Source organism: Tachypleus tridentatus, unplaced genomic scaffold, assembly GCF_004210375.1.
Source record: "Tachypleus tridentatus isolate NWPU-2018 unplaced genomic scaffold, ASM421037v1 Hic_cluster_1, whole genome shotgun sequence".
NCBI classification, from domain to species: domain Eukaryota; kingdom Metazoa; phylum Arthropoda; class Merostomata; order Xiphosura; family Limulidae; genus Tachypleus; species Tachypleus tridentatus.
This window is the reverse complement of record NW_027467777.1, coordinates 13932442-14004530: the sequence shown is the minus strand read 5'-3', so window position 1 is coordinate 14004530 and position 72089 is coordinate 13932442. Positions and strand designations below refer to the sequence as shown.

At 33.4% G+C, this 72089-nt stretch overlaps 1 long non-coding RNA gene across 1 annotated transcript; it reads left to right on the top strand.

Moving 5' to 3' along the window:
* Positions 1 to 38691: 38691 nt before the first annotated feature.
* Positions 38692 to 61685, top strand: LOC143241982 (uncharacterized). The gene is made up of 4 exons (XR_013022378.1): positions 38692 to 38849; positions 49748 to 49829; positions 50322 to 50365; positions 61454 to 61685. It is a non-coding gene; the product is annotated as an uncharacterized LOC143241982 (long non-coding RNA).
* Positions 61686 to 72089: the final 10404 nt, after the last annotated feature.

The window sequence follows — 72089 nt, the reverse complement described above, 5'->3', positions numbered from 1 at the left end:
GATGGGCCACTAACATATATTAACATAGTGAAGAGGGGTAGAGATGGGCCACTAACATATATTAACATAGTGAAGAGAAGAGGGATAGAGATGGGCTAACATATATTAACATAGTGAAAGAGGGGTAGAGATGGGCCACTAACATATATTAACATGAGTGAAATAGTGAAAGTGGAAAGGGATAGAGATGGGACCACTAACATATATTAACATAGTGGAAAGAGAGGATAGAGATGGGCACTAACATATATTAACATAGTGAAAGAGGGTAGAGATGGGCCACTAACATATATTAACATAGTGGAGAAGGGGTAGAGATGGACCACTAACATATATTAACATAGTGAAAGAGGTAGAGATGGAGACCACTAACATATATTAACATAGTGAAGAGAGGGAAGAGGGTAGAGATGGGCCACTAACATATATTAACATAGTGAAAGAGAGGTAGAGATGAGGCCACTAACATATATTAACATAGTGAAAGAGGGGTAGAGATGGGCCACTAACATATATTAACATAGTGAAAGAGGATAGAGATGGAGCACTACTAACATATGATTAACATAGTGAAAGAATATTAGATAGAGATGGGCCACTAACATATATTAACATAGTGAAAGAGGGATAGAGATGGGCCACTAACATATATTAACATAGGTGAAAGAAGGGTAGAGATGGGCCACTAACATATAACATAGTGAAAGAAGGGATAGAGATGGGCCACTAACATATATTAACATAGTGAAAGAAGGTAGAGATGGGCCACTAACATATAATAACATGTAAAGAGAGGATGAGATGGGCCACTAACATATATTAACATAGTGAAAGATGGGATAGAGATGGGCTACTAACATATATTAACATAGAGAGAAAGGGGTGAGAGATAGACCCACTAACATATATTAACATAGTGAAAGTGAGAAGAGAGATAGAGATGGGCTACTAACATATATTAACATAGTGAAAGAGGATAGAGATGGAGATGGACACTAAACATATATTAACATAGTGAAAGAAGGTAGAAAACATATATTAACATAGGTAGAGATGGAGCCACTAACATATATTAACATAGTGTGAAGAGAAGGATGGGCCACTAACATATATTAACATAGTGAAGATGAGATGGGCCACTAACATATATTAACATAGTGAAAGAGGATAGAGATGGTGCTACTAACATATATTAACATAGAAAGATAGAGATGGGCCACTAACATATATTAACATAGTGAAAGAGATAGAGATGGGCCACTAACATATATTAACATAGTGAAAGAGAGGATAGAGATGGGCCACTAACATATATTAACATAGTGAAAGAGGGATAGAGATGGGCCACTAACATATATAAACATAGTGAAGAGGTAGATAGAGATAACATATATTAACATAGTGGAAGAGGATAGAGATGGGCACTAACATGCACTAACATATATTAACATAGTGAAAGGTAGAGATACTAACATATAATTAACATAGAAGAAAGGATGAGCCACTAACATATATTAACATAGTGAAAGAAGGTAGAGATGGGCCACTAACATATATTAACATAGTGAAAGAGGGATAGAGATGGGCCACTAACATATATTAACATAGTGAAAGAGTGATAGAGATGGGCCACTAACATATATTAACATAGTGAAAGAGGATAGAGATGGGCCACTAACATATATTAACATAGTGAAAGAGGGATAGAGATGGGCCACTAACATATATTAATATAGTGAAAAGAAGGTAGAGATGGTAGATGGGCCACTAACATATATTAACATAGTGAAAGAGAGGTAGAGATGGGCCACTAACATATATTAACATAGTGAAAGAGGGTAGAGATGGGCCACATATATTAACATATATTAACATAGTGAAAGAGGAGGGATAGAGATGGGCCACTAACATATATTAACATAGTGAAAGAGGGATAGAGATGGGCCACTAACATATATTAACATATATAGTGAAAGAGAGAGAGAGATGGGCCACTAACATATATTAACATAGTGAAAGAGGGGTAAGAGATGGGCCACTAACATATATTAACATAGTGAAAGAGGATAGAGATAGAGATGCCACTAACATATATTAACATAGTGAAAGAGGGTAGAGATGGGCCACTAACATATATTAACATAGTGAAAGATAGAGGCCAAAGGGGATAGAGATGGGCCATAACATATAATTAACAAGTAGAAAAAGAGGGTAGAGATGGAGCCATAACATATATTAACATAGTGAAAGAGGATAGAGATGGGCCACCAACATATATTAACATAGTGAAAGAGGGTAGAGATGGGCCACCAACATATATTAACATAGTGAAAGAGGTAGAGATGGGACTAACATATATTAACATAGTGAAAGAGGGATAGAGATGGGCCACCAACATATAACATAGTGAACATAACATATATTAACATAGTGAAAGAGGGGTAGAGATGGGCCACTAACATATATTAACATAGTGAAAGAGGATAGAGATGGGCCACTAACATATATTAACATAGTGAAAGAGGATAGAGATGGGCCACTAACATATATTAACATAGTGAAAGAGGGATAGAGATGGGCCACTAACATATATTAACAACATAGTGAAAGAGGGATAGAGATGGGCCACTAACATATATTAACATAGTGAAAGAGAAGAGATGGACTGCTAACATATATATGACATAGTGAAAGAGGGATAGAGATGGACCACTAACATATATTAACATAGTGAAAGAGGATAGAGATGGACCCACTAACATATATTATAGTGAAAGAGGGATAGAGATGGGCTATAACATATATTAACATAGTGAAAGAGGATAGAGATGGATGCCACTAACATATATTAACATAGTGAAAGAAGGTAGAGATGGGCCACTAACATAACATATATATATTATAGTGAAAGAAGGAGATAGAGATGGACCCAAATAACATATATTAACATAGTGAAGAGAGATGGAGCCACTAACATATATTAACATAGTGAAAGAAGAGATAGAGATGGGCCACTATATATTAACATAGTGAAAGAGGGATAGAGATGGGCCACTAACATATATTAACATAGTGAAAGAGAGATGGGCCACTAACATATATTAACATAGTAGAGATGGATGGGCCACTAACATATATTAACATAGTGAAAGAGGATAGAGATGGGCCACTAACATATATTAACATAGTGAAAGAGGGATAGAGATGGATGGACTACTAACATAACATATATAATAACATAGTGAAAGAGGGTAGAGATGGGCCACTAACATATATTAACATAAAGTGAAAGAGGATAGAGATGGGCCACTAACATATATTAACATAGTGAAAGAAGGTAGAGATGGGCCACTAACATATATTAACATAGTGAAAGAAGGTAGAGATGGGCCACTAACATATATTAACATAGTGAAAGAGGGTAGAGATGGGCTGAACATATAGGCATAGAAAGACGGTAGAGATGGACCCACTAACATATATTAACATAGTGAAAGAAGGTAGAGATGGGCCACTAACATATATTAACATAGTGAAAGAATAAGGTAGAGATGGGCCACTAACATATATATAACATATATATTAACATAGTGAAAGGTGAGATGGACCCTGCTAGATATTAACATAGTGAAAGATTAGAGATGGACCACTAACATATATTAATAGTACATATGGGCTACTAACATATATTAACATAGTGAAAGAGGGATAGAGATGCCACTAACATATAATAACATAGTGAAAGAAGGTAGAGATGGGCCACTAACATATATTAACATAGTGAAAGAAGGTAGAGATGGGCCACTAACATATATTAACATAGTGAAAGAAGGTAGAGATGGGCCACTAACATATATTAACATAAAGTGAAACAGAAGGAAAGAGGATAGAGATGGGCCACTAACATATATTAACATAAATGTGAAAGAGGGTAGAGATGGGCCAACATAACATATATATAACATAGTGAAAGAGGGTAGAGATGGGCCACTAACATATATTAACATAGTGAAAGAGGATAGAGATGGGCCACTAACATATATTAACATAGTGAAAGAGGGATAGAGATGGGCCACTAACATATATTAACATAGTGAAAGAGGGGATAGAGATGGGCCACTAACATATATTAAACATAGTGAAAGAAGGATAGAGATGGAGATGGGCCACTAACATATATTAACATAGTGAAAGAGGATAGAGATGGGCCACTAACATAATTAACATATAATAATAACATAGTGAAAGAGAGTAGAGATGGGCCACTAACATATATTAACATAGTGAAAGAGGATAGAGATGGGCCACCACTAACATATATTAACATAGTGAAAGAGGGTAGAGATGGGCTAACATATATTAACATAGTGAAAGAGAGTAGAGATGGGCCACTAACATATATTAACATAGTGAAAGAGGAGATGGGCTAGAAAGAAGGTAGAGATGGGCCACTAACATATAATAACATAGTGAAAGAAGGTAGAGATGGGCCACTAACATATATTAACATAGTGAAAGAGAATAGAGATGGACCACCAACATATATTAACATAGTGAAAGAGGGTAGAGATGGACCCACCAACATATATATAACATAGTGAAAGAGGATAGAGATGGGCTACTAACATATATTAACATAGTGAAAGAAGGTAGAGATGGGCCACCAACATATATTAACATAGTGAAAGAAGGATAGAGATGGGCCACTAACATATATTAACATAGTGAAAGAAGGCAGAGATGGGCCACCAACATATATAGTGATAAACTAACATGATTAAGATGAAAGAATGGGCTACTAACATAGAGATGGGCCACCAACATAACATATAACATAGAGTGAAGAAGGTGAAATAGTGAAAGAGGGATAGAGATGGGCCACTAACATATATTAACATAGTGAAAGAGAGGTAGAGATGGGCCACTAACAACATATAATAACATAGTGAAAGAGAGTAGAGATGGATGGACCCACTAACCACTAAGAGATGGGCCACTAACATATATTAACATAGTGAAAGAGGATAGAGATGGGCCACTAACATATATTAACATAGTGAAAGAGGATAGAGATGGGCCACCAACATATATTAACATAGTGAAAGAAGGATAGAGATGGGCTAACATAGTGAAAGAGTGAAAGAAGATGGAGATGGGCCACTAACATATATTAACATAGTGAAAGAGGATAGAGATAGAGATGGGCCACCAACATAATTAGTGAAAGAGGGTAGAGATGGCCACCAACATATATAACATAGTGAAAGAGGATAGAGATGGGCCACTAACACCATAACAGGAGTAACATAAACATAGTTAACATAGTGAAGAGATAGAGATGGGCCACTAACATATATTAACATAGTGAAAGAGGATAGAGATGTATACTACTAACATATATTAACATAGTGAAAGAGGATAGAGATGGGCTACCAACATATATAACATAGTGAAAGAGGATAGAGATGGGCCACCAACATATATTAACATAGTGAAAGAGAGTGATAGAGATGGGCCCACTAACATATATTAACATAGTGAAAGAGGATAGAGATGGGCTACTAACATATATTAACATAGTGAAAGAGGGAGATGGACCACTAGAGATAGAGATGGGCCACTAACATATATTAACATAGTGAAAGAAGGTAGAGATGGATGGGCTACTAACATATATTAACATAGTGAAAGAAGGATAGAGATGGGCTACCAACATATATTAACATAGTGAAAGAAGGCTGCAGAGATGGGCACTAACATATATTAACATAAAGTGAAAGAAGGTAGAGATGGGCCACTAACATATATTAACATAAAGTGAAAGAAGGTAGAGATGAATACTAACATATATTAACATAGTGAAAGAAGGTAGAGATGGACCACCAACATATATTAACATAGTGAAAGAAAGAGAGAGCAGAGATGGAGCCACTAACATATATATAACATAGTGAAAGAAGAAGGTAGAGATGGGCCACTAACATATATAACATAGTGAAAGAAGATAGAGATGGGCCACCAACATATAATAACATAGTGAAAGAGGATAGAGATGGGCTACCAACATATATAAACATAGTGAAAGAGATAGAGATGGGCCACTAACATATATTAACATAGTGAAAGAGGGTAGAGATGGGCCACCAACATATATTAACATAGTGAAAGAGGATAGAGATGGGCCACTAACATATATTAACATAGTGAAAGAGGGTAGTAGAGATGGGCCACCAACATATATTAACATAGTGAAAGAGGATAGAGATGGGCCACTAACATATATTAACATAGTGAAGAAAGAGGATAGAGATGGGCCACTAACATATATTAACATAGTGAAAGAGGGTAGAGATGGGCTACTAACATATATTAACATAGTGAAAGAAGGTAGAGATGGGCCACCAACATATATTAACATAGTGAAAGAGGATAGAGATGGGCTACCAACATATATTAACATAGTGAAAGAAGGAAGAGATGGACCGCTAATGCTAACATATATTAACATAGTGAAAGAAGGTAGAGATGGGCCACCAACATATATTAACATAGTGAAAGAGGATAGAGATGAGCCACCAACATATATTAACATAGTGAAAGAGGGGTAGAGATGAGCCACCAACATATATTAACATAGTGAAAGAGAGTAGAGATGGGCTACTAACATATATTAACATAGTGAAAGAGGATAGAGATGGGCTACTAACATATATTAACATAGTGAAAGAGGGTAGAGATGGGCCACTAACATATATTAACATAGTGAAAGAGGATAGAGATGGGCTACTAACATATATTAACATAGTGAAAGAAGGTAGAGATGGGCTACTAACATATATTAAAATAGTGAAAGAAGGGTAGAGATGGGCCACTAACATATATTAACATAGTGAAAGAAGGTAGAGATGGGCCACTAACATATATTAACATAGTGAAAGAAGGTAGAGATGGGCCACTAACATATATTAACATAGTGAAAGAAGGAGAATAGAGATGGGCCACTAACATATATTAACATAGTGAAAGAAGGTAGAGATGGGCCACTAACATATATTAACATAGTGAAAGAAGGTAGAGATGGGCCACCAACATATATTAACATAGTGAAAGAAGGTAGAGATGGGCCACTAACATATATTAACATAGTGAAAGAAGGTAGAGATGGGCCACTAACATATATTAACATAGTGAAAGAAGGTAGAGATGGGCCACCAACATATATTAACATAGTGAAAGAAGGTAGAGATGGGCCACCAACATATAATAACATAGTGAAAGAAGGTGCAGAGATGGGCCACCAACATATATTAACATAGTGAAAGAAGGAAGAGATGGGCCACCAACATATATTAACATAGTGAAAGAAGGTAGAGATGGGCCACTAACATATATTAACATAGTGAAAGAGGATAGAGATGAGCCACTAACATATATTAACATAGTGAAAGAGGGTAGAGATGAGCCACTAACATATATTAACATAGTGAAAGAAGGTAGAGATGGGCCACCAACATATATTAACATAGTGAAAGAAGGGATAGAGATGAGCCACCAACATATATTAACATAGTGAAAGAGGATAGAGATGGGCCACTAACATATATTAACATAGTGAAAGAAGGTAGAGATGGGCCACTAACATATATTAACATAGTGAAAGAGGATAGAGATGAGCCACTAACATATATTAACATAGTGAAAGAGGGTAGAGATGGGCCACTAACATATATTAACATAGTGAAAGAGAGTAGAGATGAGCCACTAACATATATTAACATAGTGAAAGAGAGTAGAGATGAGCCACCAACATATATTAACATAGTGAAAGAGGATAGAGATGGGCCACTAACATATATTAACATAGTGAAAGAGAGTAGAGATGAGCCACTAACATATATTAACATAGTGAAAGAGAGTAGAGATGGGCCACTAACATATATTAACATAGTGAAAGAGAAGAGATGAGCCACTAACATATATTAACATAGTGAAAGAGGGTAGAGATGGGCCACTAACATATATTAACATAGTGAAAGAGGGTAGAGATGGGCCACTAACATATATTAACATAGTGGAAAGAGGGTAGAGATGGGCCACTAACATATATTAACATAGTGAAAGAGGATAGAGATGAGCCACTAACATATATTAACATAGTGAAAGAAGGTAGAGATGGGCCACTAACATATATTAACATAGTGGAAAGAGGAAAAGATAGGCTATTAAGATATATTAACATAGTGAAAGAGGGTAGAGATGGGCCACTAACATATATTAACATAGTGGAAAGAGGAAAAGATAGGCTATTAAGATATATTAACATAGTGAAAGAGGGTAGAGATGGGCCACTAACATATATTAACATAGTGGAAAGAGGAAAAGATAGGCTATTAAGATATATTAACATAGTGAAAGAGGGTAGAGATGGGCCACTAACATATATTAACATAGTGAAAGAAGGTAGAGATGGGCTACTAACATATATTAACAGAGTGGAAAGAGGAAAAGATAGGCCATTAAGATATATTAACATAGTGAAAAAAGGAAAAGATAGGCCATTAAGATGGTGGTAAAAGGTAAAGATGGACCACCAAATTATATTTGGTTTCAGTATTATCACTGTTATTCATTTTTACATTTATAAAGATTGTTTTCTATTGTTCACTTGTATGGATTTTCGACAGTTAAGCCTTCTACACTGGTTCCACATTTGAGATTTTATTAGCATGAAAGCTGAAATTAATATTAACAGTAAGGTTAATCCATTTGATGAATCAGTGCATTCTAATCACTGTGGTTTCAGTTGTATTTGATAGTGATTTATGAGTTTCTTGTCAATTTGTCAAGTAGAATTTGGTTCTTTAACATACAAGTTGTTTGTGACTTTTTATCTATATAGATATTTATGTTCAGTCACAAAGTAATAGTTTCTTAAAAGATGCTAGAGGTGACTTGCTTGATGTGTGTGAAATTATTAGAATTTTCACCTGGAATGTTTAATGTAGGTTGTTTAAAAATTCCAGATACAAATTTTTGTTACTTAAAAATGTTAAGTATTTTACTTTAAATGAGAAAATCTCTTTTTAAAACCTTCTCTGTTGTACTTTTAGTTATGTTAAGAAAGTCTCTCTTCAAAACCTTCTCTATTGTACTTTTAGTTATGTTAAGAAAGTCTCTCTCAAAACCTTCTCTATTGTACTTTTAGTTATGTTGAGAAAGTCTCTCTTCAAAACCTTTTCTATTGTACTTTTAGTTATGTTGAGAAAGTCTCTCTTCAAAACCTTCTCTATTGTACTTTTAGTTATGTTAAGAAAGTCTCTCTTCAAAACCTTCTCTATTGTACTTTTAGTTATGATAAGAAAGTCTCTGTTCAAAACCTTCTCTATTGTACTTTTAGTTATGTTAAGAAAGTCTCTGTTCAAAACCTTTTCTGTTGTACTTTTAGTTATGTGAAGAAAGTCTCTCTTCAAAACCTTCTCTATTGTACTTTTAGTTATGTTGAGAAAGTCTCTGTTCAAAACCTTCTCTATTGTACTTTTAGTTATGTAAAGAAAGTCTCTCTTCAAAACCTTCTCTGTTGTACTTTTAGTTATGTTGAGAAAATCTCTTCAAAACCTCCTCCATTGTACTTTTAGTTATGTTGAGAAAGTCTCTCTTCAAAACCTTCTCTGTTGTACTTTTAGTTATGTTGAGAAAGTCTCTCTTCAAAACCTTCTCTATTGTACTTTTAGTTATGTTAAGAAAGTCTGTTCAAAACCTTCTCTGTTGTACTTTCAGTTATGTGAAGAAAGTCTCTCTTCAAACCTTCTCTATTGTACTTTTAGTTATGTTAAGAAAGTCTCTCTTCAAACCTTCTCTATTGTACTTTTAGTTATGTTAAGAAAGTCTGTTCAAAACCTTCTCTATTGTACTTTTAGTTATGTGAAGAAAGTCTCTCTTCAAAACCTTCTCTATTGTACTTTTAGTTATGTGAAGAAAGTCTCTCTTCAAACCTTCTCTATTATACTTTGTTATGTTGAGAAAGTCTCTCTTCAAAACCTTCTCTGTTGTACTTTTAGTTATGTTGAGAAAGTCTGTTTAAAACCTTCTCTGTTGTACTTTTAGTTATGTTGAGAAAGTCTCTCTTCAAAACCTCCTCCATTGTACTTCTAGTTATGTTGAGAAAGTCTCTCTTCAAACCTTCTCTGTTGTACTTTTAGTTATGTTAAGAAAGTCTCTCTTCAAAACCTTCTCTATTGTACTTTTTTAGTTATGAGAAGAAAGTCTCTCTTCAAAACCTTCTCTGTTGTACTTTCAGTTATGTAAAGAAAGTCTCTTCAAACCTTCTCTGTTGTACTTTCAGTTATGTTAAGAAAGTCTCTCTTCAAACCTTCTCTGTTGTACTTTTAGTTATGTTGAGAAAGTCTCTCTTCAAACCTTCTCTGTTGTACTTTTAGTTATGTTGAGAAAGTCTCTCTTCAAAACCTTCTCTGTTGTACTTTTAGTTATGTTGAGAAAGTCTCTCTTCAAAACCTTCTCTGTTGTACTTTTAGTTATGTTGAGAAAGTCTCTCTTCAAAACCTTCTCTGTTGTACTTTTACTTATGTTGAGAAAGTCTGTTCAAAACCTTCTCTGTTGTACTTTCAGTTATGTTAAGAAAGTCTCTCTTCAAACCTTCTCTATTGTACTTTTAGTTATGTGAAGAAAGTCTCTCTTCAAAACCTTCTCTATTGTACTTTTAGTTATGTTAAGAAAGTCTGTTCAAAACCTTCTCTATTATACTTTTAGTTATGTTGAGAAAGTCTCTCTTCAAAACCTTCTCTGTTGTACTTTTAGTTATGTTGAGAAAATCTCTGTTCAAAACCTTCTCTATTGTACTTTTAGTTATGTAAAGAAAGTCTCTCTTCAAAACCTTCTCTATTGTACTTTTAGTTATGTGAAGAAAGTCTCTCTTCAAAACCTTCTCTGTTGTACTTTTAGTTATGTTGAGAAAGTCTCTCTTCAAAACCTTCTCTATTGTACTTTTAGTTATGTTGAGAAAGTCTCTCTTCAAAACCTTCTCTGTTGTACTTTTAGTTATGTTGAGAAAATCTCTGTTCAAAACCTTCTCTATTGTACTTTTAGTTATGTAAAGAAAGTCTCTTCAAAACCTTCTCTATTGTACTTTTAGTTATGTGAAGAAAGTCTCTCTTCAAACCTTCTCTATTGTACTTTTAGTTATGTTGAGAAAGTCTCTCTTCAAAACCTTCTCTATTGTACTTTTAGTTATGTTGAGAAAGTCTCTCTTCAAAACCTTCTCTATTTTACTTTTAGTTATGTTGAGAAAGTCTCTCTTCAAAACCTTCTCTATTTTACTTTTAGTTATGTTGAGAAAGTCTCTCTTCAAAACCTTCTCTATTGTACTTTTAGTTATGTTGAGAAAGTCTCTCTTCAAAACCTTCTCTGTTGTACTTTATTTATGTTGAGAAAGTCTCTCTTCAAAACCTTCTCTGTTGTACTTTTAGTTATGTTGAGAAAGTCTGTTCAAAACCTTCTCTGTTGTACTTTCAGTTATGTTAAGAAAGTATCTCTTCAAAACCTTCTCTATTGTACTTTTAGTTATGTGAAGAAAGTCTCTCTTCAAAACCTTCTCTATTGTACTTTTAGTTATGTTAAGAAAGTCTGTTCAAAACCTTCTCTATTGTACTTTTAGTTATGTGAAGAAAGTCTCTCTTCAAAACCTTCTCTATTGTACTTTTAGTTATGTGAAGAAAGTCTCTCTTCAAACCTTCTCTGTTGTACTTTTAGTTATGTTGAGAAAGTCTCTCTTCAAAACCTTCTCTGTTGTACTTTTAGTTATGTTGAGAAAATCTCTGTTCAAAACCTTCTCTATTGTACTTTTAGTTATGTAAAGAAAGTCTCTCTTCAAAACCTTCTCTATTGTACTTTTAGTTATGTGAAGAAAGTCTCTCTTCAAAACCTTCTCTGTTGTACTTTTAGTTATGTTGAGAAAGTCTCTCTTCAAAACCTTCTCTATTGTACTTTTAGTTATGTTGAGAAAGTTTCTCTTCAAAACCTTCTCTGTTGTACTTTTAGTTATGTTGAGAAAATCACTGTTCAAAACCTTCTCTATTGTACTTTTAGTTATGTAAAGAAAGTCGCTCTTCAAAACCTTCTCTATTGTACTTTTAGTTATGTGAAGAAAGTCTCTCTTCAAAACCTTCTCTGTTGTACTTTTAGTTATGTTGAGAAAGTCTCTCTTCAAAACCTTCTCTATTGTACTTTTAGTTATGTTGAGAAAGTCTCTCTTCAAAACCTTCTCTATTTTACTTTTAGTTATGTTGAGAAAGTCTCTCTTCAAAACCTTCTCTATTGTACTTTTAGTTATGTTAAGAAAGTCTCTCTTCAAAACCTTCTCTATTGTACTTTTAGTTATGTTAAGAAAGTCTCTTCAAAACCTTCTCTGTTGTACTTTTAGTTATGTTGAGAAAATCTCTGTTCAAAACCTTTTCTATTGTACTTTTAGTTATGTTGAGAAAGTCTCTTCAAAACCTTCTCTATTGTACTTTTAGTTATGTTAAGAAAGTCTCTCTTCAAAACCTTCTCTATTGTACTTTTAGTTATGATAAGAAAGTCTCTGTTCAAAACCTTCTCTATTGTACTTTTAGTTATGTTAAGAAAGTCTCTGTTCAAAACCTTTTCTGTTGTACTTTTAGTTATGTGAAGAAAGTCTCTCTTCAAAACCTTCTCTATTGTACTTTTAGTTATGTTGAGAAAGTCTCTGTTCAAAACCTTCTCTATTGTACTTTTAGTTATGTAAAGAAAGTCTCTCTTCAAAACCTTCTCTGTTGTACTTTTAGTTATGTTGAGAAAATCTCTCTTCAAAACCTCCTCCATTGTACTTTTAGTTATGTTGAGAAAGTCTCTCTTCAAAACCTTCTCTGTTGTACTTTTAGTTATGTTGAGAAAGTCTCTCTTCAAAACCTTCTTTATTGTACTTTTAGTTATGTTAAGAAAGTCTGTTCAAAACCTTCTCTGTTGTACTTTCAGTTATGTGAAGAAAGTCTCTCTTCAAAACCTTCTCTATTGTACTTTTAGTTATGTTGAGAAAGTCTGTTTAAAACCTTCTCTGTTGTACTTTTAGTTATGTTGAGAAAGTCTCTCTCAAAACCTCCTCCATTGTACTTTTATTATGTTGAGAAAGTCTCTCTTCAAAACCTTCTCTGTTGTACTTTTAGTTATGTTAAGAAAGTCTCTCTTCCAAACCTTCTCTATTGTACTTTTAGTTATGAGAAGAAAGTCTCTCTTCAAAACCTTCTCTGTTGTACTTTCAGTTATGTAAAGAAAGTCTCTCTTCAAAACCTTCTCTGTTGTACTTTCAGTTATGTTAAGAAAGTCTCTCTTCAAAACTTTCTCTATTGTACTTTTAGTTATGTTAAGAAAGTCTCTCTTCAAAACCTTCTCTGTTGTACTTTTAGTTATGTTGAGAAAGTCTGTTCAAAACCTTCTCTGTTGTACTTTTAGTTATGTTGAGAAAGTCTCTCTTCAAAACCTTCTCTGTTGTACTTTTAGTTATGTTGAGAAAGTCTCTCTTCAAAACCTTCTCTGTTGTACTTTTAGTTATGTTGAGAAAGTCTCTCTTCAAAACCTTCTCTGTTGTACTTTTAGTTATGTTGAGAAAGTCTGTTCAAAACCTTCTCTGTTGTACTTTCAGTTTTGTTAAGAAAGTCTCTCTTCAAAACCTTCTCTATTGTACTTTTAGTTATGTGAAGAAAGTCTCTCTTCAAAACCTTCTCTATTGTACTTTTAGTTATGTTAAGAAAGTCTGTTCAAAACCTTCTCTATTGTACTTTGAGTTATGTGAAGAAAGTCTCTCTTCAAAACCTTCTCTATTGTACTTTTAGTTATGTGAAGAAAGTCTCTCTTCAAAACCTTCTCTGTTGTACTTTTAGTTATGTTGAGAAAGTCTCTCTTCAAAACCTTCTCTATTCTACTTTTAGTTATGTTGAGAAAGTCTCTCTTCAAAACCTTCTCTGTTGTACTTTTAGTTATGTTGAGAAAGTCTGTTTAAAACCTTCTCTGTTGTACTTTTAGTTATGTTGAGAAAGTCTCTCTTCAAAACCTCCTCCATTGTACTTTTGGTTATGTTGAAAAAGTCTCTCTTCAAAACCTTCTCTGTTGTACTTTTAGTTATGTTAAGAAAGTCTCTCTTCCAAACCTTCTCTATTGTACTTTTAGTTATGAGAAGAAAGTCTCTCTTCAAAACCTTCTCTGTTGTACTTTCAGTTATGTAAAGAAAGTCTCTCTTCAAAACCTTCTCTGTTGTACTTTCAGTTATGTTAAGAAAGTCTCTCTTCAAAACTTTCTCTATTGTACTTTTAGTTATGTTAAGAAAGTCTCTCTTCAAAACCTTCTCTGTTGTACTTTTAGTTATGTTGAGAAAGTCTGTTCAAAACCTTCTCTGTTGTACTTTTAGTTATGTTGAGAAAGTCTCTCTTCAAAACCTTCTCTGTTGTACTTTTAGTTATGTTGAGAAAGTCTCTCTTCAAAACTTTCTCTGTTGTACTTTTAGTTATGTTGAGAAAGTCTCTCTTCAAAACCTTCTCTGTTGTACTTTTAGTTATGTTGAGAAAGTCTGTTCAAAACCTTCTCTGTTGTACTTTCAGTTTTGTTAAGAAAGTCTCTCTTCAAAACCTTCTCTATTGTACTTTTAGTTATGTGAAGAAAGTCTCTCTTCAAAACCTTCTCTATTGTACTTTTAGTTATGTTAAGAAAGTCTGTTCAAAACCTTCTCTATTGTACTTTGAGTTATGTGAAGAAAGTCTCTCTTCAAAACCTTCTCTATTGTACTTTTAGTTATGTGAAGAAAGTCTCTCTTCAAAACCTTCTCTGTTGTACTTTTAGTTATGTTGAGAAAGTCTCTCTTCAAAACCTTCTCTATTCTACTTTTAGTTATGTTGAGAAAGTCTCTCTTCAAAACCTTCTCTGTTGTACTTTTAGTTATGTTGAGAAAATCTCTGTTCAAAACCTTCTCTATTGTACTTTTAGTTATGTTGAGAAAGTCTTTCTTCAAAACATTCTCTATTGTACTTTTAGTTATGTTGAGAAAGTCTCTCTTCAAAACCTTCTCTATTGTACTTTTATTTATGTGAAGAAAGTCTCTCTTCAAAACCTTCTCTGTTGTACTTTTAGTTATGTTGAGAAAGTCTCTCTTCAAAACCTTCTCTATTGTACTTTTAGTTATGTTGAGAAAGTCTCTCTTCAAAACCTTCTTTGTTGTACTTTTAGTTATGTTGAGAAAATCTCTGTTCAAAACCTTCTCTATTGTACTTTTAGTTATGTACAGAAAGTCTCTCTTCAAAACCTTCTCTATTGTAATTTTAGTTATGTGAAGAAAGTCTCTCTTCAAAACCTTCTCTGTTGTACTTTTAGTTATGTTTAGAAAGTCTCTCTTCAAAACCTTCTCTATTGTACTTTTAGTTATGTTGAGAAAGTCTCTCTTCAAAACCTTCTCTATTGTACTTTTAGTTATGTTGAGAAAGTCTCTCTTCAAAACCTTCTCTATTGTACTTTTAGTTATGTTGAGAAAGTCTCTCTTCAAAACCTTCTCTATTGTACTTTTAGTTATGTTGAGAAAGTCTCTCTTCAAAACCTTTTCTATTGTACTTTTAGTTATGTTGAGAAAGTCTCTCTTCAAAACCTTCTCTATTGTACTTTTAGTTATGTTAAGAAAGTCTCTCTTCAAAACCTTCTCTATTGTACTTTTAGTTATGATAAGAAAGTCTGTTCAAAACCTTCTCTATTGTACTTTTAGTTATGTTAAGAAAGTCTCTGTTCAAAACCTTTTCTGTTGTACTTTTAGTTATGTGAAGAAAGTCTCTCTTCAAAACCTTCTCTATTGTACTTTTAGTTATGTTGAGAAAGTCTCTGTTCAAAACCTTCTCTATTGTACTTTTAGTTATGTAAAGAAAGTTTCTCTTCAAAACCTTCTCTGTTGTACTTTTAGTTATGTTGAGAAAATCTCTCTTCAAAACTTCCTCCATTGTACTTTTAGTTATGTTGAGAAAGTCTCTCTTCAAAACCTTCTCTGTTGTACTTTTAGTTATGTTGAGAAAGTCTCTGTTCAAAACCTTCTCTATTGTACTTTTAGTTATGTTAAGAAAGTCTGTTCAAAACCTTCTCTGTTGTACTTTCAGTTATGTGAAGAAAGTCTCTCTTCAAAACCTTCTCTATTGTACTTTTAGTTATGTTGACAAAGTCTCTCTTCAAAACCTTCTCTATTGTACTTTTAGTTATGTTGAGAGAGTCTCTCTTCAAAACCTTCTCTATTGTACTTTTAGTTATGTTAAGAAAGTCTGTTGAAAACCTTCTCTGTTGTACTTTCAGTTATGTGAAGAATGTCTCTCTTCAAAACCTCCTCCATTGTACTTTTAGTTATGTTGAGAAAGTCTCTCTTCAAAACCTTCTCTGTTGTACTTTTAGTTATGTTAAGAAAGTCTCTCTTCAAAACCTTCTCTGTTGTACTTTTAGTTATGAGAAGAAAGTCTCTCTTCAAAACCTTCTCTGTTGTACTTTCAGTTATGTAAAGAAAGTCTCTCTTCAAAACCTTCTCTGTTGTACTTTCAGTTACGTTAAGAAAGTCTCTCTTCAAAACTTTCTCTATTGTACTTTTAGTTACGTTAAGAAAGTCTCTCTTCAAAACCTTCTCTGTTGTACTTTTAGTTATGTTGAGAAAGTCTGTTCAAAACCTTCTCTGTTGTACTTTTAGTTATGTTGAGAAAGTCTCTGTTCAAAACCTTCTCTGTTGTACTTTTAGTTATGTTGAGAAAGTCTCTCTTCAAAACCTTCTCTGTTGTACTTTTAGTTATGTTGAGAAAGTCTCTGTTCAAAACCTTCTCTGTTGTACTTTTAGTTATGTTGAGAAAGTCTGTTCAAAACCTTCTCTGTTGTACTTTCAGTTATGTTAAGAAAGTCTCTCTTCAAAACCTTCTCTATTGTACTTTTAGTTATGTGAAGAAAGTCTCTCTTCAAAACCTTCTCTATTGTACTTTTAGTTATGTTAAGAAAGTCTGTTCAAAACCTTCTCTATTGTACTTTTAGTTATGTGAAGAAAGTCTCTCTTCAAAACCTTCTCTATTGTACTTTTAGTTATGTGAAGAAAGTCTCTCTTCAAAACCTTCTCTGTTGTACTTTTAGTTATGTTGAGAAAGTCTCTCCTCAAAACCTTCTCTATTATACTTTTAGTTATGTTGAGAAAGTCTCTCTTCAAAACCTTCTCTGTTGTACTTTTAGTTATGTTGAGAAAATCTCTGTTCAAAACCTTCTCTATTGTACTTTTAGTTATGTTGAGAAAGTCTCTCTTCAAAACCTTCTCTATTGTACTTTTAGTTATGTTGAGAAAGTCTCTCTTCAAAACCTTCTCTATTGTACTTTTAGTTATGTTGAGAAAGTCTCTGTTCAAAACCTTCTCTGTTGTACTTTTAGTTATGTGAAGAAAGTCTCTCTTCAAAACCTTCTCTATTGTACTTTTAGTTATGTTAAGAAAGTCTGTTCAAAACCTTCTCTATTGTACTTTTAGTTATGTGAAGAAAGTCTCTCTTCAAAACCTTCTCTATTGTACTTTTAGTTATGTGAAGAAAGTCTCTCTTCAAAACCTTCTCTGTTGTACTTTTAGTTATGTTGAGAAAGTCTCTCTTCAAAACCTTCTCTATTATACTTTTAGTTATGTTGAGAAAGTCTCTCTTCAAAACCTTCTCTGTTGTACTTTTAGTTATGTTGAGAAAATCTCTGTTCAAAACCTTCTCTATTGTACTTTTAGTTATGTAAAGAAAGTATCTCTTCAAAACCTTCTCTATTGTACTTTTAGTTATGTTGAGAAAGTCTGTTCAAAACCTTCTCTATTGTACTTTTAGTTATGTTGAGAAAGTCTCTCTTCAAAACCTTCTCTATTGTACTTTTAGTTATGTTGAGAAAGTCTCTCTTCAAAACCTTCTCTATTGTACTTTTAGTTATGTTGAGAAAGTCTCTCTTCAAAACCTTCTCTATTGTACTTTTAGTTATGTTGAGAAAGTCTCTCTTCAAAACCTTCTCTATTGTACTTTTAGTTATGTTGAGAAAGTCTCTCTTCAAAACCTTCTCTATTGTACTTTTAGTTATGTTGAGAAAGTCTCTCTTCAAAACCTTCTCTATTGTACTTTTAGTTATGATAAGAAAGTCTCTGTTCAAAACCTTCTCTATTGTACTTTTAGTTATGTTAAGAAAGTCTCTGTTCAAAACCTTGTCTGTTGTACTTTTAGTTATGTGAAGAAAGTCTCTCTTCAAAACCTTCTCTATTGTACTTTTAGTTATGTTGAGAAAGTCTCTGTTCAAAACCTTCTCTATTGTACTTTTAGTTATGTAAAGAAAGTCTATCTTCAAAACCTTCTCTGTTGTACTTTTAGTTATGTTGAGAAAGTCTCTCTTCAAAACCTCCTCCATTGTACTTTTAGTTATGTTGAGAAAGTCTCTCTTCAAAACCTTCTCTGTTGTACTTTTAGTTATGTTGAGAAAGTCTCTCTTCAAAACCTTCTCTGTTGTACTTTTAGTTATGTTAAGAAAGTCTCTCTTCAAAACCTTCTCTATTGTACTTTTATTTATGTTAAGAAAGTCTCTCTTCAAAACCTTCTCTATTGTACTTTTAGTTATGTTAAGAAAGTCTGTTCAAAACCTTCTCTGTTGTACTTTCAGTTATGTGAAGAAAGTCTCTCTTCAAAACCTTCTCTATTGTACTTTTAGTTATGTTGAGAAAGTCTCTCTTCAAAACCTTCTCTATTGTACTTTTAGTTATGTTGAGAAAGTCTCTCTTCAAAACCTTCTCTATTGTACTTTTAGTTATGTTGAGAAAGTCTGTTCAAAACCTTCTCTGTTGTACTTTCAGTTATGTGAAGAATGTCTCTCTTCAAAACCTCCTCCATTGTACTTTTAGTTATGTGAAGAAAGTCTCTGTTCAAAACCTTCTCTGTTGTACTTTTAGTTATGTTGAGAAAGTCTCTCTTCAAAACCTTCTCTGTTGTACTTTTAGTTATGTTGAGAAAGTCTGTTCAAAACCTTCTCTGTTGTACTTTCAGTTATGTGAAGAAAGTCTCTGTTCAAAACCTTCTCTGTTGTACTTTTAGTTATGTTGAGAAAGTCTTTTCAAAACCTTCTCTATTGTACTTTTAGTTATGTTGAGAAAGTCTCTCTTCAAAACCTTCTCTATTGTACTTTTAGTTATGTTAAGAAAGTCTCTGTTCAAAACCTTCTCTATTGTACTTTTAGTTACGTTAAGAAAGTCTCTCTTCAAAACCATCTCTATTGTACTTTTAGTTATGTTAAGAAAGTCTCTCTTCAAAACCTTCTCTATTGTACTTTTAGTTATGTTAAGAAAGTCTCTGTTCAAAATCTTCTCTGTTGTACTTTTAGTTATGTGAAGAAAGTCTCTCTTCAAAACCTTCTCTATTGTACTTTTAGTTATGTAAAGAAAGTCTCTCTTCAAAACCTTCTCTATTGTACTTTTAGTTATGTTGAGAAAGTCTGTTCAAAACCTTCTCTATTGTACTTTTAGTTATGTTGAGAAAGTCTCTTTTCAAAACCTCCTCCATTGTACTTTTAGTTATGTTAAGAAAGTCTCTTTTCAAAACCTTCTCTATTGTATTTTTAGTTATGTTAAGAAAGTCTGTTGAAAACCTTCTCTGTTGTACTTTCAGTTATGTTGAGAAAGTCTCTGTTCAAAACCTTCTCTGTTGTACTTTTAGTTATGTGAAGAAAGTCTGTTCAAAACCTTCTCTATTGTACTTTTAGTTATGTGAAGAAAGTCTCTCTTCAAAACCTTCTCTATTGTACTTTTAGTTATGTGAAGAAAGTCTCTCTTCAAAACCTTCTCTATTGTACTTTTAGTTATGTAAAGAAAGTATCTCTTCAAAACCTTCTCTATTGTACTTTTAGTTATGTTGAGAAAGTCTGTTCAAAACCTTCTCTATTGTACTTTTAGTTATGTTGAGAAAGTCTCTCTTCAAAACCTTCTCTATTGTACTTTTAGTTATGTTGAGAAAGTCTCTCTTCAAAACCTTCTCTATTGTACTTTTAGTTATGTTGAGAAAGTCTCTCTTCAAAACCTTCTCTATTGTACTTTTAGTTATGTTGAGAAAGTCTCTCTTCAAAACCTTTTCTATTGTACTTTTAGTTATGTTGAGAAAGTCTCTGTTCAAAACCTTCTCTATTGTACTTTTAGTTATGTTAAGAAAGTCTCTGTTCAAAACCTTGTCTGTTGTACTTTTAGTTATGTGATGAAAGTCTCTCTTCAAAACCTTCTCTATTGTACTTTTAGTTATGTTAAGAAAGTCTGTTCAAAACCTTCTCTATTGTACTTTTAGTTATGTGAAGAAAGTCTCTCTTCAAAACCTTCTCTATTGTACTTTTAGTTATGTGAAGAAAGTCTCTCTTCAAAACCTTCTCTGTTGTACTTTTAGTTATGTTGAGAAAGTCTCTCTTCAAAACCTTCTCTATTATACTTTTAGTTATGTTGAGAAAGTCTCTCTTTAAAACCTTCTCTGTTGTACTTTTAGTTATGTTGAGAAAGTCTCTGTTCAAAACCTTCTCTATTGTACTTTTAGTTATGTAAAGAAAGTATCTCTTCAAAACCTTCTCTATTGTACTTTTAGTTATGTTGAGAAAGTCTCTCTTCAAAACCTTCTCTATTGTACTTTTAGTTATGTTGAGAAAGTCTCTCTTCAAAACCTTCTCTATTGTACTTTTAGTTATGTTGAGAAAGTCTCTCTTCAAAACCTTCTCTATTGTACTTTTAGTTATGTTGAGAAAGTCTCTCTTCAAAACCTTCTCTATTGTACTTTTAGTTATGTTGAGAAAGTCTCTCTTCAAAACCTTTTAATTGTACTTTTAGTTATGTTGAGAAAGTCTCTCTTCAAAACCTTCTCTATTGTACTTTTAGTTATGATAAGAAAGTATCTGTTCAAAACCTTCTCTATTGTACTTTTAGTTATGTTAAGAAAGTCTCTGTTCAAAACCTTGTCTGTTGTACTTTTAGTTATGTGAAGAAAGTCTCTCTTCAAAACCTTCTCTATTGTACTTTTAGTTATGTTGAGAAAGTCTCTGTTCAAAACCTTCTCTATTGTACTTTTAGTTATGTAAAGAAAGTCTCTCTTCAAAACCTTCTCTGTTGTACTTTTAGTTATGTTGAGAAAGTCTCTCTTCAAAACCTCCTCCATTGTACTTTTAGTTATGTTGAGAAAGTCTCTCTTCAAAACCTTCTCTGTTGTACTTTTAGTTATGTTGAGAAAGTCTCTCTTCAAAACCTTCTCTGTTGTACTTTTAGTTATGTTAAGAAAGTCTCTCTTCAAAACCTTCTCTATTGTACTTTTATTTATGTTAAGAAAGTCTCTCTTCAAAACCTTCTCTATTGTACTTTTAGTTATGTTAAGAAAGTCTGTTCAAAACCTTCTCTATTGTACTTTTAGTTATGTTGAGAAAGTCTCTCTTCAAAACCTTCTCAATTGTACTTTTAGTTATGTTGAGAAAGTCTCTCTTCAAAACCTTCTCTATTGTACTTTTAGTTATGTTGAGAAAGTCTGTTCAAAACCTTCTCTGTTGTACTTTCAGTTATGTGAAGAATGTCTCTCTTCAAAACCTCCTCCATTGTACTTTTAGTTATGTGAAGAAAGTCTCTGTCGAAAACCTTCTCTGTTGTACTTTTAGTTATGTTGAGAAAGTCTATCTTCAAAACCTTCTCTGTTGTACTTTTAGTTATGTTGACAAAGTCTGTTCAAAACCTTCTCTGTTGTACTTTCAGTTATGTGAAGAAAGTCTCTCTTCAAAACCTTCTCTGTTGTACTTTTAGTTATGTTGAGAAAGTCTTTTCAAAACCTTCTCTATTGTACTTTTAGTTATGTTGAGAAAGTCTCTTTTCAAAACCTTCTCTATTGTACTTTTAGTTATGTGAAGAAAGTCTCTCTTCAAAACCTTCTCTATTGTACTTTTAGTTACGTTAAGAAAGTCTCTCTTCAAAACCTTCTCTATTGTACTTTTAGTTATGTTAAGAAAGTCTCTCTTCAAAACCTTCTCTATTGTACTTTTAGTTATGTTAAGAAAGTCTCTGTTCAAAACCTTCTCTGTTGTACTTTTAGTTATGTGAAGAAAGTCTCTCTTCAAAACCTTCTCTATTGTACTTTTAGTTATGTAAAGAAAGTCTCTCTTCAAAACCTTCTCTATTGTACTTTTAGTTATGTTGAGAAAGTCTGTTCAAAACCTTCTCTATTGTACTTTTAGTTATGTTGAGAAAGTCTCTCTTCAAAACCTCCTCCATTGTACTTTTAGTTATGTTAAGAAAGTCTCTTTTCAAAACCTTCTCTATTGTATTTTTAGTTATGTTAAGAAAGTCTCTCTTCAAAACCTTCTCTATTGTACTTTTAGTTATGTGAAGAAAGTCTCTCTTCAAAACCTTCTCTATTGTACTTTTAGTTATGTTAAGAAAGTGTGTTCAAAACCTTCTCTATTGTACTTTTAGTTATGTGAAGAAAGTCTCTCTTCAAAACCTTCTCTATTGTACTTTTAGTTATGTGAAGAAAGTCTCTCTTCAAAACCTCTGTTGTACTTTTAGTTATGTTGAGAAAGTCTCTCTTCAAAACCTTCTCTGTTGTACTTTTAGTTATGTTGAGAAAATCTCTGTTCAAAACCTTCTCTATTGTACTTTTAGTTATGTAAAGAAAGTCTCTCTTCAAAACCTTCTCTATTGTACTTTTAGTTATGTGAAGAAAGTCTCTCTTCAAAACCTTCTCTGTTGTACTTTTAGTTATGTTGAGAAAGTCTCTCTTCAAAACCTTCTCTATTGTACTTTTAGTTATGTTGAGAAAGTCTTTCTTCAAAACCTTCTCTATTGTACTTTTAGTTATGTTGAGAAAGTCTCTCTTCAAAACCTTCTTTATTGTACTTTTAGTTATGTTGAGAAAGTCTCTCTTCAAAACCTTCTCTATTGTACTTTTAGTTATGTTGAGAAAGTCTCTCTTCAAAACCTTCTCTGTTGTACTTTTAGTTATGTTGAGAAAATCTCTGTTCAAAACCTTCTCTATTGTACTTTTAGTTATATTAAGAAAGTCTCTGTTCAAAACCTTCTCTATTGTACTTTTAGTTATGTTAAGAAAGTCTCTCTTCAAAACCTTCTCTATTGTACTTTTAGTTATGATAAGAAAGTCTCTGTTCAAAACCTTCTCTATTGTACTTTTAGTTATGTTAAGAAAGTCTCTGTTCAAAACCTTCTCTGTTGTACTTTTAGTTATGTGAAGAAAGTTTCTCTTCAAAACCTTCTCTATTGTACTTTTAGTTATGTTGAGAAAGTCTCTGTTCAAAACCTTCTCTATTGTACTTTTAGTTATGTAAAGAAAGTCTCTCTTCAAAACCTTCTCTGTTGTACTTTTAGTTATGTTGAGAAAGTCTGTTTAAAACCTTCTCTGTTGTACTTAGTTATGTTGAGAAAGTCTCTCTTCAAAACCTCCTTCATTGTACTTTTAATTATGTTGAGAAAGTCTCTCTTCAAAACCTTCTCTGTTGTACTTTTAGTTATGTTGAGAAAGTCTCTCTTCAAAACCTTCTCTGTTGTACTTTTAGTTATGTTAAGAAAGTCTGTTCAAAACCTTCTCCATTGTACTTTCAGTTATGTGAAGAAAGTCTCTGTTCAAAACCTTCTCTGTTGTACTTTTAGTTATGTTGAGAAATTCTGTTCAAAACCTTCTCTGTTGTACTTTCAGTTATGTGAAGAAAGTCTCTCTTCAAAACCTTCTGTGTTGTACTTTTATTTCTGTTGAGAAAGTCTGTTCAAAACCTTCTCTATTGTACTTTTAGTTATGTTGAGAAAGTTTCTCTTCAAAACCTTCTCTATTGTACTTTTAGTTATGTTAAGAAAGTCTCTGTTCAAAACCTTCTCTATTGTACTTTTAGTTACGTTAAGAAAGTCTCTCTTGAAAACCTTCTCTATTGTACTTTTAGTTATGTTAAGAAAGTCTCTCTTCAAAACCTTCTCTATTGTACTTTTAGTTATGTTAAGAAAGTCTCTGTTCAAAACCTTCTCTGTTGTACTTTTAGTTATGTGAAGAAAGTCTCTCTTCAAAACCTTCTCTATTCTACTTTTAGTTATGTAAAGAAAGTCTCTCTTCAAAACCTTCTCTGTTGTGCTTTTAGTTATGTTGAGAAAGTCTGTTTAAAACCTTCTCTGTTGTACTTTTAGTTATGTTGAGAAAGTCTCTCTTCAAAACCTCCTCCATTGTACTTTTAGTTATGTTGAGAAAGTCTCTGTTCAAAACCTTCTCTGTTGTACTTTTAGTTATGTTGAGAAAGTCTCTCTTCAAAACCTTCTCTATTGTACTTTTAGTTATGAGAAGAAAGTCTCTCTTCAAAACCTTCTCTGTTGTACTTTTAGTTATGTTAAGAAAGTCTCTCTTCAAAACCTTCTCTATTGTACTTTTAGTTATGTGAAGAAAGTCTCTCTTCAAAACCTTCTCTGTTGTACTTTTACTTATGTTGAGAAAGTCTCTCTTCAAAACCTTCTCTGTTGTACTTTTAGTTATGTTGAGAAAGTCTCTCTTCAAAACCTTGTCTGTTGTACTTTTAGTTATGTTAAGAAAGTCTCTCTTCAAAACCTTCTCTATTGTACTTTTAGTTATGTTGAGAAAGTCTCTCTTCAAAACCTTCTCTGTTGTACTTTTAGTTATGTTGAGAAAGTCTCTCTTCAAAACCTTCTCTGTTGTACTTTTAGTTATGTGAAGAAAGTCTCTCTTCAAAACCTTCTCTGTTGTACTTTCAGTTATGTTGAGAAAGTCTCTCTTCAAAACCTTCTCTGTTGTACTTTCAGTTATGTGAAGAAAGTCTCTTTTCAAAACCTTCTCTGTTGTACTTTCAGTTATGTTAAGAAAGTTTCTCTTCAAAACCATCTCTGTTGTACTTTTAGTTATGTTGAGAAAGTCTGTTGAAAACCTTCTCTGTTGTACTTTCAGTTATGTTGAGAAAGTCTCTGTTCAAAACCTTCTCTGTTGTACTTTTAGTTATGTGAAGAAAGTCTCTCTTCAAAACCTTCTCTATTGTACTTTTAGTTATGTTAAGAAAGTCTGTTGAAAACCTTCTCTATTGTACTTTTAGTTATGTGAAGAAAGTCTCTCTTCAAAACCTTCTCTATTGTACTTTTAGTTATGTGAAGAAAGTCTCTCTTCAAAACCTTCTCTGTTGTACTTTTAGTTATGTTGAGAAAGTCTCTCTTCAAAACCTTCTCTATTATACTTTTAGTTATGTTGAGAAAGTCTCTCTTCAAAACCTTCTCTGTTGTACTTTTAGTTATGTTGAGAAAATCTCTGTTCAAAACCTTCTCTATTGTACTTTTAGTTATGTAAAGAAAGTATCTCTTCAAAACCTTCTCTATTGTACTTTTAGTTATGTTGAGAAAGTCTGTTCAAAACCTTCTCTATTGTACTTTTAGTTATGTTGAGAAAGTCTCTCTTGAAAACCTTCTCTATTGTACTTTTAGTTATGTTGAGAAATTCTCTCTTCAAAACCTCCTCCATTGTACTTTTAATTATGTTGAGAAAGTCTCTCTTCAAAACCTTCTCTGTTGTACTTTTAGTTATGTTGAGAAAGTCTCTCTTCAAAACCTTCTCTGTTGTACTTTTAGTTATGTTAAGAAAGTCTGTTCAAAGCCTTCTCCATTGTATTTTTAGTTATGTTGAGAAAGTCTCTGTTCAAAACCTTCTCTGTTGTACTTTTAGTTATGTTGAGAAAGTCTCTCTTCAAAACCTTCTCTATTGTACTTTTAGTTATGAGAAGAAAGTCTCTCTTCAAAACCTTCTCTGTTGTACTTTTAGTTATGTTAAGAAAGTCTCTCTTCAAAACCTTCTCTATTGTACTTTTAGTTATGTGAAGAAAGTCTCTCTTCAAAACCTTCTCTGTTGTACTTTTACTTATGTTGAGAAAGTCTCTCTTCAAAACCTTCTCTGTTGTCCTTTTAGTTATGTTGAGAAAGTCTCTCTTCAAAACCTTGTCTGTTGTACTTTTAGTTATGTTAAGAAAGTCTCTCTTCAAAACCTTCTCTATTGTACTTTTAGTTATGTTGAGAAAGTCTCTCTTCAAAACCTTCTCTGTTGTACTTTTAGTTATGTTGAGAAAGTCTCTCTTCAAAACCTTCTCTGTTGTACTTTTAGTTATGTGAAGAAAGTCTCTTTCAAAACCTTCTCTGTTGTACTTTCAGTTATGTTGAGAAAGTCTCTCTTCAAAACCTTCTCTGTTGTACTTTCAGTTATGTGAAGAAAGTCTCTTTTCAAAACCTTCTCTGTTGTACTTTCAGTTATGTTAAGAAAGTTTCTCTTCAAAACCATCTCTGTTGTACTTTTAGTTATGTTGAGAAAGTCTGTTGAAAACCTTCTCTGTTGTACTTTCAGTTATGTTGAGAAAGTCTCTGTTCAAAACCTTCTCTGTTGTACTTTTAGTTATGTGAAGAAAGTCTCTCTTCAAAACCTTCTCTATTGTACTTTTAGTTATGTTAAGAAAGTCTGTTGAAAACCTTCTCTATTGTACTTTTAGTTATGTGAAGAAAGTCTCTCTTCAAAACCTTCTCTATTGTACTTTTAGTTATGTGAAGAAAGTCTCTCTTCAAAACCTTCTCTGTTGTACTTTTAGTTATGTTGAGAAAGTCTCTCTTCAAAACCTTCTCTATTATACTTTTAGTTATGTTGAGAAAGTCTCTCTTCAAAACCTTCTCTATTGTACTTTTAGTTATGTTGAGAAAGTCTGTTCAAAACCTTCTCTATTGTACTTTTAGTTATGTTGAGAAAGTCTCTCTTGAAAACCTTCTCTATTGTACTTTTAGTTATGTTGAGAAATTCTCTCTTCAAAACCTCCTCCATTGTACTTTTAATTATGTTGAGAAAGTCTCTCTTCAAAACCTTCTCTGTTGTACTTTTAGTTATGTTGAGAAAGTCTCTCTTCAAAACCTTCTCTGTTGTACTTTTAGTTATGTTAAGAAAGTCTGTTCAAAACCTTCTCCATTGTACTTTTAGTTATGTGAAGAAAGTCTCTGTTCAAAACCTTCTCTGTTGTACTTTTAGTTATGTTGAGAAATTCTGTTCAAAACCTTCTCTGTTGTACTTTCAGTTATGTGAAGAAAGTCTCTCTTCAAAACCTTCTGTGTTGTACTTTTATTTCTGTTGAGAAAGTCTGTTCAAAACCTTCTCTATTGTACTTTTAGTTATGTTGAGAAAGTTTCTCTTCAAAACCTTCTCTATTGTACTTTTAGTTATGTTAAGAAAGTCTCTGTTCAAAACCTTCTCTATTGTACTTTTAGTTACGTTAAGAAAGTCTCTCTTGAAAACCTTCTCTATTGTACTTTTAGTTATGTTAAGAAAGTCTCTCTTCAAAACCTTCTCTATTGTACTTTTAGTTATGTTAAGAAAGTCTCTGTTCAAAACCTTCTCTGTTGTACTTTTAGTTATGTGAAGAAAGTCTCTCTTCAAAACCTTCTCTATTGTACTTTTAGTTATGTAAAGAAAGTCTCTCTTCAAAACCTTCTCTGTTGTGCTTTTAGTTATGTTGAGAAAGTCTGTTTAAAACCTTCTCTGTTGTACTTTTAGTTATGTTGAGAAAGTCTCTCTTCAAAACCTCCTCCATTGTACTTTTAGTTATGTTGAGAAAGTCTCTGTTCAAAACCTTCTCTGTTGTACTTTTAGTTATGTTGAGAAAGTCTCTCTTCAAAACCTTCTCTATTGTACTTTTAGTTATGAGAAGAAAGTCTCTCTTCAAAACCTTCTCTGTTGTACTTTTAGTTATGTTAAGAAAGTCTCTCTTCAAAACCTTCTCTATTGTACTTTTAGTTATGTGAAGAAAGTCTCTCTTCAAAACCTTCTCTGTTGTACTTTTACTTATGTTGAGAAAGTCTCTCTTCAAAACCTTCTCTGTTGTACTTTTAGTTATGTTGAGAAAGTCTCTCTTCAAAACCTTGTCTGTTGTAATTTTAGTTATGTTAAGAAAGTCTCTCTTCAAAACCTTCTCTATTGTACTTTTAGTTATGTTGAGAAAGTCTCTCTTCAAAACCTTCTCTGTTGTACTTTTAGTTATGTTGAGAAAGTCTCTCTTCAAAACCTTCTCTGTTGTACTTTTAGTTATGTGAAGAAAGTCTCTCTTCAAAACCTTCTCTGTTGTACTTTCAGTTATGTTGAGAAAGTCTCTCTTCAAAACCTTCTCTGTTGTACTTTCAGTTATGTGAAGAAAGTCTCTTTTCAAAACCTTCTCTGTTGTACTTTCAGTTATGTTAAGAAAGTTTCTCTTCAAAACCATCTCTGTTGTACTTTTAGTTATGTTGAGAAAGTCTGTTGAAAACCTTCTCTGTTGTACTTTCAGTTATGTTGAGAAAGTCTCTGTTCAAAACCTTCTCTGTTGTACTTTTAGTTATGTGAAGAAAGTCTCTCTTCAAAACCTTCTCTATTGTACTTTTAGTTATGTTAAGAAAGTCTGTTGAAAACCTTCTCTATTGTACTTTTAGTTATGTGAAGAAAGTCTCTCTTCAAAACCTTCTCTGTTGTACTTTTAGTTATGTTGAGAAAGTCTCTCTTCAAAACCTTCTCTATTATACTTTTAGTTATGTTGAGAAAGTCTCTCTTCAAAACCTTCTCTGTTGTACTTTTAGTTATGTTGAGAAAATCTCTGTTCAAAACCTTCTCTATTGTACTTTTAGTTATGTAAAGAAAGTATCTCTTCAAAACCTTCTCTATTGTACTTTTAGTTATGTTGAGAAAGTCTGTTCAAAACCTTCTCTATTGTACTTTTAGTTATGTTGAGAAAGTCTCTCTTGAAAACCTTCTCTATTGTACTTTTAGTTATGTTGAGAAATTCTCTCTTCAAAACCTTCTCTATTGTACTTTTAGTTATGTTGAGAAAGTCTCACTTCAAAACCTTCTCTGTTGTACTTTTAGTTATGTTGAGAAAATTTCTGTTCAAAACCTTCTCTATTGTACTTTTAGTTATGTTGAGAAAGTCTTTCTTCAAAACCTTCTCTATTGTACTTTTAGTTATGTTGAGAAAGTCTCTCTTCAAAACCTTCTCTATTGTACTTTTAGTTATGTTGAGAAAATCTTTGTTCAAAACCTTCTCTATTGTACTTTTAGTTATGTTGAGAAAGTCTCTCTTCAAAACCTTCTCTATTGTACTTTTAGTTATGTTGAGAAAGTCTCTCTTCAAAACCTTCTCTATTGTACTTTTAGTTATGTTGAGAAAGTCTCTCTTCAAAACCTTCTCTGTTGTACTTTTAGTTATGTGAAGAAAATCTCTGTTCAAAACCTTCTCTATTGTACTTTTAGTTATGTAAAGAAAGTCTCCCTTCAAAACCTTCTCTATTGTACTTTTAGTCATTTTGAAAGAAGACAGAGGAAAATGTCACCCATTTTACTTTATTTTTTTGAGAAAACCTGATGCACTTTGTTTTGTACTTTTGATAACTCTCTTCAGTCTGTCCTATTGTACTTTCAATCATTTTGAGAAACTCCCATGATTTGTTAATGATGTTATTAGTTTCAACTATTATTGCAACATATATAATACAGATAATCTGGTAAATCACAAGTAAATTATTACTTGTACCAAACTAATACTGTTCTTTAACTGTAATTATAAGAACTGAAATTATAGTAATCGTTTCATCTAATACACAGTATGAAGAATCAAGTCAGGGACCTCTGTCTTCAGGTTTAGTTGTTCTCGGTTTTGAACTGTTGAAATGGTGAAGATTTGGTTTGGTTTGAATTTCATGCAAAGCTACACAAGGGATGTCTATGCTAGTCATCCCTAATTTAGCAGTGGAAAGCTGCTAGTCATCACCACCCACCACCTACTTTTGAGCCACTCTTTTATCAATGAACAGTGGCATTGACCATCATATTTTAGTGCCTCCATGGCTGAAAGGGCAAACATGTTTCGTGTGACAGGGATTCAAACTTGCAATCCTCAGATTATGAGTTTAGTGCCTTAACCACCTGGCCATGAAAGGGTGAAGAACAGATGGTCAGCAACACTTGTGTCCACAAGAGCTTTGTCTGAATCTTTGAACTAAAGAGGGCATTGATCAATCTTGTTGTAGAGCTCTGAATTTTGTGGCTTGTTAGCCAGGATCAAATCCATGTGATCTCACAAAATATCCCTTGCACTTTAGTCTATTTTGCATTATAAATGTGACAGTCAAACCCTTAGTGTAGGTGGTATGGAGCTACTAAAAGGTTTCCTCTCGTTTGGTCAGTAGTTCATAATTAGGGACAGATAGTTTTAGATTTGTTATCGTAAATTAAGAAAACAAGTTCCATAAATGTGGTTTTCAATCTCATAATTAAAATCAAACTTTCTAACTTAATCTTGACTACAGGGCTGTTGTACAATATCTGAGTTGGACACCTCACATTACTTGACACCTTTGTTTATTGTACATAATTAAACATTTATTTTATATTATTTGATGTGAATAAGTTCCAGGTAGATTTTTTTTCACTTCTAAAATTTCAACTAAACGACCAATCGATGATTTTCTGGCACTGTTCAGTTGACATAAGTAAAATAACTGAATAGTAACCTGTAATGACGAGACAGAAGAATGAATATTAAATACAAGCATTGTCATAAGGAATCAGAATATGATAGAAATCTTAAATGTGGATTAAAAAGAGAATCATAATAGTAAAAACATGACCTGAAAATGGAAGAAGTGAATTGTATTATAAAAGTTCATATGTGTGAAAACCAAAGTTAAACATAAGAAAAGAGTTGATAAGTCCTAGAATGTGAGTAGAAAAAGGAAAATGGTACAAAAGTTGAAGCAGAAGCAAATAACAATGTGAAAATACTAAACCAAGAAGTGAAGACCAAGACAAAAGTAGGGTTAGGAAAATGTCTTCGTGTTTACTGTTGTGATATTATAATTGTCAACTAAGAAAATTACAATGCTAAAAACACATTGGAAAGTCTGTGTTAGTGTATTGTTTATGTCCACTGCTGAGAATCAAACTCTGAATTTTAGCTTTATAAGTAAGGCTGTACACTTGTTGCTGACCTGTTGGGAGTCAAGTTAGGAAGAAGTGAATGTGATTTATAGTCTGCATAGAAATGAAATAGCAACCTTACAACCCTTTTGTCTGAGTGCAGGTTGTATAAATCTACAATATAACTTTGTTTACAGAAAATAGAATTAATTACATCCAACCCAAAAATGATTGTCGTCCATTCAATAAAACTATACAGCTTAAAAAATTCAATAACCAGTATATAGGACATACATAAAAACACTCCTCTTAACAACGAAAAACATCTCCCTTCTATTCTGGTCCGGCATGGCCAGGTGGTTTAAGGTGTTCGACTCTGAGGGTCATGTCGAGTAGCTTTGCATGAAGTTCAAAAACAAACAGACTTATATTTGGCCATTTAACTTGAATTAAAATATCCCTTACACCTTTTCATATGCATTAACTATATTGTACTAGAAATGAGACGCTTACTGTCACCATTAACTATATTGTACCAGAAATGAGACGCTTACTGTCACCATTAACTATATTGTACCAGAAATGAGACGCTTACTGTCACCATTAACTATATTGTACCAGAAATGAGACGCTTACTGTCACCATTAACTATATTGTACCAGAAATGAGACGCTTACTGTCACCATTAACTATATTGTACCAGAAATGAGATGCTTACTGTCACCATTAACTATATTGTACCAGAAATGAGACGCTTACTGTCACCATTAATTATATTGTACCAGAAATGAGACGCTTACTGTCACCATTATTTATATTGACCAGATGAGACGCTTACTGTCACCATTAACTATATTGTACCAGAAATGAGACGCTTACTGTCACCATTAACTATATTGTACCAGAAATGAGACGCTTACTGTCACCATTAATTATATTGTACCAGAAATGAGACGCTTACTGTCACCATTAACTATATTGTACCAGAAATGAGACGCTTACTGTCACCATTAATTATATTGTACCAGAAATGAGACGCTTACTGTCACCATTAACTATATTGTACCAGAAATGAGACGCTTACTGTCACCATTAACTATATTGTACCAGAAATGAGATGCTTACTGTCACCATTAACTATATTGTACCAGAAATGAGACGCTTACTGTCACCATTATTTATATTGTACCAGAAATGAGACGCTTACTGTCACCATTAACTATATTGTACCAGAAATGAGACGCTTACTGTCACCATTAACTATATTGTACCAGAAATGAGACGCTTACTGTCACCATTAACTATATTGTACCAGAAATGAGACGCTTACTGTCACCATTAACTATATTGTACCAGAAATGAGACGCTTACTGTCACCATTAACTATATTGTACCAGAAATGAGACGCTTACTGTCACCATTAACTATATTGTACCAGAAATGAGACGCTTACTGTCACCATTATTTATATTGTACCAGAAATGAGACGCTTACTGTCACCATTAATTATATTGTACCAGAAATGAGACGCTTACTGTCACCATTAACTATATTGTACCAGAAATGAGACGATTACTCTCACCATTAACTATATTGTACCAGAAATGAGACGATTACTCTCACCATTAACTATATTGTACCAGAAATGAGACGCTTACTGTCACCATTATTTATATTGTACCAGAAATGAGACGCTTACTGTCACCATTAACTATATTGTACCAGACATGAGACGCTTACTGTTACCATTAACTATATTGTACCAGAAATGAGATGCTTACAATAGCACACAGATAAATAAACATTTCCTGGAAAACTGGATGACCCTTATTATATCACTAAACTTTCTCTGTATATATCACTCGTTCAACTACACCACCACTCCCAGTTTGCCTACAAAAAGTCCACCTTTAGAAAGTGCTTAGGTTGTAAGGTTTCTATCAAGATTTCTTGAACCTACATGTTTTTCTAACATCATATTTATAGTGTGCAATCATCCACACTCACTTTCTGTTTGTTGTTCAAATAAATGTTCTGTCCACTATATTTATTTTCACATCGAAATGAACATTTAGTTAAAATATCTCAAACCCATGGGTGAATTCTGTAGAGTATGGAGTTTACTTAAGAAATTAGTACGTTACAATGGAAACCTTTTGCGAACATCATTTCTGCTGAGACCATTTAAACCATCAAAGTTGTTTCATATTGAATATACTAATTCAGAAGTAATACTATTGTTATATATTTTGAGAAAGTTGTGTAACTTACACTTGTTTATAGTTTGTTTTTTTTGTTGACACTTAGAACAATATAAAACAGTGGAATTGTAAAGGGTATAGAATATCCTTAACACATGTAAGTTTTATTTAATTCAAACCACTTTATATTAGCAGAGTGTAATAATATATTAGCAATAAAGTGTAAGTGTACAATGCAGAACAAATATGAAAGATTGTTTAAGCACGATACAACATAAGTTATTGGTATATAAAATGTAATGAGTGACGAAAGCTATAATTAGCAAAAATAGGTTTTTTTTAATTGGGAAGCAGGACTATCGTATTATTTCAGCAAGAAGATTCATTCAAACTCCTACATATCGTAGCCTTCACCCTTAACAAAGTGAAGCTTTGGTAAAGAGAATTAGTTTATCTGATCATGGATGATGAAAGAGTGAACTTGTTAATAAAGATAGTCACTTGAAGATGAACTTTTGTCCATGATGTCAGCCATCTCTGGACCTCCGACTTAGGGTGACCTGCTCACACCTGGTACACCAAGACTAAATGAGTAGGCCATGCACCTGATGACTGACCTCAGTGACAAAAGGGCTGGAGTGTGCCAGAATTATAGTATATGGAAAGTTGAAGAATGTGTAAGGGGTGTATAATGTGCAGTTGGAAGTGCAACAACCACAATTTTGGTCTAAACTACTTATGATATGTGGACAATATAGGGTGGCCATATTACTGATGGTTGTACATTGTTTCTTAGAATTGGCTTGCTAACAAATGAGGCAATGGATGAGAATTGTAACCAAAGGTTGATGGAAAGAATCACCATGGACCACACAGAAGCTCATGACAACTGGGATCAAACAGGACCACAGTGAGCCACCATGGGGAGTTAGCCATCCTATAACATTGGGACATTGGGCAACTGCTTGATGTGGTGGTATATATAGCCTCCACAAGGTACATAAATGATTGACATTGCCTCCAACTTCTGTTTATCAAGGTCATCAGGCAAGGTAAAGCTTTGGCCTAACATGTAAGGTCCAATAAGTGAGGTAAACAAGTCACTTGTCTGACCTCTGAGGGGGGTTTTAAAGAGAACCAGTTTTTGAGATGTTTTAGGCAGGTTACAGCCTAAAATAGAGGGACTAAAACAAGTACCCCAAAGCTTAACCTGAATCTTGATGGTACAATCCTTGATGCTATTGCCTACTTAGATGAAATGCAGATAAATGACTGAGAAACCATCATAAACAAGGTTTATTATGAATTTGACCTAGTAAAGTATATCATGATTTACAAGTCAAATGTAAGGTTCAAAAAAGAGGCACCACCGAGAGACTGGCTTTTTACACAGACGATTTGCATCAATTGCATGGAGAAGTATATTTGTCAGTAGCCTTGGCCGACGGGAAAAGCGTTTTTCTTGGGGAAAATTAATTGAAGGTCTCTCCGGCAAACTAATCCAACAACAATAGGTTGAGCAGATATCTCTCTCACAAAGACCGTGTCCATCACAGCATCCTTTGAAATAGTGATATTGACCCAGCTGCTAAAAAAGAAAAAGTTAACAGTGGGAGTTGTTGTGACAACTCTCATTGGAAAAGATAAAATGTAGGTGCCTCCACTGCAACAGGCTAAAGCTAATAGGAGGGAAAACAAAGACTTAACTGCACAAAGTGAAAGTGCAAGGTAATCATCCTGGCCTCTAGTGAGTGGGCAGTGCTATTAGGACCTTATTGTCTAATAATGATGCACATATCGCTCTAACTGTGTTGGTATCACTTTAACAGATGGTCTTCCTTACGACTGTAAAGCTCTTGTTTTGCTTGAAAATCATTACCAGTTGCAGTACGAATTGCAACTGGACTTTATATGAAACATCAATCTATCCTCAGGAGTCAAAGATATAGCAACTCCCTTCAACTGTGTTTCTATACTCCCTCTTTAAAAGTAGGAAGGAGCACGTGCTGTGTCACGTGATAGTGATACAGGTCACTGAGGTGGACTTCATCTGCTTATTATACCTCTCTTGTCACTGTTGAGATGGCAGGGCACCTCTCTTATTGGAATAGCTCCCTAATTGATGAGACACAAGTCTCACAGTTGGTGAGTGCTTCATATCTCACTCAAAACAGCTTGTGGTGGAGAAGGTTGTTCATCACTGATCTCTCTTTGCAGTGATTTTCCATCACGTGGGCTCCATAAGTCATATTGGGTGCTCAAAATTACAATTGTTTCTCCCACTTGCAAAACAGATTGATGCTTTCAGTACATAGAAGCCATGAAGAAACAAGGAATGACAGAACCAAATATTGGTTCTTGGATCCCACCTGTTGTGGCTATGAAGAAAAATAGAACCAAAAGGCTCTGTGTTGGCTACTAGAAAATGAATAAAGTCACAAAGAAGAATGTCTGTCCATTGTCAAGCATTTCTACTTTGAATGTTTTAACTGGATCAAAATGGTTTTTAGCATTTGACCTTAGGAGTGTATACAGACAAGTGAAAGTTCAAAGCAAGTAAGGAGAAGACATTCTTTACTGCAGGAAACAGAATATCATATTTTTTTGTGTTTTCATTTCGATTATAAAGAGTGTTTTATAGATTTCAAAGATTAATGGAATGCGTACTTTTTGAACTGGTGCAGATAGCCATATTGCTTTACACAAATAAACCCTGGAAAATCTACCTGTATGAACTACTTTGAAATTTCATATTCATTAATCTGTATGACATAATTGTGGATTGGAAGACATTTGGTAATACTGAGATAGTCTAAGGAAAGTTTTGGATTGGCTGTGGAAATAACCTCAAGCTGAATCCCTAAAAAATGTGAGTTGTTCTGTTAGCAGGTTAGTTTCTATATGACACATAGTCAGCAGAGAGGGTATGTCTCCAGACCTAGTGAAGATTGCTTCTGATCAGAATTGGTCAACACCAGAATACCTGTGCTCTAACTATCATGTTTTCATAAAATTATTATCTGATATAACTCATTCTCTACAAAAATTAATTGAAAAGCTAAATAAGTCTTATTGTAATGCTGATTGTGAATATTCAACGAATAATTAGCAAGTACTCATGTATTAATATATCCAACTCTAAAGGATCCTCTCATTATTGGTACAGAGTACCAAACATGGCATTAGAACTGTTTTGTTGCAAGTGCAACACAGAAAATGACAAGTGGTTGTTTGCTAAAGCAAGATAACAGATGCACTAGAAAGAAGGTGTTGCACATCTCAAAAAAGAGCTAATAAGTGTTTTAGAAGCTGTAAGTCTTTTATACCATTACCTATATAGCAAATGTTTACACTTTCTATGTATAATGAAAACTGAATTGGTTGTTGAATTAGGTAAACCAGAAAGCTAGACAGTACAATGACTCCAAAAAATTCCACGAATACAACTTTGACATTGTGCATCACCCTGGATTGAACTAGAAATGCTGATGCATTATTCTGAAGACTACATGCTACTAAAAAATTATAAATGTTGTTAAAAGAGCGAAGCCAAAGACAGTGAAAACTACCAAAGTACAAGACGTGACATTCACGAGTAATGATGGAGATTAAATTAAAATTGTTGAGACAATAGATACGAGTTTGAAACTAAATTATTCAGTGGATCAGTAATAATTAAGAAATACCCTCATGGCATACAGCTATTTTATACAGAGTGAAGACAAAGATGCATTGGACATAATTGCATTTATTAGACCTACAAGAGGGCTTATTATGATAAAAATAGGAAAATACTGGTGGACAGAGGTAACAAGTGCAGCTGGTAGTTTCTTAATCCCTGCATTTTGCAATACTTTATCATCTCTACATCTTTCTAATGTCTGGATATTTAGGTGTTATAAAACACCAGAGGAAAAGTAAGAGAACCTTTCTATTAATTTAGTTGTAATGTATCTGTAGAGAATTTGTGTAAATCATGTGAAATTTGTCACGATTATAAATGTCCATGAGAGAAATAGTGCAATCACCTACAACAGTACTGTGTTGAAATACCACTTGATAATTTTTCTGTCGATGTGTTTGGTCCTCTGTCACAGAGTAACTATGGGAATAAATACACCATGGTTGAAACAGAAATGTCCAGAATCATACACTATTGTAACAGAACGTAAAGTGCTACACGAAACTCCAGGGAACAAACCATCACCACTGACGTTTGTGACAGAACGTAAAGTGTTACACGAAACTCCAGGGAACAAACCATCACCACTGACATTTGTGACAGAACGTAAAGTGCTACACGAAACTCCAGAAAACAAACCATCACCACTGACGTTTGTGACAGAACGTAAAGTGCTTGGACCTTCTGTCCTTTCATACTGAGAAATAGTCACTTATAAGACCCTTCTATGGAATATGTAGAGAAATTAACAAACGCTGTCAATGCTATACAATACTTTACCCACAAAAGACTTAAATCAGCTAACAATAAATTAAAAATCTGCTATGATGTTAATATTGATAAAGAATTTAAACAAGGAGATATGACATTATTATACAATCTCTGCCACAAGAAAGGATGAATTCCCAAGTTAAGTAGCTATTGGGAAAGATGATACATTATATCAAAAGAAACTGAGATATAGTTTACAAAATATAGAAGCATTGACAATATAAGCCAAAGATCATTCATCACTATCGTCTCTGGAAATACGTCAGTGAAATAAGCAACAATTGAATAACCTTAGAAAACGATTTGTTAGCAGAACCTCAACCTACTGATAGAGCGAGCACCAGGGATTCATTCGTTCAACTACCTTGGAAAAACACTTCAGGGATATGACAGCCAGTCATATCGTTTGGAGTTTTAATTTAAAGCTTTGTTTTTGAATTTTGCGCAAAGCTACATGAGATCTATCTGCGCTAGCTGTTCCTAATTTAGCAGTATAAGACTAGAGGAAAGGCAGCTAGTTTTCACCACCCACCGCCAACTCTTGAGCTACTTTTTTACCAACGAAATGTGGGATTGGCCGTAACATTATAACACCCTCACGGCTGAAAGGGCAAGCATGTTTGGTGTGACGGGGATTTGAATCCGTGACCCTCAGATTGCGAATCGAGCGCCCTATCCACCTACTCGGCCATGCCGGATATAATTTTTTTTAGCTTTGTGCCATGTTTATATTTATATATTTGTTAATAGATGGCAGCATCAAACCCTTGTTTATTTATTGTCCTCTATATTTTCCAAATTCAGAATATATTTATTTCATCACTATTAGGAATATACTGAATTTATCATAACAACTATACAAGCATGGAATTAAGCAGACAGATAAAAGACAATTATCAACTTCAACAGCGTGTGTTTATTACTTTCTTTATCTGTTGATAAACAATTTAGAAATTGCCTCGTAGTGTTTAGAGGGCGCTTCTATCACAAATAAAACAAATTCTTGGGCGGTTTTTTAGCAAAATGTGTATAAATGTTTATATATTTATGAAAAAACTGTTTACGTTCTGTTTGTCATGGTGAATCCAACTCCGCAATTTAGAGTTGGGAGCCTGTAAGTTTACTGCATACCCACTGGGTAATGCCTTAGTTTGTCGAAGTGTTTGCACAGTGTCAAAACTTTTGTGTTCAAAAACTGGACAAGAGTGTCAGAAGGTAGGAGGAACAAATCCATTATACGAGTGAATGTGTTTAACATGTCAACACACTGACTAAAAATGTTAAGTTTTAACATTTAATCGGAGCCAGCTACTCATAGTTACAGTTACACGTTGAAGATATTTATTCAGTGGTACTTGTATTAATATGATAATTATAGAAGTTTTTGAGAACTGAGTGAAACCGTACAAATTTCAATGCATAATAAACAAAAAGTTAATTAGGCTGTTCATTATAATTTTACAAAAAAGAGAAAGTAATGAATTAAGTTTGATTTTTCCTTTGAGGTAACATTTGTAGTATTACAGCTAATAATAATAATACTGATTCTTCATAAATCAATGATATTATTTCAAATTAAATGTAGTATAGTAGTCCGTGTTTCCGTTAGCTCTATTTTTAAAAGTTAATTATATGTGTTTGAAACCTATACAAGTACTGAACTAGTAAAGGTAAAACTTGTAATTTAAAACAAAAGCAAAGTACTGTTTTTGCTTTAAGTTTACAGTGGCCAGTATTCTGTGTGTGTGTGTTATTATAGCATAGCCATTTTGGACTATCTACTGTGTCCACCAAGAGGAATCAAACCTCAGATTTAGTGTTGTATTTCCAAAGACCAGTCTTTTTTAAGAGAAACACTCACTATCTGTTTAAGTCATACACAAAACTCGAAATCCTTTTCCCAACGGTATTTAGGTGAAGCTATCCACACAGCTAACAGTGTTACTTCCTCATACCTCAACTTTTCACACAACATCCAGACTTTGACTCTGAACCTTCTTAATGATTAGAAGAGCAATACATATTTTCTAATATTTATCTGTCCTTAATTTTGAGTTTTTCATTTGGAGGAAATTGAAATAGCAGCATCAAAAGTGAATAATATATGAATATATCATCAATGTATCAGTAATATATCAATGTGTATTTATTTGTTACTTTTTTATATACTTTATAACCAGACACATTTTCTGTCCTGATATCTGCATGTATATGTTTCTCCAGATTAATCTCTAGTATTTATAGTTATGTAAGTAGGGACAGTTCATCCTGGTACATGAATCACAGTATTCTGTGTGCTTAAATGGAAGAAATTTTGTTGCTTTGCAAGAAACTCCAGGAAATAAATACAGTTTGACTTATTGTCTCATGGTTTTCGTCCTGGTTTTATAAACAAGGAGAGATGTGAGCCTATTTTTCAATGAATGATAATATAAAGTTTTGTGGGAAGGTAGACATTTAAAGGGGTTTTTTGAACTGACACTGTATTAGTTGATGTGTAGCTTCAGTAGTAAGTAATATTAAGCTTTTGAACACACATCACGTAGACAGTAAGGGACCATTTGGTCCTTGACGGATGCCCTTGCACATCCATCAAAAGTAAAAAGATACCCCTCTATTCTTTATGTTCTGTGGCATTTATGGTTCTTTTTTTGAATTTCTATGAAGTGCTAATCACTACTGTTTTCCAATGGAACACATTGCATGTGTAAATCAATCAGAGAAATACAACTGTCCTAACTGTAGCCTGCTCTTTGTCTTCCAGGTCTTGTCTTTCTGTTTGCAGAATATAACATATGTTGGATTTTCTGGGCAGAAGCAGTTTTATACTTTGAGTGAGGGTGTAGACTGGGGTGAGATTCTTTCCATCCTGTATTTATTTTTTTATTGTATACAATCTGTATCAAGTTGCAAAATATTCTAATTATTTCATTAAAAACACAATTTGTTATGATTAGAAAATCTGTAAGAATGATTTTCTATGGTTTAAATCTCCCACCTTCAGATGACCACCATGACTGTAGCATTTGGACACCTTTTCATCTCCAATTTCAGACATGGGATGCCAACAAAACTTTGAGAGTCATTTGTCAGCCAAAACTTATCAGAAAGAAATGGAATTTTGTGGGTACCATTTTTCTATATTCTGTCTTTCAAGCTGCCAGTATATTTTCAATGATGGTTATGTCAGATTTAGAGAAAGTGGAATCAGTTTGTGATAAAATGTTGTGTAATTCAGGTTAACACATGTGGCAACACTATAGCCATTTGTTGCAAGTATGAGAATGATTGTATCTGTCCTTGTAATATTAACAGTAAATTAAAATGTTCTATAGCGTGGGTGTGGAGGGAACAATCAGTTTCTCAACTGTTGCTTAATAACGGTGGGTTCTTTAGCCAGCTCTCTGCTTCATCTTTCCCCAGAATATGGAACAGTATTTTCTGTATCCAACCCTGAACTATGAAGTGCTCATCTGATTTTGTGTTAATTGATAATGCAGTCTGTTCATAGGCAACACCTGTACACATTAGAACATTCAAGGTAGGAATATTTGTTCCTATGGTAATGTGATGTATGGGATCGCAGAGCCACTGGTTGAATCCGTTGTTCACGTGGTTATGCGATGTGTGGGATCCCAGAGCCACTGGCTGGAATTCATTGTTCATATTGTTATATGATGTATGGTATCTCAAGAGTCACTGGCTGGAATTCATTGTTCATATTGTTATATGATGTATGGGATCCCAGAGCCACTGGTTGAATCCGTTGTTCACGTGGTTATGCGATGTATGGGATCCCAGAGCCACTGGTTGAATCCGTTGTTCACGTGGTTAAACGGTGTGTGGGATCCCAGAGCCACTGGTTGAATCCATTCTTCACATGGTTATGTAATGTGTTTGGGATCCTAGAGCCACTGGCTGGAATTCATTGTTCATATTGTTATATGATGTATGGTATCTCAAGAATCACTGGCTGGAATTCATTGTTCATATTGTTATATGATGTATGGTATCTCAGAGTCACTGGCTGGAATTCATTGTTCATATTGTTATATGATGTATGGTATCTCAGAGTCACTGGCTGGGATTCATTGTTCATATTGTTATATGATGTATGGTATCTCAGAGTCACTGGCTGGAATTCATTGTTCATATTGTTATATGATGTATGGTATCTCAGAGTCACTGGCTGGAATTCATTGTTCATATTGTTATATGATGTATGGTATCTCAGAGCCACTGGCTGGAATTCATTGTTCATATTGTTATATGATGTATGGTATCTCAGAGTCACTGGCTGGAATTCATTGTTCATATTGTTATATGATGTATGGTATCTCAGAGCCACTGGCTGGAATTCATTGTTTGTATTGTTATATGGTGTATGGTATCTCAGAGTCACTGGCTGGGATTCATTGTTCATATTGTTATATGATGTATGGTATCTCAGAGTCACTGGCTGGAATTCATTGTTCATATTGTTATATGATGTATGGTATCTCAGAGCCACTGGCTGGAATTCATTGTTCATATTGTTATATGATGTATGGTATCTCAGAGTCACTGGCTGGAATTCATTGTTCATATTGTTATATGATGTATAGTATCTCAGAGCCACTGGCTGGAATTCATTGTTTGTATTGTTATATGGTGTATGGTATCTCAGAGTCACTGGCTGGAATCTTGTTTTCTGATAATTGCCTTACTTGTATTTATTTGTTATACTCCAGTTTTTACTTATAGCACCCATGAATAAACAGAATACATAAAATAATAATGTAATCTAAGTCTGATTGATAATAATAATGTAATCTGAGTCTGATGTTGGTATTGAAGTCTCACGGCACTGATTGATGTCTAAATGTTGGGTCATTTGAACTTAAATAAACTCATTCTCACAAATTGTAAGCTACTCATTAAAACAACAGTTATGTGTACTTAAATGGATGACTGTTGGAGAAGAAGGGTAGACTACAACAAGTTTTTAATAATGAATATGTGGAATCAACCCTGTTTTCAACTTCCACTTTAAGAAAATTAATATTTCTATAACAGAAGTTGTGTGTCTGATTTTGTAACTTTGCATTGAGCCCCATGTTGTGAAATACAGTATTTTTATTTATTGCAAACTTCTAACAGTCTTAAGAGGTCTTATCCTGATCTATCAAGATCTTGTTACACATTTCATTGGTCCTTATCATGTTCTTTGGAGATCTGATCACATCCTTCCAAGACCTCTTCATGTCCTCACAAGTCTTCCACTTATATATGTATGAATTATGGTAGTTACTCTTCTCTGAACCTTATCCAACAACACATTTGTTTTTAAAGAAGGTGACTATAATTTAGCATAATGTATCAAGCAAGGTGTAATAGCACCTTATAGAGTGATCTGACAACCTTAACTTGTTATTTGTGGGTATACAAGTTTTTCGGAGACTTTGGAACATCTATATGCTGAGATCTTATCCCTTATCTATTTACCAAAGTTTTACCTGCAAGGTTATAACTAATATAAATAAGTAACCTAAGTTTAATTCAAGTACAAAGCATCAGCCCAGTAGAACAAATAACTTGAATCTTTCTATATATGTGAAGTATCTACACTATACCTGTCAGTTTAGTATCTCTACAATCAAAGCATAACCAACTGGCTGGTGATTATATATAAATTAATGGGATACAGATCAATCTTCTAACACTTCAACACTTTTAATACATTTACTAAAAAATAAGGTTAACAACATTTAAATTTACCCCTTTTGTTTCCTTTATTATCCTAGGATCAATATTCTCTAGCCCCTTATCATTTCTTCAGATAACATTCTCCTGGTGCTTGATCTTTCTTTCAGATAACTTATCTTTCTCCTGGTGCCTTATCACTCCTTCAGGTAACTTATAATTTATCATTCTCCTGGTGCCTTATCATTCCTTCAGATACTTTATCTTCCACCTGGTGCCTTATCTTTCCTTTAAACACTTTACATTTCTCCTGGTGCCTTATCACTCCTTCAGGTAACTTATAACTTATCATTCTCCTGGTGCCTTATCATTCCTTCAGATAACTTATCATTCTCCTGGTGACTTATCACTCCTTCAGATAACTTATCATTCTCCTGGTGCCTTATCACTCCTTCAGATAACTTATCATTCTCCTGGTGACTTATCACTCCTTCAGATAACTTATCATTCTCCTGGTGCCTTATCACTCCTTCAGATAACTTATCATTCTCCTGGTGACTTACCACTCCTTCTGGTAACTTATCATTCTCCTGGTGACTTACCACTCCTTCAGATAACTTATCATTCTCCTGGTGACTTATCACTCCTTCAGGTAACTTATCATTCTCCTGGTGCCTTATCACTCCTTCAGATAACTTATCATTCTCCTGGTGACTTATCACTCCTTCAGGTAACTTATCATTCTCCTGGTGACTTATCTTTCCTTCAGGTAACTTATCATTCTCCTGGTGACTTATCACTCCTTCAGGTAACTTATCATTCTCCTGGTGACTTATCACTCCTTCAGATAACTTATCATTCTCCTGGTGACTTATCACTCCTTCAGGTAACTTATCATTCTCCTGGTGACTTATCACTCCTTCAGATAACTTATTCTCCTGGTGACTTATCACTCCTTCAGATAACTTATCATTTTCCTGGTGCCTTATCTTTCCTACACATACCTTATCTTTCTCTTGGTGGCTTATTAATCCTTTAAATATCTTATTTTCCTTCTGTTGCCTTATCTTTCCTTCAGATACCTTATCTTCCACCTGATGCCTTATCTTTCTTTCCGATACTTTGTATTTCCTGGTGCCATATCATTCTTCAGATACCTTATCATTCACCTGTTCCTTATCTTTCCTTCAGATACTTTATCTTCCACCTGGTGCCTTATCTTTCCTTTAGACACTTTACATTTCTCCTGGTGCCTTATCACTCCTTTAGGTAACTTATAACTTGTCATTCTCCTGGTGCCTTATCACTCCTTCAGATAACTTATCATTCTCCTGGTGACTTATCACTCCTTCAGGTAACTTATCATTCTCCTGGTGACTTATCACTCTTCAGATAACTTATTCTCCTGGTGACTTACCACTCCTTCAGATAACTTATCATTTTCCTGATGCCTTATCTTTCCTACAGATACCTTATCTTTCTCTTGGTGGCTTATTAATCCTTTAAATATCTTATTTTCCTTCTGTTGCCTTATCTTTCCTTCAGATACCTTATCTTCCACCTGATGCCTTATCTTTCTTTCCGATACTTTATATTTCCTGGCGCCATATCATTCTTCAGATACCTTATCATTCACCTGTTCCTTATCTTTCCTTCAGATACTTTATCTTCCACCTGGTGCCTTATCTTTCCTTTAGACACTTTACATTTCTCCTGGTGCCTTATCACTCCTTTAGGTAACTTATAACTTGTCATTCTCCTGGTGCCTTATCACTCCTTCAGGTAACTTATCATTCTCCTGGTGCCTTATCACTCCTTCAGGTAACTTATAACTTATCATTCTCCTGGTGCCTTATCATTCCTTCAGATAACTTATCATTCTCCTGGTGACTTATCACTCCTTCAGGTAACTTATCATTCTCCTGGTGACTTATCACTCCTTCAGATAACTTATCATTCTCCTGGTGCCTTATCTTTCCTACAGATACCTTATCTTTCTCTTGGTGCCTTATTAATCCTTTAAATACCTTATTTTCCTTCTGTTGCCTTATCTTTCCTTCAGATACCTTATCTTCCACCTGATGCCTTATCTTTCTTTCCGATACTTTGTATTTCCTGGTGCCATATCATTCTTCAGATACCTTATCATTCACCTGTTCCTTATCTTTCCTTCAGATACTTTATCTTCCACCTGGTGCCTTATCTTTCCTTTAGACATGTTACATTTCTCCTGGTGCCTTATCTTTCTTTCAAATAATTTAATATTCTCCGTGTCCCTCATCTTCTGCTTGGTGTTTCTTCTTCCTTGAAGTGTGTTATTGTTCTTTAAGTGCTATATATCTTCTACATTATCTACTTCTAACAGTTTTGACTGAATCCTAGGTTAGTACCACCTTACTCAATAAACAGAACTGTTTTAGCAATGTTACCCAAACAGTTTTGACTGAATCCTAGGTTAGTACCACCTTACTCAATAAACAGAACTGTTTTAGCAATGTTACCCGAACGGTTTTGACTGAATCCTAGGTTAGTACCACCTTATTCAATAAACAGAACTGTTTTAGCAATGTTACCCAAACAGTTTTGACTGAATCCTAGGTTAGTACCACCTTACTCAATAAACAGAACTGTTTTAGCAATGTTACCCGAACGGTTTTGACTGAATCCTAGGTTAGTACCACCTTACTCAATAAACAGAACTGTTTTAGCAATGTTACCCGAACAGTTTTGACTGAATCCTAGGTTAGTACCACCTTACTCAATAAACAGAACTGTTTTAGCAATGTTACCCGAACTGTTTTGACTGAATCCTAGGTTAGTACCACCTTACTCAATAAACAGAACTGTTTCAGCAATGTTACTCGAAATGTTCCTCATTACGTATAATTGGTAGACATGCTGTATTACATATGGTAGCTAGACATGCATTACATGTGGCTGTTAGAGACTGTCATAATGCATGTGGTTACTAGACACATTATTGTATTACATGTGGTGGTTAGCATGTTCTTGTGATGAATATGTTGGATGTCTGCTACCAAAACATGAAGCTGTTGGCTGAGAGGCGCGAGTCAAGCAAATAAATATCTCTAAGTCACAAAAAAATTAATTTAATAACTTCAATTTGAATATAAAATTTAAAATCTGTGTACCTATCTAGTAAAATGATGAAAATATCAAACATCATAAATGAGATCATTGTAAAAAAACCAGTCTGCAGACTGGTAACTACAACCACTTTATTCCTGTTCAACAACTAATGTCATTTCTAAGGTTAAGTTCATTACATGTGAAACTAATATTCAAAGTTGTGTTTCCAACTATTCTACTCTACCAGGTACAGAAAGATCATCAAAACCTGGTTGTCTTCTCCTGTCCTGGTTATATTGTAAAAACAGTAAAAACAATCCAATTCTTAATTTTCACCTCAGACCTTACATGCCTTAATTGGGTGTTATTTTTTTTGTTTCTCTCATATGTTTTCTAAGACAACCTTTAGACCTGTATAGAATGATAGTCTTCTAACTGTTCTTGTATTTTGATTTATAATTTTTGCAGATAAATTCAGGAAGATTTTTGTTTGTATAACACTGCTGCTTCAATCAAGCATGTCATTATAATCACAAACAATATAACTATGTCATTGATTTCAATGTGTGTCCTAAATACGAACCCATCTTCTAGGTAAACCTGGTTTAAACATATGAGTTGTAGCTTTTCTGTGTTACACCTAAAATATTTACTTTGTTTGAGTTTGCAATATGCTTGGATAAATGATAGGAAATAGAACTGTGAATATAGTGTTATTAATGGAAGAATGAATATGATAGGGTATTAATAGAAATATTAATATACTATTATTAATAGAGGTATTAATATACTATTATTAATAGAGGTATTAATATAGTGTTATTAACAGAAATATTAATATAGTGTTATTATTAACAGAAATATTAATATAGTGTTATTATTAACAGAAGTATGAATATAGTGTTATTATTAACAGAAGTATGAATATAGTGTTATTAATAGAAGTATGAATATAGTGTTATTAATGGAAGAATGAATATGATAGGGTATTAATAGAAATATTAATATACCATTATTAATAGAGGTATTAATATAGTGTTATTAACAGAAGTATGAATGTGGTAGGGTATCAACAAAAAAATATTAATATAGTGTTATTAACAGAAATATTAATATAGTGTTATTATTAACAGAAATATTAATATAGTGTTATTATTAACAGAAATATTAATATAGTGTTATTATTAACAGAAATATTAATATAGTGTTATTATTAACAGAAGTATGAATATAGTGTTATTATTAACAGAAGTATGAATATAGTGTTATTAATAGAAGTATGAATACAGTGTTATTAATAGAAGTATGAATATGGTAGGTTATTAACAGAAGTATGAATATGATAGGCTATTAATAGAAGCCATGAATATGGCAGGTCATTAATAGAAGTATGAATATGGTAGGGTATTAATAGAAGTATGAATACGATAGGGTATTAATAGAAGTATGAATATGATAGGGTATTAATAGAAGTATGAATATGATAGGGTATTAATAGTAGCCATGAATACGGCAGGGTATTAATAGAAGTATGAATACGGTAGGGTATTAATGGAAGTATGAATATGATTAATAGAAGTATGAATATATTAGGGTATTAATAGCAGCCTATGAATAATGGTAGGGTATTAATAGAAGTATGAATATGATAGGGTTATCAATAGAAGTATGAATATGATAGGGTATCAATAGAAGTATGAATATGGCAGGGCATCAATAGAAGCTATGAATACGGTAGGCATTAATAGTAGTATGAGAATAGCAGTATGAATATGAATATGATAGGTTATTAATAGAGCAGTATGAATATAGATAAATGTTATTAATAGTAAAATGTAATGAATATGGTAGGTTATTAATAGAAGTATGAATATGATAGGTCATTAATAGAAGTGTGAATATAGTGTTATTAATAGAAATGCGAATATGGCAGGTTATCAATAGAAGTATGAATATGATAGGTCATTAATAGAAGTGTGAACATAGCGTCATTAATAGAAGTATAAATACGATAGGGTAGTAACAGAAATATTAACGTAACGTTATTAATAGAGTATGAATATGGTAGGTTATCAAATGGCAGCTATGAATATGATAGGGTATTAATAGAAGTATGAATATGGTAGGGTATTAATAGAAGTATGAATATGATAGGGTATTAATAGAAGTATGAATATGGTAGGTTATTAATAGAAGTATGAATATGATAAAGTATTAATAGAAGTATGAATATGATAGCGTATTAATAGAAGTGTGAATATGGTAGGTTATTAATAGAAGTATGAATATGATAGCGTATTAATAGAAGTATGAATATGATAGTGTACTAATAGAAGTATGAATATGGTAGGTTATTAATAGAAGTGTGAATATAGTGTTATTAATAGAAGTATGAATATGATAGCGTACTAATAGAAGTATGAATATGGTAGGTTATTAATAGAAGTGAATATAGTGTTATTAATAGAAGTATGAATATGGTAGGTTATTAGCAGAAGTATGAATGTTGTGTTACTAATAGAACTATGAATGTAGTAGGTTTGAAATAGAAGTGTGAAAATGATAGGTTATAAACAGAACTCTGAGCATGATAGGTTATAAACAGAACTCTGAGCATGATAGGTTATAAACAGAACTCTGAGCATGATAGGTTATAAACAGAACTCTGAGCATGATAGGCTATAAATAGAACTCTGAGCATGATAGGCTATAAATAGAAGTGTGAAATCTCTGATGTTCATATTGTAAATGCAAACATTGATACTTATGAGAGAGGAATCAGCAAGAAGATTAAATAACCTTTTGACTTTCCCAGATTACCATATGTAGTGTACCGTTCAGATTACCATATGTAGTGTACCGTTCAGATTACCATATGTATTGTACCGTTCAGATTACCATATGTAGTGTACCGTTCATTGAAGAATACCACCAGTTTGTTATTGTTAAACAGAAACTCTCAGTATCCTAATATCTGATATTAATAGTCTATCATCCACATGTTAATAGTACACAGCATCTGAATGTATAAAGTCATTATTGTTTGATGAACAGCAAATGCTTGGTGGTAAATTAACGTTAGAAATATGTGGAAAAACTAGTAGGGGAATGTATACCACATGATTTACAAGTCCTTAAAAGCACACAGGTTTATGCTTATTAATCAACAATAAAACTGTGAGAGGATTGACTCAGCAGCTAAGTATCACCACAGCAGGTTGTGCCTGTAGGGTGTTTGGGTCACTGCCCAAATTGCTGTTTTTGTAAGATAGGGTGTGCCTCAGGCTATCTGTGAAGAACTTGTTTGAGTATTCTAGTTATGTGGCTGTTGGTCTATCTAGGATGAACTGGCACCTGTTAAACCAAGCTAGTGGAAAGAGGCCAGGAGAATTTTGACTGAAATTACAGGAGCATCATTTAGTTGTAAGTATAAACAATTAACGTATGTTCCTTCTGTAGTCTTTATTCTTTAGACCAGGTAGTGAGAACTGAAATGCTGTGTAATATATTTTTTATGTTTATCTTTAGTATGTCTTTCAGTTTAGTGGAGAAACCAGCTTCTTTCTAGTGATTTAGAAAATAGGATAATTAACATGAAGCTAGTACAAATGTTTTACAGCTTTGTTATTGGAAAGTTTATAAATAGCCTAACCAAAACCAGTGAAACTAAGTGTGTACAGTATAAATACATGGTAGCTATTTTAGTGTGAGAAGTGAAACAGTAATTACATCTTAAATATTTTATGTGATTAGCTAAACTGGAATATACAATTTCTTTATAAGCTTGACCCACTTTCATATTAAAAAAAATATTTGTATTACTTTGTTAACCTTTATTTATTTAACAATGTGTAAGGAAGAATTTAAAACAACATGTATCTAACAGTAAACGTTTTTAACTTATTTATATATTAGCTGATTTCCTTGAGGCCTGATTATTTTGATTTCATTCTCTCAAGGTAAGTGGCATCCATAGATTGCTGTATTTGTAAGAATAACTTTGTTTAGAGGTATAAAACAATAGAATTTGAGAAGTTTGCTGAATTTCCCTCTGAAATATAAGATGAAAGTGCAGCTTTGTTTGAATGTTTATAATATTTAATAGTTCATATTTTGGAACTTAAGTATACCGAAAGTGTGAACATTTTCTGTTCCTTTGTTTTTAGAATGAGGGTTAAGTAGATTTATAAAGAAATATTCAATGTTTAGTAGTTACATTAATAATGGTAGTGAAATTATTTTAACACAAGAACGTTTGGTAATTTTATGAAATTATTTTTTCATGTAAAAAGATAAATATCACATTTTACAACAAGTTTGTGAAATGTTTCTTCCGGTGATTTAATGTGGTAAACAGGTGCTGTATTCACTAATACCGGTTACATTGTCTGAGCAAATAAATAAATGTAGTTCACTTTCAAGTCATTATTTTGACTTTTTGAACATCTGCATGTATTATATCACCAAGGTAAGAAAACCTGTACTTTATATACAGATAGAAGTGACTCAGTTTGATTAGAAAACCTGTACTTTATATACAGATAGAAGTGACTCAGTTTGATTAGAAAACCTGTACTTTATATACAGATAGAAGTGACTCAGTTTGATTAGAAAACCTGTACTTTATATACAGATAGAAGTGACTCAGTTTGATTAGAAAACCTGTACTTTATATACAGATAGAAGTGACTCAGTTTGATTAGAAAACCTGTACTTTATATACAGATAGAAGTGACTCAGTTTGATTAGAAAACCTGTACTTTATATACAGATAGAAGTGACTCAGTTTGATTATGAAAACCTGTACTTTATATACAGATAGAAGTGACTCAGTTTGATTATGAAAACCTGTACTTTATATACAGATAGAAGTGACTCAGTTTGATTAGAAAACCTGTACTTTATATACAGATAGAAGTGACTCAGTTTGATTAGAAAACCTGTACTTTATATACAGATAGAAGTGACTCAGTTTGATTAGAAAACCTGTACTTTATATACAGATAGAAGTGACTCAGTTTGATTAGAAAACCTGTACTTTATATACAGATAGAAGTGACTCAGTTTGATTAGAAAACCTGTACTTTATATACAGATAGAAGTGACTCAGTTTGATTATGAAAACCTGTACTTTATATACAGATAGAAGTGACTCAGTTTGATTATGAAAACCTGTACTTTATATACAGATAGAAGTGACTCAGTTTGATTATGAAAACCTGTACTTTATATACAGATAGAAGTGACTCAGTTTGATTAGAAAACCTGTACTTTATATACAGATAGAAGTGACTCAGTTTGATTAGAAAACCTGTACTTTATATACAGATAGAAGTGACTCAGTTTGATTAGAAAACCTGTACTTTATATACAGATAGAAGTGACTCAGTTTGATTAGAAAACCTGTACTTTATATACAGATAGAAGTGACTCAGTTTGATTAGAAAACCTGTACTTTATATACAGATAGAAGTGACTCAGTTTGATTAGAAAACCTGTACTTTATATACAGATAGAAGTGACTCAGTTTGATTAGAAAACCTGTACTTTATATACAGATAGAAGTGACTCAGTTTGATTAGAAAACCTGTACTTTATATACAGATAGAAGTGACTCAGTTTGATTAGAAAACCTGTACTTTATATACAGATAGAAGTGACTCAGTTTGATTAGAAAACCTGTACTTTATATACAGATAGAAGTGACTCAGTTTGATTATGAAAACCTGTACTTTATATACAGATAGAAGTGACTCAGTTTGATTATGAAAACCTGTACTTTATATACAGATAGAAGTGACTCAGTTTGATTAGAAAACCTGTACTTATATACAGATAGAAGTGACTCAGTTTGATTATGAAAACCTGTACTTTATATACAGATAGAAGTGACTCAGTTTGATTAGAAAACCTGTACTTTATATACAGATAGAAGTGACTCAGTTTGATTAGAAAACCTGTACTTTATATACAGATAGAAGTGACTCAGTTTGATTAGAAAACCTGTACTTTATATACAGATAGAAGTGACTCAGTTTGATTAGAAAACCTGTACTTTATATACAGATAGAAGTGACTCAGTTTGATTAGAAAACCTGTACTTTATATACAGATAGAAGTGACTCAGTTTGATTAGAAAACCTGTACTTTATATACAGATAGAAGTGACTCAGTTTGATTATGAAAACCTGTACTTTATATACAGATAGAAGTGACTCAGTTTGATTAGAAAACCTGAAAACCTGTACTTTATATACAGATAGAAGTGACTCAGTTTGATTAGAAAACCTGTACTTTATATACAGATAGAAGTGACTCAGTTTGATTAGAAAACCTGTACTTTATATACAGATAGAAGTGACTCAGTTTGATTAGAAAACCTGTACTTTATATACAGATAGAAGTACTTTATATACAGATGACTCAGTTTGATTAGAAAACCTGTACTTTATATACAGATAGAAGTGACTCAGTTTGATTAGAAAACCTGTACTTTATATACAGATAGAAGTGACTCAGTTTGATTATGAAAACCTGTACTTTATATACAGATAGAAGTGACTCAGTTTGATTAGAAAACCTGTACTTTATATACAGATAGAAGTGACTCAGTTTGATTAGAAAACCTGTACTTTATATACAGATAGAAGTGACTCAGTTTGATTAGAAAACCTGTACTTTATATACAGATAGAAGTGACTCAGTTTGATTAGAAAACCTGTACTTTATATACAGATAGAAGTGACTCAGTTTGATTAGAAAACCTGTACTTTATATACAGATAGAAGTGACTCAGTTTGATTAGAAAACCTGTACTTTATATACAGATAGAAGTGACTGTACTTTTAGTTTGTTTGATTAGAAAACCTGTACTTTATATACAGATAGAAGTGACTCAGTTTGATTAGAAAACCTGTACTTTATATACAGATAGAAGTGACTCAGTTTGATTAGAAAACCTGTACTTTATATACAGATAGAAGTGACTCAGTTTGATTAGAAAACCTGTACTTTATATACAGATAGAAGTGACTCAGTTTGATTAGAAAACCTGTACTTTATATACAGATAGAAGTGACTCAGTTTGATTAGAAAACCTGTACTTTATATACAGATAGAAGTGACTCAGTTTGATTAGAAAACCTGTACTTTATATACAGATAGAAGTGACTCAGTTTGATTAGAAAACCTGTACTTTATATACAGATAGAAGTGACTCAGTTTGATTAGAAAACCTGTACTTTATATACAGATAGAAGTGACTCAGTTTGATTATGAAAACAGATAGAGAGTGACTGTACTTTATATACAGATAGAAGTGACTCAGTTTGATTAGAAAACCTGTACTTTATATACAGATAGAAGTGACTCAGTTTGATTAGAAAACCTGTACTTTATATACAGATAGAAGTGACTCAGTTTGATTAGAAAACCTGTACTTTATATACAGATAGAAGTGACTCAGTTTGATTAGAAAACCTGTACTTTATACAGATAGAAGTGACTCAGTTTGATTAGAAAACCTGTGACTCAGTTTGATTAGAAAACCTGTACTTTATATACAGATAGAAGTGACTCAGTTTGATTAGAAAACCTGTACTTTATATACAGATAGAAGTGACTCAGTTTGATTAGAAAACCTGTACTTTATATACAGATAGAAGTGACTCAGTTTGATTAGAAAACCTGTACTTTATATACAGATAGAAGTGACTCAGTTTGATTAGAAAACCTGTACTTTATATACAGATAGAAGTGACTCAGTTTGATTAGAAAACCTGTACTTTATATACAGATAGAAGTGACTCAGTTTGATTATGAAAACCTGTACTTTATATACAGATAGAAGTGACTCAGTTTGATTAGAAAACCTGTACTTTATATACAGATAGAAGTGACTCAGTTTGATTAGAAAACCTGTACTTTATATACAGATAGAAGTGACTCAGTTTGATTAGAAAACCTGAAAACCTGAAAACCTGTACTTTATATACAGATAGAAGTGACTCAGTTTGATTAGAAAACCTGTACTTTATATACAGATAGAAGTGACTCAGTTTGATTAGAAAACCTGTACTTTATATACAGATAGAAGTGACTCAGTTTGATTATGAAAACCTGTACTTTATATACAGATAGAAGTGACTCAGTTTGATTATGAAAACCTGTACTTTATATACAGATAGAAGTGACTCAGTTTGATTAGAAAACCTGTACTTTATATACAGATAGAAGTGACTCAGTTTGATTAGAAAACCTGTACTTTATATACAGATAGAAGTGACTCAGTTTGATTAGAAAACCTGTACTTTATATACAGATAGAAGTGACTCAGTTTGATTAGAAAACCTGTACTTTATATACAGATAGAAGTGACTCAGTTTGATTAGAAAACCTGTACTTTATATACAGATAGAAGTGACTCAGTTTGATTAGAAAACCTGTACTTTTATATACAGATAGAAGTGACTCAGTTTGATTAGAAAACCTGTACTTATATACAGATAGAAGTGACTCAGTTTGATTAGAAAACCTGTACTTTATATACAGATAGAAGTGACTCAGTTTGATTATGAAAACCTGTACTTTATATACAGATAGAAGTGACTCAGTTTGATTATGAAAACCTGTACTTTATATACAGATAGAAGTGACTCAGTTTGATTAGAAAACCTGTACTTTATATACAGATAGAAGTGACTCAGTTTGATTAGAAAACCTGTACTTTATATACAGATAGAAGTGACTCAGTTTGATTAGAAAACCTGTACTTTATATACAGATAGAAGTGACTCAGTTTGATTAGAAAACCTGTACTTTATATACAGATAGAAGTGACTCAGTTTGATTAGAAAACCTGTACTTTATATACAGATAGAAGTGATTCAGTTTGATTAGAAAACCTGTACTTTATATACAGATAGAAGTGACTCAGTTTGATTAGAAAACCTGTACTTTATATACAGATAGAAGTGACTCAGTTTGATTAGAAAACCTGTACTTTATATACAGATAGAAGTGACTCAGTTTGATTAGAAAACCTGTACTTTATATACAGATAGAAGTGACTCAGTTTGATTAGAAAACCTGTACTTTATATACAGATAGAAGTGACTCAGTTTGATTAGAAAACCTGTACTTTATATACAGATAGAAGTGACTCAGTTTGATTAGAAAACCTGTACTTTATATACAGATAGAAGTGACTCAGTTTGATTAGAAAACCTGTACTTTATATACAGATAGAAGTGACTCAGTTTGATTAGAAAACCTGTACTTTATATACAGATAGAAGTGACTCAGTTTGATTAGAAAACCTGTACTTTATATACAGATAGAAGTGACTCAGTTTGATTAGAAAACCTGTACTTTATATACAGATAGAAGTGACTCAGTTTGATTAGAAAACCTGTACTTTATATACAGATAGAAGTGACTCAGTTTGATTATGAAAACCTGTACTTTATATACAGATCAAAGTGACTCAGTTTGACTCAGTTTGATTAGAGAAACCTGTACTTTATATACAGATAAAGTGACTCAGTTTGATTAGAAACCTGTACTTTATATACAGATAGAAGTGACTCAGTTTGATTAGAAAACCTGTACTTTATACATACAGATGAAGTGACTCAGTTTGATTAGAAAACCTGTACTTTATATACAGATAGAAGTGACTCAGTTTGATTAGAAAACCTGTACTTTATATACAGATAGAAGTGACTCAGTTTGATTAGAAAACCTGTACTTTATATACAGATAGAAGTGACTCAGTTTGATTAGAAAACCTGTACTTTATATACAGATAGAAGTGACTCAGTTTGATTAGAAAACACTGTACTTTATATACAGATAGAAGTGACTCAGTTTGATTAGAAAACCTGTACTTTATATACAGATAGAAGTGACTCAGTTTGATTATGAAAAACAGTTGTTTTATCAAAGTGAAATTGTCAGTAATTTTCTTGTATGTTTTTTAATTTTTATAAACAGTTGTGTGTGCTGTGGTATACAACCTCTTCATAGTACAGGTGCTAAATGTATTTATAAGTAATCACTGTTTGTATTAGAATTATTTTCTATATTTCACCTCTACAAACACTGATATAGTTTCATTTCTTAAAACATAGAAATTATGAACCTTATAACTGGTAATTTTCAGAAAATACCACAATACTAAGATATTTGTCTCTGTTTTTGTGCCTTTCATTGAAAAAGGATGTAAAGAGACACTAATGAAACTCTCTGTATTATTAAAATAACCAACTACTGCATGAAACTCTCTGTATTACTTAAAATAACCAACTACTGCATGAAACTCTCTGTATTACTTAAAATAACCAACTACTGCATGAAACTCTCTGTATTACTTAAAATAACCAACTACTGCATGAAACTCTCTGTATTACTTAAAATAACCAACTACTGCATGAAACTCTCTGTATTACTTAAAATAACCAACTACTGCATGAAACTCTCTGTATTACTTAAAATAACCAACTACTGCATGAAACTCTCTGTATTACTTAAAATAACCAACTACTGCATGAAACTCTGTATTACTTAAAATAACCAACTACTGCACGAAACGCTCTGTATTACTTAAAATAACCAACTACTGCACGAAACTCTCTGTATTACTTAAAATAACCAACTACTGCACGAAACTCTGTATTACTTAAAATAATCAACTACTGCATGAAACTCTCTGTATTACTTAAAATAACCAACTACTGCACGAAACTCTCTGTATTACTTAAAATAACCAACTACTGCACGAAACTCTCTGTATTACTTAAAATAACCAACTACTGCATGAAACTCTCTGTATTACTTAAAATAACCAACTACTGCATGAAACTCTCTGTATTACTTAAAATAACCAACTACTGCATGAACTCTCTGTATTACTTAAAATAACCAACTACTGCACGAAACTCTCTGTATTACTTAAAATAACCAACTACTGCATGAAACTCTCTGTATTACTTAAAATAACCAACTACTGGATGAAACTCTCTGTATTACTTAAAATAACCAACTACTGCATGAAACTCTCTGTATTACTTAAAATAACCAACTACTGCATGAAACTCTCTGTATTACTTAAAATAACCAACTACTGCATGAAACTCTCTGTATTACTTAAAATAACCAACTACTGCACGAAACTCTCTGTATTACTTAAAATAACCAACTACTGCATGAAACTCTCTGTATTACTTAAAATAACCAACTACTGGATGAAACTCTCTGTATTACTTAAAATAACCAACTACTGCATGAAACTCTCTGTATTACTTAAAATAACCAACTACTGCATGAAACTCTCTGTGTTACTTAAAATAACCAACTACTGCATGAAACTCTCTGTATTACTTAAAATAACCAACTACTGCAACCTTTATATTCTTTGAAGATATCCACCAAGATTTATTTAACATGGAGTACATAAAGATCTTGCAGAGTTTTCAAAGAAATTGGTTCACTGTAGTTCTTAAGGTTTATGTGTGTGAGGTTGTTTTGTTTGTTTTTTGTTCAAAGCTACAAGAGAACTTTCTGTGCTAGCAAGAGAGCTTTCTGTGCTAACAAGAGAGCTATCTGTGCTAGCCACCCCCAATTCAGCAGTGTAAGAGTAGAGGGCAAGAGAGCCATCTGTGCTAGCCATCCCAATTCAGCAGTGTAAGAGTAGAGGGCAGAGAGCTATCTGTGCTAGCCATCCCCAATTCAGCAGTGTAAGAGTAGAGGGCAAGAGAGCTATCTATGCTAGCCATCCCCAATTCAGCAGTGTAAGAGTAGAGGGCAAGAGAGCTATCTGTGCTAGCCATCCCCAATTCAGCAGTGTAAGAGTAGAGGGCAAGAGAGCTATCTATGCTAGCCATCCCCAATTCAGCAGTGTAAGAGTAGAGGGCAAGAGAGCTATCTGTGCTAGCCATCCCCAATTCAGCAGTGTAAGAGTAGAGGGCAAGAGAGCTATCTGTGCTAGCCATCCCCAATTCAGCAGTGTAAGAGTAGAGGGCAAGAGAGCTATCTGTGCTAGCCATCCCTAATTCAGCAGTGTAAGAGTAGAGGGGGCAGAGAGCTATCTGTGCTAGCCATCCCCAATTCAGCAGTGTAAGAGTAGAGGGCAAGAGAGCTATCTGTGCTAGCCATCCCTAATTCAGCAGTGTAAGAGTAGAGGGCAAGAGAGCTATCTGTGCTAGCCATCCCTAATTCAGCAGTGTAAGAGTAGAGGGCAAGAGAGCTATCTGTGCTAGCCATCCCCAATTCAGCAGTGTAAGAGTAGAGGGAAGGCAGCTGGTCATCACCGCCCACCACCAACTCTTGTGCTACTCTTTTACCAATGAATAATGGGATTGACAATTACATTATAATGACCCCATGGCTGAAAGGGCCAGCAGGTTTGGTGTGATGAGGATGATGTTTTATATGGCAGTTCCATGCTATTAAAATTAGTTTTTATAATGCACTTTGGTGGTGACATTTGAAAAATAAAAGTTGTGAACATGTTTTAATTGGACTTTATTAATTTTATAGTATTTGGTAAGAATAGAACAAAGTTGTGTAAGTTACAGTTGGGTTTATGAGTATTGTCAGACTAACTGTGTCTGTTTTACTCTTATACTCAATAATAGTTGTAGTGTAGTAAATATTGTTAGTTGTATGAACATTAACAGTTGTAGTGTAGTAAATATTGTTAGTTGTATGAACATTAACAGTTGTAGTGTAGTAAATATTGTTAGTTGTATGAACATTAACAGTTGTAGTGTAGTAAATATTGTTAGTTGTATGAACATTAACAGTTGTAGTGTAGTAAATATTGTTAGTTGTATGAACATTAACAGATGTAGTGTAGTAAATATTGTTAGTTGTATGAACATTAACAGTTTTAGTGTAGTAAATATTGTTAGTTGTATGAACATTAACAGTTGTAGTGTAGTAAATATTGTTAGTTGTATGAACATTAACAGTTGTAGTGTAGTAAAATATTGTAAGTCAGTGTATGAACATTAACAGTTGTAGTGTAGTAAATATTGTTAGTTGTATGAACCTTAACAGTTGTAGTGTAGTAACTATTGTTAGTTGTATGAACATTAACAGTCAGTAGTGTAGTAAAAATTTGTTAGTTGTATGAACATTAACAGTTGTAGTGTAGTAAATATTGTTAGTTGTATGAACATTAACAGTTGTAGTGTAGTAAATATTGTTAGTTGTATGAACATTAACAGTTGTAGTGTAGTAAATATTGTTAGTTGTATGAACATTAACAGTTTTAGTGTAGTAAATATTGTTAGTTGTATGAACATTAACAGTTTTAGTGTAGTAAATATTGTTAGTTGTATGAACATTAACAGTTTTAGTGTAGTAAATATTGTTAGTTGTATGAACATTAACAGTTTTAGTGTAGTAAATATTGTTAGTTGTATGAACATTAACAGTTTTAGTGTAGTAAATATTGTTAGTTGTATGAACATTAACAGTTGTAGTGTAGTAAATATTGTTGGTTGTATGAACATTAACAGTTTTAGTGTAGTAAATATTATTAGTTGTATGAACATCAACAGTTTAGTGTAGTAAATATTGTTAGTTGTGCGAACATTAACAGTCAGTAGTGTAGTAAATATTGTTAGTTGTATGAACATTAACAGTTGTAGTGTAGTAAATATTGTTAGTTGTATGAACATTAACAGTTGTAGTGTAGTAAATATTGTTAGTTGTATGAACATTAACAGTTGTAGTGTAGTAAATATTGTTAGTTGTATGAACATTAACAGTTGTAGTGTAGTAAATATTGTTAGTTGTATGAACATTAACAGCCAGTAAGTGTAGTAAATATTGTTAGTTGTATGAACATTAACAGTTTTAGTGTAGTAGATATTGTTAGTTGTATGAACATTAACAGTTGTAGTGTAGTAAATATTGTTAGTTGTATGAACATTAACAGATGTAGTGTAGTAAATATTGTTAGTTGTATAGGAAGTGTGTATGGAACGTATAGTATACAGTTGATACTGAAGTAAGTACAGTATACAGTTGATACTGAAGTTAGTACAGTATACAGTTGGTATTGATGTATGTGTAGAACGTTGTGTCACTATGAATTGGTCACACTGTTCTGTTTTACCTTAATTTGTTCAAACGTTAGGTTTGTGATGTGGCTGATATGTGCATGTTACTGTGACGCAGATATCTAAATAAAATGGTTGTGGTTCCGGTAATAAATGTTGATTGTCTTCTGTGGAGTGTATCTGTCTCAGGTATGCATGTTATAAATGTTGATTGTCTTCTGTGGAGTGTATCTGTCTCTGAGGTATGCATGTTATAAATGTTGATTGTCTTCTGTGGAGTGTATCTGTCTCGGGAGGTATGCATGTTATAAATGTTGATTGTCTTCTGTGGAGTGTATCTGTCTCGGAGGTATGCATGTTATAAATGTTGATTGTCTTCTGTGGAGTGTATCTGTCTCGGAGGTATGCATGTTATAAATGTTGATTGTCTTCTGTGGAGTGTATCTGTCTCGAGGTATGCATGTTATAAATGTTGATTGTCTTCTGTGGAGTGTATCTGTCTCGGAGGTATGCATGTTATAGGCGTAGTCTCTATAGTAAGATGAATAATATTCATATAGGTTGTATACTAAACCAGTTTTCTCAACTATGCAGAAGCAGTTTTTTAATACATTAATTTTACGACATAAATAATAAGTTGATCGACCTGTTTAATTTTTTACTTGCATTTTTGTTTGTTCACTAGATGTCAGTTTGCACGAAGCAGTCCGTGAAACGTTCGACAACGTTTCATAATGCATATAAAAAGTACAATTTGTAATTTATTATGCGATATTTAAAATACTTTGATAATGAAACATCAAACAACACGACATTTCTCATTAATCTGTTTTAGCAATCAAGCGTGACCTGCCAAAATGTTTTGTAATTTTCTACTTTATATTTTTTTTGTTTTAATTTTTGTACAGGGTTAATCGAATAATTGTTTTATAATCTCGAAATATATTTTCGAGTAATACGTTTATTATCACCATATAGATGTAATAGTTGGCGTTTTTAGAACCGCCAGACACGTAAAGTATGCGAAATTAGTATTTTTGGATATGTAGACAAGGTGCTTTCCTGAGATCGAAAACAACGAGTGGACACCGTACCATTTTGGGGTCTGTGTCTGCGCGCTCAAAGTTTGCGTTGCACGTGTTTGTAAGAGGGATCATCTATGTATGTTGACATAACAAAATAAATAAAGTGTGTGGAATTTGACGCATGATTTGTGTTATCACTGTTTTTCTAAACTATAATTTCTGAGTAATTTTAAACTGTTCATGTGTCGTACTAATCTTCTCTACTAGTGAAACTGTTTCTGTCTAAGTAATGGACTTAGTTATATTTTCAGTATTATTTGGTGTGTGGCCAGTAATTAAGTTTGTACTGAAGGATCTTAAATTAAAAATGTATATATACACACACTCATAACAAGTAGATGATGACGTTGAAGCTGGTTTTTTTCAAACGAATCGCTTTAAAACATTTAACATGTACTGTGAAGTGTTGAGCGGGGTGGTATGATTTAATAAAACAATATTTTTTATTGTTCGTTTTCATTTTGACTTCTGCGAGAAGTTTTTATTATGCTGTGTACATCCCATGAGGCATTTTTATTATGGCAGAGGGGGAGAGCCTAACGCGTAATGAGGCCAACTTGAAATAATCCAAAACAAGTTTGATGGACGGCATTGGTTGAGAGGCCAAAGATATTTAAGGTGGAAAATGCGTTACACCCTCTCGCTAGCGACGACCCTTGTTTTTTCATTTCACGTTCTGATATTTATTACTTTGGGTGATTGTAAATTTTAATATATATATTAATTCAGTTTCATTTCAGTAGCCATCCGTGCGAGTTCTGGGGTTTGATGGGTTAGTTTAATGAAGTTATTACTGTAAGTCTGTTGTCTTAAAACCCGAACTATTTTTATTTGTTGAGCAATGTCACCTATTGTGTGTTAGCTGGCGTTCATTCGTTGTAATTTGGCAACCAAGTTTACAATGGTAACCAATGTATATTTTTATGTTGTTTTTTGGTCTACACTAGTTTGAGGTTTTAGAACTAAGTTCGACATCTTAAGGTATAGGTGGTTAAGTCTTCTAGTTAGGGGATTACAATTTAAGACCTCACTAAGTTCAAATGACCGTGATTAAAGTATTGAATAGTGCCCTCTAGCGGTACGTTTACAAAGCTAGGTACATATACAGGGTAGCACATGTGTAGTAAATATTAGTGATAAAAGTGTGAACCGTAACACCAGCACAAGTTACTCTCCCAGTTAATAACAGGGAAGAATAAAGAAGTGGTGCAAAGTAGTTTGTTGGAAGACATAACGACATGCTGTGAGCCCAGAGCGACGGAACCACGCGCTGCCCATAAATATTAGTAATTTGAAATGGGAAGATATAGAAAATCAGTTCACAAAACAACAAGCGATAAAAGACAGGATATTAACTTCTGGTTGTTACAGAGATTTGTTCTGACCTTTAACGAATATTTTTAACAGTTTATCATAATCAGCAACTGTTGACGACCTGTCTTCATTGAGACGGTGGGTTTTGGCCTACTTCTAACAAAAAGAAAGATTCAGTGTTAAAAATAGTCTGCAAGGTTCCAGCAGTGTAGCCTAAAATCTCTTTGTTTTGCAGGGAAAAGTCTCCAGATAATTCTTTTTATATTAAAGCAATCCTGCAACTATATGTAATGCAGTTTGTCAAAATTTGTATAGAACAAAGCGCGCGTTTCTGCTGGTAGGTACATCAACAGACGAGGCGCCATTTTGTCTCATTTGACATTCTTTCGGTTGGGCATGGTTGATAATCCATATATTGTGAAACAGTTACATGTACAAGTTTTCAATGATACATAAGGCAGTGCAGTGTGGACTTTATCCAATCGTCATGATTGTGATGGATGTTTCAATTTCATATCGATTTATTGATATTAAAAAGAACATAGCTGATATAAGGAATAGTCGCGTACTTTTAATAATCTAGGAAAAACATTCAATAGTTTGGCACGTGGTTTTAGGTACATACAGCGATTGTATTATACCATTCAGTGTATCTGTATATTGGTAGTACATGTGTATTTGTCAGGCTAGATGTAGCGAAGGGATAATTTAAGAGTGTATTATATCACTCTGTGTATTCTTGTGCATGGTGAGGAGACCTCCCAGTGAAGGTTCTGTGTTTTCAGTTTCACTTCCGTGAGATTCAAACTTCCACCCTCGTGTTTGCCGTGCGTGGTGACCCGTGAAGGAGACGAGAGGTTTCTGATGGTTGAGGGTTCACCAACAGCCACTTTGGCTTTGAATACCTGTAGATGGGTGGCCCTCTTGGGTCGGTCGACTGACCTTGTTGGGGTATGGTCAACTGAGTATCAACAAGTGTGTAGATATTATGCTTGATGCTGGGTATAGTGCTCGTGAAACCCTGGTGTTGCTGCAGTTTCCTTGTTTGTCATTATAGTGAGTCCCTTCATGGTGGGTGAAGACAGTGGTCACTGACTCTTCTCTTTATAGTGGATCCCCCAATCCTTGAAAGAAACAACAAATGAAATTGTAAAAAAAAAAACACAACAACTGCTAATTGGTAAGTGACCAAGCACAAACGACTCTGTTACGACTGCAATCAGAACTTGCCCCACTGTTTTAATTTTCATTGTTTGTCTAACAAATCCTTAGGGCAAATGTCTCCATTTTTCAATTAAAAGGAATCAGAGGGGCTTACTGACTCCCCCAAGTCAGTGAGGAAGTTGTGCTCTGGAGACATTCTTGTGGAAACATCTACACCTTCTCATAGTGAAGGCCATTGGGGATATATCAATTTCATTTACTCTCCTTGCGAGTTTGAATTTCTTCCGAGGCATGATCATTGAGAGAGATATTAAGAACAATGCCGAGTGAGAAATCCTCACTGTTTTCTCCAACCAAGGAGTTTTCAATGTTTGCTGTATTTCCAATCGTAAAGATGGAATTATGATGCCGAAAGATGTCTTAATTTTGACATTTGTATCACAAGTCGATTTGCCTCCGTCAAGGCAGGTTATTTGAATTGTAATGTGCACCCATATATTCATAATCCCCTCAGATATTTCCAGTGTCAGCGGTTTGAACAGTCAGAGACGTTTTGTTGGAGTTCTTTGTCACGTTCTCATTGTGGTGATATAGACTATGATTCCTACGAGTGTCAGATGGACCTTCACTGTATCAATTCTGGTGATATAGACAATGATTCCTACGAGTGTCAGATGGACCCTCACTGTATCAATTGTGGTGATATAGACTATGGTGAATACGAGTGTCAGATGGACCCTCACTGTATCAATTGTGGTGATATAGACTATGGTGAATACGAGTGTCAGATGGACCATCACTGTATCAATTGTGGTGATATAGAGTATGGTGAATACGAGTGTCAGATGGACCTTCACTGTATCAATTGTGCTGATATAGACTCATGATTCCTACGAGTGTCAGATGGACCCTCACTGTATCAATTGTGGTGATATAGACTATGGTGATTACGAGTGTCAGATGGACCCTCACTGTATCAATTGTGCTGATATAGACCATGATTCCTACGAGTGTCAGATGGACCCTCACTGTATCAATTGTGGTGATATAGACTATGGTGATTACGAGTGTCAGATGGATCCTCACTGTATCAATCATGGTGATTCACACTTCTCTTATTACCAGTTTTGCCCTAAGTCGGTGAAGGAATCACAGTGTTTATGAACTGTCCATAATATTTCTTACCCCAGGGCTTGGAAGTTATTGTCCCAATTATGTTTTGGACATATACTGTTGCACTATGTTCCACTGCTACAGCAGAAGTGTAGACAGATTTTTCCATGCTTCCAACATAGTCGCTCTTGAACCATGTAAGAGTCTTTCGCCCTGTCTGGATAAGCGAATGGACATCTACTCGTGACTCTCCTCATCATTCCTTACAGTGATTGCCTTGATTCACTTCCTGGCTTGTGACATCTACTTGGATCGACCTTCAGCTCTGAGATGTAGAAAGATTATGCCTTCCTTTGCTGGGATTTGTGTCTGATAACAGAGATCTGCCCACTCGACCCAGGGCAGGATCCACGGATACCGACAGATCTCCTTCTACTAAAGAAAACAATGTGGTCGTAAACTGAAAGGTTCTCTGCCCAGTTCTCCTCCACCTAGTAAAAAATGGCTACTTTGATACAGTGTAACTGTCAAGGTTTCCATTCTGATATGGATGACATTAAATCCGTGATTTATTTATATCATCCTGTGTGTCTTTCCTTATAGGAAACATTTATGAAACTTGCCAGTACGGTTACCTTTCGGTCTTTACATCAGAATGACAGGTTATGTGATGGACAAGTACATGGACAGAATGGCATTGTTAGCCGACCAATACATGCCCACTGTGTCTTTCCAACTTGATTTACCCTTGGAAGGCACAGCTATCCGTGTTTCCTTGGGTCGTACCATCACTGTTTGTTCTGTACACCTGTCTCCTGCAGAGACTTGTGATATAAAAAGACCTTGATGATCTTGTTGAACGGTTACCTTTAATCCTGGGCAACTTTAATGGACACAATCCCTTCTGGGTTGATGATGATATTGATGGGAGGGGTTATCCCATTGAGTGTATGCTCGGATCATAACCTCTGTTAAAAACTGGTTCTTATACTTATTTTCATGCACCTAGTCAGCTCAGCAGGAAAGGATAAAAGTCAAAAGGAATCTTGGATTAAGTTTACAACTAGCACCTCTTCTACCACGAATTCCAAAATCATCTGAGACAAGATTCGGAAGGTCAGTGAGAAGACTTCCGAATCTTTGTGAAGGTACGACATTTTGTGAGACCACCATCCTATGGGTTGTGTGGTCATGAGAAGACTTCCGAATCTTTGTGAAGGTAACACATTTTGTGAGACCATCATCCTATGGGTTGTGTGGCCATGTTAATGCTGTATTGTTGTGTTAATTATTACTATATTGTAGTGTTAATTCTGTATTGTTATGTTAATTATTACTATATTGTAGTATTAATGCTGTATTGTTTGTGTTAATGCTGTATTATTAATTATTACTATATTGTAGTGTTAATGCTGTATTGTTGTGTTAATTATTACTATATTGTGAGTGTTAATGCTGTATTGTTGTGTTAATTATTACTATATTGTAGTGTTAATGCTGTATTGTTGTGTTAATCATTACTATATTGTAGTGTTAATTTGTATTGTTATGTTAATTATTACTATATTGTAGTGTTAATGCTGTATTGTTGTGTTAATTATTACTATATTGTAGTGTTAATGTACGCAAATTAACGTTAATTCGTCTCTCATCGAATACAGGCCGTATATAATTAAGGCTCAAATAATGTTAGGCCTAAGACAAGTCGATTTACATATTTCGGTGTTTGCAGTTGGAAGTCTTGTGTATTATTCTACAAATCGTGTATATAAAGAAGTAATATTGCAGTAATTTGACCACAAACGTTACTAAACTAAAATCTCACAACTACGTTTTTTCCAAACTGTTTTTTTATTTTTCTCCATCGCTATTTTTATCTCGAAATATCGAAGATTTGTTAGGCCTGATGGATTAGGGCGCTATAATCGCAGGATCAACTCCCTATTACTGACTGAACATGCTGGTCCTTTCAATTGTGCGGATGTTATTATGTTACGTTCAATGCTATTTTTCGTTGGTAAAGAGTAATCCAAGAGTTGGCGGTGCTGACTAGCTCTCTTCTCGCCCACATGTTAATTCCAAATTAGGGGATTCTAGTGCAAATAACTTTCGAGTGTCTTTGCGCAAAAGTTAAACAAATCCGATTTGTCTTGGACGAGTTTCGATTTTTATGAGTATCTAAAGTGTAAGTGGTTTGTGTTTTTTCTATTTGATATGTCATCAAGCCTAATTTGTCCACCTTATTACTTTTACTGTCCCTGGCCAGTTAAAACAGCTCATTATGCATTAGTACATACAAAACTTGTGTATATGTTTTAACGTTGTGGGCTATAGCGGAATGACTTTATTTACTCTGGTTTTTAATCTATTGGTTTTTTGAGTTGTTGGGTTTTGTTTCTTTCATAGATACAACATTCACGTTCATTGAGCGTTAGTACTTGAATATTCACTTATTTCTTTTTTTTTGTTTTAGTGAGAAATTTTAATTTTTTTAAAATAAATTATTGGCCTCACCAGGCGTGTTCCTGAATAGGTAACTGAAACTTTGTTCGGTAAATGTCGAGCATGAGTCCTTTGGCAAGGTTCATGTCAGAAAGATTACACACATTAATATAAAATTACACCGTTATATTTGGCAATTCACGTGGTACTGAATTCAGTTTATTCACTGGTGGGCCAGCGAAAAGTTTACTGTGTTAAAATCTGTACATCCATGACATGCTGAGTACAGAGTAGTGAGCCAATTGCGTAAAGTAACATAACGATAGCATTCCTGGTCTAATTAGGTCAGAAGAGATACATAACAAACGACGTTAGATTTAAAACACTGTTATTACCAGTTAGTTAACTGGAAGACGCTAAAAGTCGATTTTTCTCTGAAGAGTGAAACTGAATTGTAGTTGATGTCATTACAGACATATTTAGTGATCACGTAATGATAGTATATTCGTGTATATTCATTAGGCTACAGGAAAGTACAAGTTACCAACATGACAAGAAAGGCGTAGCTTGCTGTTTTCGAGCTGGCGGAAAATATGGTGATATGACACAAAATTATGGACAGATAGAGACTTCGGGTTTCAAATTAAACTAGAACAACAGTTTGAAAACAAAACAATGGTTAACCCGCTATTCTCGTTTTCAGGCAAATAATTTATCTCGTAAAGCATGATCAATATTTAAATATGTTGTTAGTGTGGTAGTAAGTTAACATATTGAAACTTGTTTGTTAGTGTGGTAGTAAGTTAACATATTGAAACCTGTTACTGTGGTAGTAAGTTAACATATTGAAACCTGTTGTTAGTGTGGTAGTAAGTTAACATATTGGAACCTGTTGTTAGTGTGGTAGTAAGTTAACATATTGAAACCCTGTTGTTAGTGTGGTAGTAAGTTAACGTATTGAAACTTGTTGTTAGTGTGGTAGTAAGTTAACATATTGAAACTTTGTTGTTGGTGTGGTAGTAAGTTAACATATTGAAACTTGTTGTTACTGTGGTAATAAGTTAACATATTGAAACTTGGTTGTTGGTGTGGTAGTAAGTTAACATACTGAAAACTTGTTGTTGGTGTGGTAGTAAGTTAACATATTGAAACTTGTTTGTTACATGTGGTAATAAGTTAACATATTGAAACTTGTTGTTGGTGTGGTGGCAGTAAGTTAACATATTGAAACTTGTTGTTAGTGGTAGTAAGTTAACATATTTAAACATGTTGTTAGTGTGGCAGTAAGTTAACATATTGAAACCTGTTGTTGGTGGTAGCAGTTAACATATTGAAACTTGTTGTTACTGTGGTAATAAGTTAACATATTGAAACCTGTTGTTAGTAAGGCAGTAGTGTTAACATATACTGAAATTTGATGTTAGTGTAGGTAGTAAGTTAACATACTGAAACTTGTTAGTGTGGTAGTAAGTTAACATACTGAAACTTGTTAGTGTGGTAGTAAGTTAACATATTTCATGAAACTTGTTGTTAGTGTGGTAGTAAGTTAACATACTGAAACCTTGTTGTTGGTGTGGTAGTAAGTTAACATATTGAAACTTGTTGTTAGTGGCAGTAAGTTAACATAACTGAAACCTGTTAGTGTGTGGTAGAAAGTTAACATATTGAAACTTGTTAGTGTGGTAGTAAGTTAACATATTGAAACTTGTTGTTAGTGTGGTAGTGTTAACATATTGAAACCTTTAGTTTGTGGGTAGTAAGTTAACATATATGAAACCTGTTGTTAGTGTGGTAGTAAGTTAACATATTGAAACCTGTTGTTAGTGTGGCAGTAAGTTAACATATTGAAACCTGTTGTTAGTGCAGTGTGGTGGTTCCAGTAAGTTAACATATTGAAACTTTTGTGTTAGTTGTTAGTAGTAAGTTAACATATTGAAACTTGTTGTTAGTGGTAGTAAGTTAACATATTGGAACCTGTTGTTAGTGTGGTGGTAAGTTAACATATTGAAACCTTGTTGTTAGTGTGGTGTTGTAAGTTAACATATTGAAACCTTGTTGTTAGTGTGGTTAGTGTAAGTTAACATATTTACTGTGGTAAACTTGTTGTTAGTGTGGTAGTAAGTTAACATATTGTTAAAACTTGAAACCCATTGTTAGTGTGGTGGTAAGTTAACATACTGAAACCTTGTTAGTGTGTGGTAGTGTAGTAAGTTAACATATTGAAACTTGTTGTTGTGTGGTAAAAGTTAACATAAGTTAACATATTGAAACTTGTTGTTGTGTGGTAGTAAGTTAACATATTGAAACTTGTTGTTAGTGTGTAGTAAGTTAACATAGTGTGAAACTTGTTGTTGGTGTGGTAGTAAGTTAACATATTGAAACTTGTTGTTGAGTGTGGTAGTAAGTTAACATATTGAAACCTGTTGTTGTGTGTGGTGTAAAGTTAACATATTGAAACCTTTGTTAGTGTGGTAGTAAGTTAACATACTGAAACTTGTTGTTAGTGTGGTAGTAAGTTAACATATTCAAACCTGTTGTTAGTGTGGTAGTAAGTTAACATATTGAAACTTGTTGTTAGTGTTGTAGTAAGTTAACATATTGAAACTTGTTGTTAGTGTTCCAGTAAGTTAACATATTGAAATTTGTTGTTAGTGTGGTAGTAAGTTAACATATTGAAACTTGTTGTTAGTTTGGTGTTAACCCATTGTTGTTACTGTGGTAGTTAAGTTAACATATTGAAACCTTGTTGTTAGTGTGGTAGTAAGTTAACATATTGAAACCTTGTTAGTTAGTGGTAGTAAGTTAACATATTGGAACCTGTTGTTAGTGTGGTAGTAAGTTAACATATTGAAACCTGTTGTTGAAGTGGTGGTGGTAAGTTAACATATTCAAACTTGTTGTTAGTGTGGTGAGTAAGTTAACATATTCAAACTTGTTGTTAGTGTGGTAGTAAGTTAACATATTCAAACTTATTGTTAGTGTGGTGTAAGTTAACATATTGAAACTTGTTAGTGTGGTAGTAAGTTAACATATTGAAACTTGTTGTTAGTGTGGTAGTAAGTTAACATATTGAAACTTGTTATTGGTGTGGTGAGTAAGTTAACATATTGAAACTTGTTGTTAGTGTGGTAGAGTTAACATATTGAAACCTGTTAGCATATTAACATATTGAAACCTGTTGTTAGTGTGGTGTAGTAAGTTAACATATTGAAACCTGTTGTTAGTGTGGCAGTAAGTTAACATATTGAAACTTGTTGTTGGTAGTAAGTTAACATATTGAAACCTGTGGTAGGTAAGTTAACATATTGAAACATTGTTAGTGTGGTAGTGTTAAGTTAAACTTGTTGTTAGTGGCAGTAAGCACATATTGAAACCTGTTGTGAGTTTGTTGTAGATAAGCGGACATATTGAAACCATTGTTAGTGTGGCAGTAAGTTACTGAAACTTTAATTGTTAGTGTGGTAGTAAGTTAACATATTGAAACTGTTGTTAGTGTGGCAGTAAGTTAACGTATTGAAACCTTGTTGTTAGTGTGGTAAGTACAGCATGTTAACCTGTTGTTGAAACTTGTTGTTGTTAGTGTGGCAGTAAGTTAACATTTGAAACCTGTTGTTAGTGTGGTAGTGTTAACTGCCTGAAACGTTGTTGTGTGGAGTTAACGTACAAACTTGTGAGTGTGTAGTAAGTTAACATGTTGTAAGTGCGTTAACATGAAACTTGTTGTTGTGTTGCAGTGTTAACATATTGAAACCTTGTTGTAGTGTGGTAGTAAGTTAACATATTGAAACCTGTTGTTAGTGTGGTAGTAAGTTAACATATTGAAACCAGTTATGTTGGTGTGGTAACATAAGTTATCGTGTGGAAACATATGTTGTTAGTGTGGTAGTAAGTTATCTGATTGAAACTTGTTGTTAGTGTGGTAGTAAGTTAACATATTGAAACTTGAAAGTGTTTAAGTTAACATGTTGAAACCTTTGTTAGTGGTAGTAAGTTAACGTATTCAAACATGTTAGTGTGGGTAGTAAGTTAACGTATTGAAACTTGTTGTTAGTGTTGTAGTAAGTTAACATATTGAAACTTATTGTTAGTATGGTAGTAAGTTAAGATATTGAAACTTGTTAGTGTGTGGTAGTAAGTTAACATATTCAAATATGTTAGTGTGGTTGTAAGTTAACATATGCAAACTTGTTATAAGTGTAGCAAATCGGTAAAGTTGAAAATCCTTTCCTCCAGGGACATACCTTGTAACATCAGTGTGGCATTTGTAAAGAGAACCAACCATCTTCCAGTGGTTCATCTGCAAGTGTAAGGGCTTATAATGTTAAAAAAAGTAGATTATTTATACTTATGGTAGGCAGAGCATATATAGCCCATAGTGTAGATTATGCTTCACAAAAGAGAGAGAGAAAACAGCAAGTGTAATAGGAGTGACAAATTACACAGGAACTGTAACGATGTAAAATATTGATTTCACAAGCTATCTTCATCTTTGTTGA